General features: G+C 42.2%; 5 protein-coding genes across 7 annotated transcripts; 2 read left to right on the top strand and 3 right to left on the bottom strand.

Annotated features, from left to right (window-relative positions):
* Positions 1 to 7,142: 7,142 nt before the first annotated feature.
* Positions 7,143 to 7,463, top strand: LOC122019083 (transcriptional regulator TAC1-like). The gene has a single exon (XM_042576593.1). It carries the CDS (start codon positions 7,143 to 7,145, stop codon positions 7,461 to 7,463), a length of 321 nt encoding a protein of 106 aa, XP_042432527.1.
* A 2,625-nt stretch (positions 7,464 to 10,088) lies between these two features.
* On the top strand, positions 10,089 to 18,610 carry LOC122019738 (ATP-dependent zinc metalloprotease FTSH 8, mitochondrial-like). The gene is made up of 8 exons (XM_042577234.1): positions 10,089 to 10,313; positions 10,394 to 10,619; positions 10,699 to 10,773; positions 13,980 to 14,113; positions 14,970 to 15,449; positions 15,698 to 16,465; positions 16,744 to 16,971; positions 17,861 to 18,610. The coding sequence occupies exons 1-8, from the start codon at positions 10,254 to 10,256 to the stop codon at positions 18,347 to 18,349; spliced, it is 2,460 nt and encodes an 819-aa protein (XP_042433168.1). The 5' UTR covers positions 10,089 to 10,253; the 3' UTR covers positions 18,350 to 18,610.
* Positions 18,611 to 19,039: 429 nt separating this feature from the next.
* On the bottom strand, positions 19,040 to 20,577 carry LOC122020371 (elicitor-responsive protein 1-like). 2 transcript variants are annotated; one of them, XM_042578279.1, is made up of 5 exons: positions 20,347 to 20,577; positions 20,200 to 20,268; positions 19,956 to 20,112; positions 19,732 to 19,870; positions 19,040 to 19,292 (listed from the first exon to the last, which is right to left on the bottom strand). In XM_042578279.1, exons 1-5 carry the CDS (start codon positions 20,411 to 20,413, stop codon positions 19,233 to 19,235), a joined length of 492 nt encoding a protein of 163 aa, XP_042434213.1. In that variant the 5' UTR covers positions 20,414 to 20,577; the 3' UTR covers positions 19,040 to 19,232. The 2 variants fall into 2 exon arrangements, with proteins under 2 accessions (XP_042434213.1, XP_042434214.1); XM_042578280.1 differs by having other exon boundaries at positions 20,200 to 20,265; positions 20,347 to 20,572.
* A 20,446-nt stretch (positions 20,578 to 41,023) lies between these two features.
* On the bottom strand, positions 41,024 to 44,572 carry LOC122021245 (ras-related protein RABE1c-like). Its single transcript, XM_042579338.1, has 9 exons — positions 44,380 to 44,572; positions 44,151 to 44,295; positions 42,356 to 42,428; positions 42,155 to 42,255; positions 41,966 to 42,031; positions 41,785 to 41,882; positions 41,630 to 41,692; positions 41,460 to 41,552; positions 41,024 to 41,393 (listed from the first exon to the last, which is right to left on the bottom strand). The coding sequence occupies exons 2-9, from the start codon at positions 44,221 to 44,223 to the stop codon at positions 41,310 to 41,312; spliced, it is 651 nt and encodes a 216-aa protein (XP_042435272.1). The 5' UTR covers positions 44,224 to 44,295; positions 44,380 to 44,572; the 3' UTR covers positions 41,024 to 41,309.
* Positions 44,573 to 45,268: 696 nt separating this feature from the next.
* Positions 45,269 to 54,663, bottom strand: LOC122021246 (ubiquitin-conjugating enzyme E2 7-like). Of its 2 annotated transcripts, none has more exons than XM_042579340.1 (6): positions 54,502 to 54,663; positions 54,292 to 54,394; positions 53,461 to 53,558; positions 53,293 to 53,393; positions 45,941 to 46,018; positions 45,269 to 45,717 (listed from the first exon to the last, which is right to left on the bottom strand). In XM_042579340.1, the coding sequence occupies exons 1-6, from the start codon at positions 54,548 to 54,550 to the stop codon at positions 45,697 to 45,699; spliced, it is 450 nt and encodes a 149-aa protein (XP_042435274.1). In that variant the 5' UTR covers positions 54,551 to 54,663; the 3' UTR covers positions 45,269 to 45,696. The 2 variants fall into 2 exon arrangements, with proteins under 2 accessions (XP_042435274.1, XP_042435273.1); XM_042579339.1 differs by having other exon boundaries at positions 45,269 to 45,689.
* Positions 54,664 to 60,948: the final 6,285 nt, after the last annotated feature.

The following is a 60,948-nucleotide window of genomic DNA, read 5'->3' as shown; positions in this document are numbered from 1 at the left end:
TCGAGGACCAAACACATTGAAGTGCGTCATGACTTCAAAATAGATCACGTAGCTAGGGGAGACATTGCACTCACATATGTTGAGTCAAAGTCAAACTTAGCTGATATTTTCACCAAACCCCTTCCGGAGAATGAATTTAGTCATTTAAGGAGGGAGTTGGGAATGTGTTTGGCTCCTTAGGTCCTTAGGACTTCATCATGATCAATAAGGACAATTAAAATGACAAGAGAAATTGGGAATGATTTTGGGCAACTTGGGAACATCTCACACAAACTATAAGTTGAACAAAATGTTTTTGCTTGCTAGAAATGGGGTGAGATGCTAGGATCAACCAAATTGTTCAAAATGTATCATGCATCCCTTGAATAATGAGGTTGACGAGATATAAATTGAGTATGGGGAAGACCATTACATAATTTATGTGTATTTGGTTCCTAGATCTTACTCATATATTCCAACCAAGGAATCTTGGTTGGACATTTGCCCAATAAAAAAAAAAACATCTAACATGGTTGATGTGGTTGATTGATACCTTTGCTTGATACATTTCGTGACCTTGATTGAAAATAGGACAAGTTGGTGAAGAAATATCAGCAATTTAGACATATTTTGATAAACTTGAAACTATTCATAGAAAGGACGAATTTTGGACCAGGTTATAGATAGCCTAAGTTCGTTTTGGTACCTTGGTTCACTATAGATTATAGTTTCAGCAAATAAATAACACAAACTTCTCACGTCTTGAAAGTTCTCTGGTTTTGAGACTTTCAGATTCAAGAAGAAGTTTAAGTATCTGAAATTTTCGAGCCCTGGATGATTCCAAACCAGGAGAACAAATCCGTAGAAAATATTCATTGGTATCACTGAATATAGTCTGTGGGCTCTCCAAATTCTAGGTTCTGACCTTAGAAGTTGTTGAACAAAGTTTCAGAGTCTTCGATACGAATTTCAGAGACCAAAGTCACTATTATCAGACACTGATTGGTCCAGGGACCGATCAGGATGATATCTGATCGGTCTCTACGACCGATCAGGAGTGTTCTTCGATATCTGATCGGTTTGCAGACCGATCAGTGGTTCTGGCCCGTATCACTAGTTCCTGATCAACCTCTGATCGGTCCGGGGACCGATCAGGAGGTTCCTTGATCGGTCTCCACGACCGATCAGGAGGCTCTGGCACGCATCCACCTCTGATCGGTCCAGGGACCGATCAGGAGTCTTCCTGATCGGTCTCCACGACCGATCAGGACACTCCCTGACCGATCAGGACGTTCCCTGATCGGTCAGGATTTCTCCTGATCGGACAGCCGTCCGATCATTTCATCAACTGTATACCCATCAGTAAACCATTAAAACTTCCCGATCCCTTCTTTTCTTCTTTCACGCGGAACCCTAGCCGACTCCTTCCCTCACCTCACTCTTTCTCTTCTCGTTGCACGCGGACCTCTAGCCGAACCCTAGCTGAAGCTCTAACTCTCCGAAACTCTAGCCAAACGTTCAATGGCACCAAGGTAACTCTCTACCTCTCTAAAACTTTGGCAGTTCGGTTTCATTTCTCACCATATATGTTTTTTTTTGGTGCTGGTGGCTCCGGTGCTCACTCATTGCCCCATTTTACCACTTTGATAACCCTTAGAAAGAAAGTAGTGGGTGAAGGGACCTCTAAATCTAAGTCACCTGAGAAATCCAAGTCTCAGGCACCCTCCCGACCTCAACCTTCTTCTTCTTCAAGATTCCCGAACCGCCAGTTTGAGCAAGCATTTCAACAGAGGACATTCAAGCTGCTTCCATGTCGATCTGTGGATCGAAAGTACATGGATGAATTTTGTCCCTCTGTATCCGAAACCCTAGCCTATTATAAACTTGACTCGGTAGTCTACTTAGAAAGGGACATCAACCTTGACCTAGTTTCTGAGTTCTATAATAATCTTCATCAGAACAGTGATGGTGTTTATAAAACCCGAGTCGCTAAACAAACTATCGATTTCTCCATCAGCGAATTCTTTGGGTATCTAGGTTGTCGGATGTGTTCAGGAGATCTTTTTCCCATCTATCCTGATTTACCAGAGTCATTACCTCCTCCACTTGATGTATCACCTGACTCTATCTATGAGTATTTCTTTGGACATCCTAGACCTGATGGACTAGATGAGCTAGATGTTGACTTCCCTACTTTTGCAGCCTTGAGATTATCTCCTCAAGACTACATTCTTTTTAAGATTGTCACGAACTGCCTTCTACCTATCACATCTAAACCATTATCAGAGATCCGACCATACCACTGTCTTATGCTTTATGGTTTACGTCGGCGTCTCGATTTTGATATTATGTCCAGCATCTATACTTCGATCATCTCCTATTCTCAGCCTAGCAGCTCCACCGTTTATATGCCTTATGTGCATATAATTACCGATTGGCTCGAGACCCTTCCAATTGATGTCTCTAAGGGTAGAATAGTTAAGATGGTCAGACAGGATTGAAGACTTGGGAAGCGGGCATTTTCCAAGTCTGGAATCATAGGACAAAATGAGGATGTTCGGTGGAAGGATGGGAGAGCTCTAGGTGAGTTACCACGGGGACCTCCACGACAGGTTGCTCCTGTTGCTGCTCCTCCTGCTGCTGACGATGGAGAGGCCGATCCTGATCTGTGCTGGCAGATCGCCGAGTTGGAGAGTCGCTTTGATCGACACGATGAGCTGCTGGCTGCTGAGCTCCATGGACTGCGTGTTCGGATCGACCAGCGCTACGATGACTTGCACAGTCAGTAGCTGGTGACGCAGCAGCTACTTCTGGGCTGGATGGCCAACTACCCACCTCCGCAGCATTTTTCGGGCCATCCACCTTCGAGCTCCAGCATGCCGTCCCAGGGTTACGAGCCTCCCGCGGATGGTGATAGTTTCCTCATGTTGAGGATATTGATTGATACATTCTGTATTTTGGATGCTACTTGTTGGATATCTTTGTCTGACCTGGATACTTATGCTACTCGTATATTTTTACTATTCATTTATCTATTTCTTGCTTTTCATTATGCTTCAGTTCATATTCATATGCTGTTTCTATGCCATGACTTGATTGTATTTTATCTCTTACTGTCATATAATACACCTCGAGGGAACTCTAGGTACATTAAGAAACGACAGTATGGGTTAAGGGGGAGTCTTTTGAGTCTCATCACCCCATTCGCACCTTTTCGGTGTTTGACAAAGGGGGAGAGATAACTAAGTTTAAAAATGAATGAAAGGTTGATTTTGAGTCTTTTTTAATCCTCTTACCTAATTCGCACCTATTCGACTAAGTTAAGTTAAGTGATGAATTGACTTCATCAAGTCAATATGAAAAAGGGGGAGAAGATAACTAAGGTATATCCGTCTTAGGGGGAGGATCCTGATTTCCCTAAAAATTATGGGTATATGAGCATTTCTGATCTAAACTTAAATCGTGTTGTCAAACAACAAAAAGGGGGAGATTGTTGATACAGTCTGACCTGGATGTTGTTTTGCTGTTGACACTGGTTTAAGTTTGTATCAGATATTTAACTCAGATTAATTACTAATCTAGGTTGACTTGGTTGACCTGATTGAGGAAGTCCTAACTGGGATGTTAGGCAGTTGGAAAGTCCTGGTGAGTGAAGCCAGGCAGATTGAAAGTCCTGGTGAGTGAAGCCAATCAGATTGCAAATCCTGGTGAGTGAAGGCAGGTGAAAACCCTAGTGAGTGAAGTTAGGTGCAAGTCCTGGAGAGTGAAGCCAGACAAGGGAAAATCCAGATGGATCAAGGGTGATCGGACATCTGGTGATGAAAAGTCCAAGAAGGAAGCTTGGCATGCAAAGTCAGAGAAGGCTCGGTAGCTCGTTCTCTAGGACCAGATGAAGTCGGAGAGGGCTAGGGAGCTCGTTTCTCCGGACTAGGTCAGAGAGGGCTCGACCCGGACTGAGTCAAGAAGCTGGATCGGTCGGCAGACCGATCCAGTGAAACCTTGGACACCTGATCGGTCTGGCGACCGATCAGGAATCGATCAGTGGCTACTGAGCGATTACTGATCAGTCTGCAGACCGATCAGAAATCGATCAGTAGTCTACTGTAATTTTACTGATCGGTCTGGAGACCAATCAGAAGCTGTGCGTCCAAAGAGCGACATCTGATCGGTCTCTACGACCGATCAGATTAGTTCCTGATCGGTCTGGCGACCGATCAGGAATCGATCAGTGGCTACTGAGCGATTACTGATCGGTCTGCAGACCGATCAGAAATCGATCAGTAGTCTACTGTGATTTTCCTGATCGGTCTGGAGACCGATCAGAAGCTGTGCGCATTTGAAAAAGCGACATCTGATCGGTCTCTACGACCGATCAGATTAGTTCCTGATCGGTCTGCCAGACCGATCAGCGATGATCCAATCGGTCTGCAGACCGATCAGAAATCGATCAGTAGTCTACTGTGATTTTACTGATCGGTCTGGAGACCGATCAGAAGCTGTGCGCATTTGAAAAAGCGACATCTGATCGGTCTCTACGACCGATCAGATTAGTTCCTGATCGGTCTGCCAGACCGATCAGCGATGATCCAGAAAGCGTGGATCGGTCTGCAGACCGACCCACGGTATTGTTTGTTTTGCATGCACTTTTTCTGGTTGCCGTATTTGTTTTCACCCATCTGTTTTTAACCATCTGCTGTGAGTGTTTTTTAGCTTGCAGGTTGCAGGTCACACTCTCATGGTTAAATTCAAATTGAGCTTCATTAAGAGAAGAAGACAAGTGCTCTTTTCGCTGTGATTTGCTGCAACAGATGCATTTGAGGCATCAACGTTCACTGACGAATCTGATTGCGATGGGGCTGCGCTCAGTTTGACCTCTACTTATTGGTTCGTATCCAGAGATGCCAGTGATTTCCATTGGCATGGGTTCAGAGAACCAGATGAGGAGGAGAGGTGATTGGCTACGCCTTGTTGGCAGCAGCGATTCTGCAGGCGGCGGTGATTCGAGCCAGTAAAGCAGAGAGAAATAAGAAGGAAGAAGAGAGGTTCAAAAAAGGAATAGAACTCTCTGTTTTCCTAGCGATCAATCTTTTGAGAAAGCAAGTTGGTGAAGCTGTGAGCTCCTTGCGAAGAAGGTTGTAGTGCGTTCTCTGCTCTGTTTGCTTTCCTTCGCGTGGCTGTAAGCTCATCTGATTATTCTTCTCAGCCACTGTAAGTCTTGTGCTTAATTCTATAATCATCTGAGACTCTGTTGAGAGGTTGCTCCACCGAGAAGGAGACATCTTTAGCCGGATTTTGTCCGGGGTGTGATCTACCGAAAGATCAAGGAGTCGCCCACCTTACGGACACGCCGAGGAGTAGGGGCAAGTTATCCCCGAACCTCGTAAATCTCTGAGTTAGTGTGTTGTGTTCTCTCTTTGTTTTAGTTTTCTAATTCCGCTGTGCTAACAAAGTTCGTGAAGAAATTTGTGTTTAGTATTGTTCAAAGAGGCTATTCACCCCCCCTCTAGCCATCTAAGATCCCAACAGCCACATGAGCACGTCACTCACGGTCACACAGGAGACGTCAGACAATATATCATCCCCTATATATATATATAGCATTTACTATCGAATAAATTAAAATTAGATATATGTATGTGATGCAAAAAAAGTCACTTCTTTAGTTTATATTATTTGTTAATCAAATATCACAAGTCTAAGAAAATAATGCATTTTGAACTCTCATTATAATTTGCATTCGAAGTGTTTTCTTTTTGAAAATCTTAATTAACTTGGGATTTTGCTTGCTTCAACAAGTCACGTATAGTCAACAAAATTAAGATAAATTATAGAAATTGATACATATTTATGAGATATGATTGTTAGAATTATTGTAACAATTTTAGTTAATTAGGATTGCAAAGAAAATGTAAAAATTATAAGAAAAGAAGGTTACTATTGAATAAATAGAAGATCTCATACAACCACTACTACTTCTTTTAAGAAGTTTTGCTAATATAACCAGTTATTTTCAAACTCGAAAAGTTTAAGAGTCAACAATCTCACCTCATGAGATCTAAAAGTAAAGGTGCATGATTCCAAAGATTGACAAGCAAAGTTGGCACAAAACAACTAAAGAACTCCTTAGAATCCATTGAATTCATTAGGATCCAACCAGAGAGGGATCTTAGCCTGGACTGCAGCTTAGACAACTTTTTTTTAAATTATTCATGTAAGATTTTTTACTTAGCCCACTAAAATTCATCCCTTCTACACCCAAAGTCTAATCCAATTCTAAGTTCAAGCGTCTAGTTGAGTTGGTTATCATACGACAAATTTAACCCTCCGGAATATAAATTCTATTGCTCGCATATATATAAATGCTCAAATTTGCTCGGTTAGAGGTCAGTCGCCCATCATGCCCTCTATCTAATGAATGAGAGAAATATAAAATACCAGTTCAGATCTTCCAATATAATGGAACCTCAATTGTAGTGCTCACGGCCGTTATGAAAAGATCTGTACGGTTTTCTGCTTCACCAAAGTATGGGGCTACTGTCCAACTTCAAATCTCTCATTTGTTTAAGAACACTATCGATCAGCTTCTATTTTTAAAATCGTGCATGCAGGATTGACACCTTTTACTCAATCAAAGGAAACCTGTTCCACCAATGGCATAATTAATATAAACAACAATATTCTTCCTTTACACCCTTTGATCAGCACTAACGTCCAAGGCCGGCTCTCAACCGTGCCCATTTTTTATTCTTTCCTTATACTTTCTGGCCGGCGCTTGGAACACTTATCTTTTTAATACTTGATATTCAATTTATACCGATTAATTTTAAGGTAGACAGACCGATCTCATATTTCGGTCATCAACTAAATCCAAAAAGTAAGATGACTCCTGGCATGATGCCCAGCATCACAAGTTGTTTAAATATCGAACGCTAGATCTTCCTCTTTTTGTTGTTCTACACGCAAATTAAGTTATACTTGTTGATCTTTCTAACTTCTCTTAACATTGTTTAAATTAAAAAAGAAAGAAACTGAGTCAACAGGAGACTCAGAATTTGACTAGTAATTAGGAGAATGTTTTTTCTCTTAACTGTGTGTAGCTGACCATCTCTCTTGCATTTCTTAACCCTAACCCTAGCACTAGCCCTAGCCGGCCGGCCGAGGAGATGGAGGGCGGTGAAAGCGGTTGCAAAGTCGGTGGCGGCGACAAGCCCTGCGCTCGCTCCTTCGACTGCATCTTCTGCAAAAGAGGCTTCTCCAACGCGCAGGCTCTGGGAGGGCACATGAACTTGCACCGCAAGGACAAGGCCAAGACCAAGCTCCAGGGCCCTCGCTCCTCCTTCGGCGCCACCAAGAGCGCCGCTGCTTCACGGAGGCTCGACCGCGAGGAGACTGAGCAGACGGCGGCGGGGCAGCATGGCGTGGCGGTAGAAGAATTGGACCTTGAGCTCCGGCTGGGCCGATCAAAGACATGTACACATTTATAGACATATATTTTATCTTCAAATAATAAAGTTAATTTTTGGTTTTTGTGAACCGATCGATCCTTTTTAATTTATGTATGTTGATATGATCGATCACTTACATATATCAAGCAACTCAATCATAAATTTTCAGGTTCATCGATCATTGAACAGTAACTCTAGATCAAGATTATTATGCTAAATTAATCTGATATTTTCTTCAATCTTTTTTATGTGAATATATGATCATGTCATTTTAAGTTTAATTATTAAATCAGCATTAAACAAACTTAATTGCCCACATTATTAAATCTGAGCACATGTATTTCTGGTGTGTTTCTCACATGGAATTAGTGATAATTATATTAGATATTATGTGTGAGATTGCAAGTGACATACTTTGTTTGCACAAATTCAAAATAATTAATGGCTTAAATACTTCTATCATTGAATTGTTAATATATGGTTTGATTTTATCTCACTTAATTGCATGATTAAGGTAGTCATTAAATTTGTGGTATAGTGATCAAGAAGCACCTACTCATTAAGTTCTTCTCTCTAGTCTAAGTTCCGGTTCAAACGTACCCATTTCTCACGGCCATGAGCTATAGCTAAGGAACTTTTGGGGGACTCTTTTTGTTCTTCTAAATCATTTCTAGTGCTCATTCCTCCAAGCTCTATCTCTAGAAAAAAAAGAAGAGAATAATTTAATATGTTTTATTGTTGTGGTTGAAGGAACCTATATGTACATGGATTTATGGAATACAACATCAATAATTATTGTACACATGTGACATCATATATATCATCTGATAAACACTTATTGATTGAAATTAATTTTATATTAACTATTACTTTTATTGTGCTTATTATTGAATCACCACTTTGGATGTTAGCTCACTCTTATAATTAGGCTTTTCCCCTTTGAATAATTTGAAAGTTTAAGTAAGAGATATATTCTTTTTCTTTTAAGATGATATTGCACTTCAATTTAAAATTAGAGCACTCTAAATTTTAATTTTTAATGACCTTTTTGAAATTCTTTAGAAACAAACATAAAAGAAGAGCTCAAAAGAGAGATTTCAACTTGAGTTTGTAGTGATTTTATAGGAGTCAAGAGAAAACTCAAAGTGTGAAAAAAATGGAGTTCTTTTCGTAAAAAGATCATAATTAATAGAGAACTTAATTAAATAAAGTTGGACCTTCACTAATGGCCCATTTCTTAACGTGTGGCCCAATTTCCAAACTTTTTTTTAATCGTAGCCTAATTTTAGATTTCGTCGATCTTATTCTCTCAAATCTCAATACAAGAAAAATTTTTAAGTAAATATTTAGGAATAAATATGTAAATTCATGGTCTACCATTTTATTTTTTATAGGTACCTTCATTTTATAGGTCTAGCCTTAACATTTTTCTAAGATTTTTTTCTGTGCATATTTTTTTTAATTGAGCTTAACGTATTCGTATATTCATGCTTGTCGTTGATGTCATCATCCAATTAAGTTAGACTTATTTCTCGAATATTTTAGATATTAATTTTTTATTCATCTAAATGTATTCATAAAATAGCTCATTTGTTGATATGTTCGTGGTTATTTAGTTGATCTTGGAATCAATTTCTAGTAGATATAAAAGGCATGTCTGATCTCCCATGTATTGGACTATTATTATAGGATTAAATATTTTCATAATTTGTTTATATATATTTTATTATGAGATCAATAATATTGGACCGCTTGAGAGGCACAATATCATCTTTTACTTTAAGAAAATAACTCATCTATATTTCTATAAAAAAAATCTAATTTTTCGATTCTGGTATGAAGCATTACTCTAGAATCACACCTAAATTAAATAAAATTTTTATTAGATGAATAATTATAAAAAATAATCTTTAACCATTTGCATGGAACATGAAAAACTTTCAAGATGACAAACTTACCAGAATCATATTTTCTCTGTGTTGACTCTGGAAAGAATTTACGAGAATGCTAGGGGCGAATATATTTATCTTTTTTATCATCATGAAAAACTTCCAAGAAAGACTTTTGAGCAAAAATATCCGCATGCTCGGGATTATAATGCAATGGTTAAATTCTTTAAATAATTAATCATATTTTTTATTACTTTTTTTTTACTTTTTTCCATTTTTTCCATTTATTTTTTTACATTTTTTTCCTTTTTTACTTTTTTTTAATGTTTTTTTAATTTATATATATATATATATATATTATATTTTTTATGTTTTATTCATATTTTTTCTTATTGGAGGATTTTTTGGTAAAAAAAAATTTGTTAACCTTGAAATTAAAAAATTCAATTTTTTAAGATTTTTCGATTCTGGTTATATATTGACGTGTATATGAAACATTACTTGTGAATAAAAAATAATCAAAAATAAAATAAACCCTCCAATAAGATGAGTGATTATCTTATTAGATGAGTGATTATCAAAAATAATTTATTTACCTAAATTAAATAAAATTTTTATTAGATGAGTGATTATCAAAAATAATCTTTAACCATTTGCATGGAACATGAAAAACTTCCAAGAAAGACTTTTGAGCAAAAATATCCGCATGCTCGGATTCGGATCTCCAATTCAGCTTTCAAGTCCTCAACCCGGCAGCCGATTGTATTTCACACTCTCTCGTCCTCAAACCAGCGACTCGAAGCCGCTCCGGCACTGGCGGCCGCCCCAGTCGTAATAAAAACCGTGGACGACGTCTCATCTTCCCACTCCGTCCCTTCTCCTCGTCCACCGCCTCGCCATCTCCCCGATCCCGATCTCCTGCTCCTCCAGTTCACGCTCGATGCGCTTCTCCTGGCTCGGCCGCTGCCTCGTGCGATCCGCACGCTCCGGATCCTCCAAGGTACGATCTCGTCCCTCCGCCTCCGTTTCTCGTTCGATGATTCCCTCCTCTCGGTGTAATAATCCGGTTTGATCTCTTAGGTTGCTCCCTCCTGTGCTCGTAGCGCTCGGAATGTGGTTTCCGGCGACATTCTGGTATCGGCCTTCGAATGCGACGGCGCCGGACTAGGGTTTGCGAAGGGTTATCTGACTCGATTCGGAGCGAGCAAGGCCGTCGGCTCAGGGAATCATCTATTGGACCTGAGGTTTCTGTTCGCGAATCCTAGTTTTAGGAGATTTTTCTCCGGTGGATCTTCCGGCGAGAAAAGTAATTGATCTTGTGGGTAAAGTGATTTATGATTGCCTGGAAGCACCTGTTAGTAACCAAGATTTATTTATTTTAATAGATTACGATAACGACCGTCAGAAAGATAAGAAGGAGATCCCTAAAGACGATGCAAACAACACATCGGATCCTAAAGGTGCATGATAGTTAAATTACATGGTCGTAATTTCATCAAACTCTTTCCCCTTTTTTGTTAAATGACCCCGTGACATAAGTTTATGGGATAGATAGTGAATGCATTGGCCACTACCCCCTCATCTCCATAACCCAATGTGCTTTTTCAATTCAATGAGGATACAAGCACAAAACAAATACTACGCTACGCACTTTGAATACTGCAACAAAAATTAGTAAAATATAATGTCATTACCATGGTAGAACTACTTGTTGTTTGTCTAGTGATTCTCTTTTAAATGATTAGCTCAATTCTTATCTTTAAAATATAAATTGTTGCAACAAACATTAGCAATTAAGTATTTAACACGAAGTAGAACTATGGTTGAATTCAATGGGACTAAGTCAAAATATCGGCAATTAGAAGGCAATAGTGTTTGTGGTTTGTTGCTCAAAGTCTTCTAGTTTATAGGAAAATGACTTATTTGTAGGTAGCTGTGAGCAAAAATTTGGTTAAATCGAATTAACCAATTTAAAAGTTCGGTTCGGTTATTACGGAAATTCAATTTTTTTTTATAGAAAATATTGGTTATTTCGGGTAGTTGTTTCAATTTTCAAATTCCTAATTTGGTTAAATTGAATAAATTGATGTTACGCTAGCATGTCACGGCTTGACCTTGTCTCCTAACATGGCTGTGTCGTGTGGAGACATGACCGTGTCGCGTGATTGGCCGTATAAAGTTCGGTTAATTTGATTAAAACTGAATAGCCCTATAAAGTTTCGTTAATTTAGTTTTTAACTGAATTAACTGATATTTTATCGGTTCGATTTACTTGATTTTTTGTTGGAAAGTTGGGTCGGTTCGGTTAGATAGAAAAATTTTTGGTTTGTAGGTTTCAGTTGTATGGGTTCGGTCGATTTGATTTTGAACTGATTGCTCAGTCCTATTTGTAGAAAATATGTTTTTGAAAAAATTATTTTCAGAAAATAGATTATTTTTTATTGTTTGGATCTATACTAAAATGTATTGAAAATATTTTTTTGGTATTTGGTGCACACAGGAAAATATTTTTCTCTTCTTAAAGTTGGGTCTGTCAGTTGATTTGGCTCAAGTAAGCCTATCTAATGGTACTGATCAACACGACTGACCCCCCAGACTTGCTAGATCATCCAGACCAACTAGCTCACTTGAATAGGTTGGTCCCCCTTGAACAGATCAGATTGCTCAAACTGGCTGGATCATCCAACTCAATTGAATCGACTGGTTCGCTCGAACGTACCAGATTGTGCAGATTGATTGACTCAATCAAATCTGCTAACTAGCTTGTCCACTCAACCGCCCTGACTAGCCTACCAATTTGACTGGCCCTCTAGCTCAGTCGGCCCAACTAGACTGACTGGCCTCTCTGCACAACCAGCTCAACTACTCATCAGACCGGTTGGCTTGACTAGCTCTTGACCCATTGTTTTGCTTGGACTGCTCAAACAAATAAGCCTAAACGGATTAGACAACTCGACCTGCTTGAACTGCATAGATTGTCTGACTCGCTAGTCTTGCTCAACCACAATGTCAAACCAAGTTGATCAACCTGTCAAATCACTCTTGTCTAGATCACTTGGCTTGATTGGTCCACCTGGACCACCTAGCTCGACCGGCCTGCTTGACCTACTTGATCTGCCCAGATTGACTGAATTGCTTGGCCTGTTCTGCTATAGTAACTTCCCCAAATTGATCAGCCTGCATAAAGGAGAATGGAGATTGGACGACTGGATAAATTTATTGGTAAAGAAAAATGTTTGTGGATGAGTAGGGAATATAACTTCCTCCTTTTAAAGGGAATTACTTTTTCTCAACAAAAGCCTTTCACCAAAAGAAAGTTTACTGCAAAAAAATTATTGACTGAATTTTCTATTACACAAAATATTAAAAAAAAATTCTTCAGTAAAACAAATGGAACTTTAGCCTGGAAATTATTTGTAATTGATATTGGTAGCCTCGTTCTCTCAGAGAGTGTTGAGTCAAGAAATAATGTTGAGATATATGCATGAGGTTTTAATAAAAATGTGATTACTAAAATGTAACAAATTGGACTATGATAATATGAATGACTTGGAAATAAATGGAGAAACTCAATCAATTAGATATGATGTAGAGTTAAAAGTGATCCAAGAAAACCTAAGATAATTATGAAAAAGATCTAAATAGCCTCTGTATTAGTAACAGCATAGCCTTAGTTCTTAATGATGCCATATTTGTATAGAAATTGTCACTGTTGGAAAATAGATTTTATTGTTATTCTACTAGTGATCTTTCTTTTATTGTTCATCACTCTATCTTATTTTATTCATAAAATTTTCAATGGAGCCCCTAAATTGATGCTCAACTTACACATTTTAAATTCTCCTAAAAGATTTTAGTCAAATTATACTTTTTTTGGCCTACTATATATCTTTAAATTCTTTATTTAACTATAATTTCATTGCAGTTCACACAATTGTATATCTCACCATTGGCCCCAACATTAATATATAATTACAATTTCCATTTTTATTTTTTTTTATTTTTATTTTTTATAATAATTTTCTTCTAATATTTTTTGTTTTCATTTCACTTATATATTTTTCACATAAACTTGTATATTTTCACAAAAATTACACTTTGTATTTTATTGAAAGTCTAAGTTATTATTTCTTAACACTTAATGATAAGGATAATTATTTAGTCTAATTACTATAATTTATTAAACCTTTGATTGCTTGTGTCTTATTTTAATTTGTTAGATTTTGTAGATATATTTGCATAATATTAAATTTGTTAAGATTTTATATTACTACATCATTTTCCTACAAAAATGTTTGAAATCAAATATATTTTTTTTTTTTGTTTTTCATTAAAAGATGGGCATTCAAAGTAAGAGTATGATTTGCCTAACAAGATGTCATAATTCTCATTCTTTTCAAAACTCTTTTTGTTAGATTATACATATAGTTTTTGTTTAAATAAAAAACTAATTCATCTCAAAGTTCTTAATTTTTTTGAAAATAAAATAATAAGGATATGGATTCCCAAACACAGCCTCAGGTTCCTGTAAATCAAATCTATATATTGTGGATATGTTTTACTCTTTTCAAACTTCATGTTGTGCTTTCAAGCTATATGTTTGCCAAATCTCTGAAGATTTAACTAGACAGTTTGTTCTCAACCATTTACTCTTTCTTATCTGCAGGCGATTCAAACCCAGAAGATCATGGAAATTTTCAGGAGGACTTTATGAAACAAATTCAAAATTTTGTAGCTCCTCTTCTATTTATTGGCCTATTGCTTTCATCTTTCTCAACAGGTTCATTTGAACAGAAAGAGGTCTGCCTTTCATTTAATTTTTTAAGCCATCTAAATAGTTTTATTTGCCTAGTAAACAATTGCTTTCTGTCTGCAACTGTAAATTTTCAAGGCTGAAATGCTATTGTATAACATGCATAGACTTGCACCTGCTGAAAATTACAATATATTCAACTGGCAGTTCAAATCAGCACTCATCATTCCACTTATGAATGGGTATGGCACATAGTTTGCCATATGTGTGCATAACACACAATAACTTATGAGTAAACCAATTGTTTACCAGCTTTGATACTTAAATTGGTTGGTTTTGGACTAATGGCTAATCACATGCACTAAATCCTTTAAAGATGTTTGTGAAAAACCCAATTGTTTGTCCAATTTTTTCTCTTCACTTGAGCTGTCAACTATTTTAGCAAAGTGCCTATCTACCTTTTGCTAACTGTGCAAGTTTGCATCTTTCATTGGTATTGTCAATGTCTAAGTTATCATTTAATAGAGGACTTGACCATTTTGGAGGAGGATGCAACAATTTTGTTTTTAGTTGCTGCAATTTAGAATGCTATAACAACCACTGTGAATTGGCAAATGAACTTTTATGTTTTCTTTTATTGTCTTTGTATCCAAACCAGTAATACAGCAAGGACGGCTTGCTGTCTTGTTGGGTCTCGTTTTCATTGATAATACCTCATAGGTCCAAACATGGATTCTCTGACATAAAGGTAAAATTTTATTAATTTATGTAATCATATTCATTTGTAAAATTTCAATCGTATATAATGCACTTGATAATTCCATTCAGTGGCTTTCCTTTTATAATTTTCTTGGCTTTTATCATAAAATGTTGCTATTCTGATGCAAAGTTTTGTTTTTCCAGATTAGTTTCCAAGAGTTCAAAAACAAGCTATTAGAGAGAGGTTTAGTTGATCACATTGTTGTATCAAACAAATCAGTTGCAAAAGTTTATGTCAGAAGCACTCCTCAAATAAACAAACGAGCACATGACAATGAAATTCGAGGTTCAGCTGATGCTTATCCTAAACATGCACCTAGTCAGTACAAGTACTATTTTAATATTGGAAGCTTAGGATCATTTGAAGAAAAGCTGGAGGAAGCGCAGGAATCATTGGGCATAGATCCACATGACTATGTTCCAGTAACTTATATCTCTGAGGTAGTTTGGTATCAAGAGCTACTGAAGTTTGCTCCAACAGCTTTTTTCTTTGGTCTTCTTTACTTTATGGGCAGAAGAATTCAAGGTGGAGTCAGTGTTGGTGGTTCAGGAAAGGGTGGTCAAGGTATTTTTAACATTGGGAAGGCTCAGGTGACCAAGATGGATAAGAACTCAAAAAACAAGGCAAGCATGTCATCTTTATTAGGCTTCTTAGTTTTTCTTGTTTTCCCTTTTTTGATTAACAAGACAATGAATAGAAAGTTAATCTTCTATTTTTTTGTTTTACTTTAGTAGTGATGGCAAGTAACTAATTGTCTGCTGTGCGCGCGCTGCTTTTTACTGAATTAAATGAGCTGTTTGCTAGACCTTGATTCTTCCTGTATTTTCATTATTGTATGTCTATCCTAATTTGTCCTTTACACATAAGCTAGGTGTATTTCAAAGATGTTGCTGGCTGTGATGAAGCCAAACAAGAAATAATGGAGTTTGTGCACTTTCTAAAAAATCCTAAAAAGTATGAGGAACTGGGAGCTAAAATCCCAAAAGGTGCACTTCTTGTAGGACCTCCTGGCACAGGAAAGACACTTCTTGCGAAAGCAACTGCTGGTGAATCTGCTGTTCCATTCCTAACAATTTCAGGGTCTGATTTTATGGAAATGTTTGTTGGTGTTGGACCGGCCAGAGTAAGAAGCCTGTTTCAAGAAGCTAGACAATGCGCTCCTAGTATAATTTTCATCGATGAAATTGATGCCATTGGCCGAGCAAGAGGTCGTGGAGGTTTCGCAGGTGGCAATGATGAACGGGAAAGCACACTGAACCAGTTACTGGTAGAGATGGATGGATTTGGGACAACATCAGGAGTGGTTGTTCTTGCTGGTACAAATAGACCTGATGTCTTGGACAAAGCCTTGCTACGACCTGGACGATTTGATCGGCAAATAACAATTGATAAACCTGATATTAAGGGCCGTGAACAGATCTTCCAGATTTATCTTAAAAAGATCAAGCTAGACAATGAGCCATCATTTTACTCCCAAAGGTTAGCTGCTTTAACTCCTGGATTTGCTGGAGCAGATATTGCTAATGTTTGTAATGAGGCAGCTTTAATTGCTGTGAGAAGTGGAGAAACACAAGTGACGATGCAGCATTTTGAGGCTGCTATTGATAGGATCATTGGTGGATTGGAGAAGAAGAATAAGGTAATTTCATTCTACTTATCATTGTTTTCCCCAAAATTTATCTTGTTTTTTTTACCTAGATTTCAGCTAATGGTAATAAAAAATTTGGATACTTGAAAATGACGCTATAATGATTTGTTTATTGATTGGCTATTGAGCAGCTGTGACTTCTACTAGAGAAGTTTTGAGTCTTTTTGATGGTTCAAATGTAATGTAGGGATATCCTGAGCATCTTTAGGCTGTCTATCTCTAAGTCATTCATGCTCTGCAAATCTTACATAATAAACTTTTTTTTAAAGGTAATCAGTAAGTTGGAACGACGAACTGTTGCTTACCATGAAGCTGGTCATGCTGTTGCTGGATGGTTCTTGGAGCATGCTGAGCCCCTCCTCAAAGTAACAATTGTTCCTCGAGGTACTGCAGCTCTGGGATTTGCTCAATATGTCCCTAATGAAAACCTTTTGATGACCAAAGAGCAGCTCTTTGACATGACATGCATGACCCTAGGTGGGCGCGCATCTGAAGAGGTTTGAACTGGCCTTCTAAACAATTCTCCTTTTTAATATTTTTTAGTTTGTGCATTGCATTTGATTAGTGTTTAAACGTGGTATGTTATAATTGAACTGGATCTTTTAATATAATCTCTATACGGATAAAAGGGCACTCATTACAAAATGTCATTCTTTACTAATACTTGATTAATAAACTAAATGTCTTTTGACATTTTTATGCAATTGTTTTTCTCTTTAAATTGATTTGGCCTTCCACCTCCTATTGCATAGCTTCACAATCTCTACATGAATTGAATTTAGTACTCATTTATTTCCTGGAGCTGATGTTTAACCATGAATTATTAGTAAGACTAATCCAAGATGAAGCTTCATCTTGGAATCTTTTCCAAACTCTAGTCTACTATATTCATAACTCGTTTGGTGCCTTGGTGGGTCTACTACTTCAATTGGTACTTGCTGTTGAGGGGGATGATGTATCTTGACACTTGACCTTATGATAATTTCTATTTATTTCTCTAGTATTTTCTGATTTCTTGAGAACATTATATTGTTGAACTTACAACTGTAATCACACACTTGGATGAACTTCATAAACATAAATTTCTGACAATTTCGTCTGATATCTTATTACTCTGTGCTTTTAGCTGAATTACTTATTTGTTAAACTAGAACCACATCAACCCCCATTCGATCCAAGTCTGAAAACTTAGACTTCACTTGGGATAGTAAATTTGCATCCCTTTGTTTCCTGTTCATGATCTGTCCCAAGGATTGCAGTGATTGTCTATGCTATTTGCAATTTAATAATGTAGTCTGTATAACTCCTAGTCTGTGCAACATCTTACAATTCTACTTTACACAGCTAAATTCTGGTGGGTTGAAATAACATGACTGAGTGTTTCAGGTTTTGATTGGAAAAATCTCTACGGGTGCACAAAATGACTTAGAGAAGGTCACAAAAATGACCTATGCGCAGGTTGCGGTCTATGGTTTCAGTGACAAGGTTGGACTTCTCTCCTTTCCCCAGCGTGAAGATGGTTTCGAATTGTCCAAGCCATACAGCAGCAAGACGGGAGCCATCATCGATGGTGAGGTGAGAGAGTGGATTTCCAAGGCATACGAGAAGACTCTGGAACTGATAAAAGAGCACAAAGATCATGTCACACAAATTGCAGAGCTCCTGCTCAAGAAGGAAGTTCTGCACCAAGATGATTTGGTTCAAGTCCTGGGGGAGCGACCCTTCAAACCAAGTGAACCGACAAATTATGATAGATTCAAGCAAGGATTCCTAGAGGAAGAGGAAAAGAAAAATCAAGAGACCACCCTTGATGGTCCCTCGAGTTCAGATGGTGATATGCCATTATCATTAAATGGGGGCACTATACCCGCATAATTAAGATGGCTATTCATAGTAAGTAACAATCTCATATTATGGAGTGTAGTAGACTTTGAGGTTAAGAGAAAATCTGTATAGCTCAACAATCTATCTATTAATCCACGTGAATTGGATGAGTTGTAAGATTGTTTGCCCATCCTCACTGGTTCCCTGTCCTTGTAAAGATCTCTACGACAAATATGTATTTGAAATTCTGTTCTATGCTTAGAAGAGGATTATAAAGTCTTTGGATAAAAATTAGAAGTATGTTCCTTTTTACTAGAATTGTTAGAGGGACACCTTGTATTCTTTTAAATTTTCCTTTCAAAGCCCTACTATATGTCTTAATTTTTTAAATTTAGAACAATTTATGAGTATATACTAATTTTTTATATGACTTGAACTACTCTAGATTAATAAACTTTGTTATACTATGGCTTCTTTTTTCAATTTTGATCAATTTAAAATCATTAACAATTTTGAATAAAATTATTTCATGAACTTAAATAGCTAAAAATTCACATACAAATATTGATCCAGAAAACTGACACCCTATATATTAAAATCTCCATTAATCCTAATGGAAACGTGGGGTATTATGATAATATATTAAAATTTTTAAGAATAATTTTAAAATTTGCTAGCATGATTTAGCATTCACAGTTTTATTCAAAACCTATTTAACACAATTTATCTGTAGCCAACCACTCTGCTAATATGACTAGTCTTTTATTAAAATGATAAACTTGCTCTAATACAAAACTAATAACAAAGTGTCTGACCAAAACAATAAAAGTTGCTAATCTTTCAAAACAAATCACATTGGCAATGTCCATAAACAAACTCTAACAAAACAAACAGCATTCATAATATTCATAGCAAACAAGTGCTTAAACAAATCTTAGGAGCGAAAGCTGTGTTTCCATCCACCAAACTCTTCTCCTGTTTCCTCTTCTTCCGTCTAATCAAAATATAACAAAGTTGTCAATACATAAAACCCATGCATAATTAGCAAAGAAACGCATTAAAGTTGTGACCCCAATATATTTCTTATTTTGAAAATACTCTTATTTTTAAATTGTGGTAACAGACACCTATATGACTATAACTGAGACAATCTATTAAAGTAAAATAACACGACTTGATCCAGATTACTATACATAAAACATTATGTCAAAAGACTCTTTACTAATCTAGTTAAAATTGTTCAAATGTGATCAAAATCATTTAAACTTGGTTAAAATTAATTTAAAGAGTATTTTTTTTTATGTATAATAATTTGATCAAATTTTGCTATTTGTTATAGCAACTAAAACCGTAATTACTATAACAATATTAGAATAAATAAAGATATTTTTAGGATGAAAAAATATGTTGGCTTTCGCTAATTAATGAATTACCTCCTTGTTAGTGAAGGTAACACTAGCTCGGATCTCTCCGCCGTATCTCCGGTCGGCAAGCACCACCCTGTACTTGGTAGTCTGCAGCTCCGCCGCCCCCTCCTCCACCCCTCGAGCAATCACATCTCCCACATAGATCCTGCGCCATCAAATAGTCGTCGAAGAGCTAGACAATCATCAATTCTATTCCGGCAAAAATGCCATAAAAAATCTTCTCTACATACGTGGCCTCGCCGAGGAAGTCGTCGGCGGTGAAGGTGTCGTGGTCCATGACCCTCAACGTGACCTTGTGCTGCTGGTTCTGGTGGTCTGCAGCCGCCGCCGCCGGCGAGCGAACCAGGAACCGGAACGTCTCGTTCCACGTAGGATTGCTTCCCTGACCTGAAACTCAATTATAAGAAGATCAGAAGGCGATTCGAGAGGAGAGCACAAAAGTCAAACTTAAAATCCTGCGACGGGTTGACTGACCTCGAGCAATCTTGCTCTTGTGTTCTTGGCCTCTGTACTGGATCACCACGTAAGGATCTATCTTCCCTGCTACCAAATTACCAGGATCCTTGAATTCTGGAGCCAATTATATATATCGTCCAAAAGAAAAAGAAGAGATAAAGATACCGAGTAGGTCGGTGTTCTGAAGTCCCTTGGCATCGACCAGCTGCAGCTCCAGAACTCCCTTCCCCATTTCTGATTTTTTTTTTTAGTTTCTGCTTGATCGATTAGATCTCCTCTGCTTTCTTTTTTTATGTTTGAGGCAGGAATTAGAGTTTAGGGGATAAATGGCATCCCACGTTCCAAGTCAAAGGATTATTCATCTTCTTTTTTTCTTATTTTTTTCTGCCAACGACCTATTTGATCTAGTCTTCTTCCACCTAACCAAATAATAAATAATACACCAACTGTTTAAACAATTGATAGAAATCAAAAATGAGCATAAGATATGGTGTAATAAATTGGGAATCTGCCGTATTGCATGATCAGACAGACGACTTTTAATTTCAATCACTCAATTTTGAGTGACGCAAAAAACACCATACAAGGGATCTTACTCATTTATTAACAAACAATGGATCTTACTCGACTAAATGCTCAAAATAATTGCCAATGCCAAGTTGTTATGGTCCAAATCACAATGGATAAAAGTAGTCTGCCACATGCTTAGACTACAATGTGAATAATTGACTGAAGGAGTGCAAGAACATGTCAAGGTCAACGGACCTGGATTGGGTAGTCTGCAACTCCTTCATCTCGCTGTAAAGCCGGTGAGGAGGACGCCGGTGAGGAGGACGCTTTGGGTTGAGCGAAATCACCCTTTCACTTGATTTGTTGCCTATGACATGTAAAGTAAATAGTTATCAAAGTCCATCTCCACCTCCTATTTTTTTTTTCTCTCATCATCCTTAATCCTATCCAGAAACTGAGTCGGATGGAGATGGGTTGCACTGTCCTCGAGGTTGACAGAAAGTCATTGTAAAATCTGGTCGATCTGGCACCCTCCGGAAGGAGTGTCAGAGAATGTCGGGTGTCAGGCTTTGTCTGGTGGTGATTGATACGGGACATCCTCTTATAGGTCGAAGGAGGAATTTGTTGGGGTGGGGCCCTAGACCATTGGCATATTCCCTGACACGTTGTGATTATTCTCTGACGAGTAGTTATGATTCTCTTGTTTAATTGTCGTGTAGTGCGCGGCCTCCTGAGTTCATTATCCCTAAGTTGGGTCTTTGTACTTGCCAACCTGTAGGGATGTAAATGAACCAAACGGTTCGCGAGCTATTCGGAGCTCGATTCGGTAAAAAGCTCGTTCGAGTTCGTTCGTTTATCTTATCGAGCCGAGCTCGAGCTTGATTTCGAGCTCGATAGTTTTATCGAGCTGAGCTCAAGCTTAAGGATATTCGGCTCGTGAGCTCGCGAGCCAAAAAAATGAGCCTTAAAACGAGCCAAAAAAAACGAGCTCTAAAACTAACCTTAAAATGAGCTTTAAAATGAGCCAAAAAATGAGCTCTAAAATGAGCCAAAAACGAGCTCTAAACGAGCCCGAGCTCGCTTAACGAGTTAGGCTCGTTAACTTTGATAATCGAGATAATAACGAGCCGAGCTCGAACTGTTTACGAGCTTGATAATTCTAAAACGAGCCGAACTCGAGCCTTGTGATAAAAGCTCGATTCGAGCTCGAGTAGAGCTCGAGCCCGAATATAACTTAAACGAGCCGAGCTCGAGCCTAATAATGTTCGGCTCGGTTCAGCCAGTTTACATCCCTACCGACCTGGACCTGTGGGCACAAACCTATAGCTAACCTTGTATCGTGACCTGTATGTCTTAGTCTGGTTCCGCTTATCCCGACCTGTACGCCTCAGTCTGCGTCCGTCTGTCCCGACCTGTATGCCTTAATCCGCTTCTGTCTGTCCCGACATGTACGCCTCAGTCTACTTCCGTTTGTCCCGACCTGTACGCCTTAGTCAAGTTCCGCTTATCCCGACCTGTACGCCTCAGTTCGCGTACAGGTCCGCTTATCCCGACCTGTACGCCTCAGTTCGCCTCAGTTCGCGTACGTCTGTCCCGACCTGTACGCCTTAGTCTGATTCCGCTTATCCTGAATCTCGACCTATATGCCTCAGTCCGATTCCGTCTGTCCTGACCTGTACGCCTTAGTCTGATTCTGCTTATCCTGAATCTCGACCTATACGCCTCAGTCCGATTCTGTCAATCTGGACCTGTACGCGCTGGTCCATGTACCCTGCACCGCAAGTCTATAAATCCTGCTATGTAATCCTTGGTTTGCATATTCCGACCTGTACACATTAGTCCATGTGTCTTGAACCACAAGTCTATAAATCCTGCTATGTAATCCTTGGTTTGCATATTCCGACCTATACTTGTTGGTCCCTGTGCTCTGTGCCGCAAGGCTATAAATCCTGACCTGTGATCCTGGCCTGTAATCCTTGGTTTGCATATCCCGACCTGCACGCTTTGGTCCCTATGTTCTGTACCGCAAGGCTATAAATCCTGACCTGTGATCCTGATCTGTAATCCTTAGTTTGCATATCTCGACCTGCACGCTTTGGTCCCTGTGTTCTGTGCCGCAAGGCTATAAATCCTGACCTGTGATCCTGGCCTATAATCTTTGGTTTGCATATCCCGAGCTGCACGCTTTGGTCCATGCGCCCTGAGCTGGGCCCGATTGAGACCATCCTATAACCTGGCCCTTTAAACTCCACGTAGGCTGGACTTTTGACCTCCACGTAGGCCTACCTTTTGACCGCCACGTGAGCTTGACTTTTGACCGCCACGCAAGCTTGACTTCTGACTACCTCGAGGGCTTGACTTCCGACCACGTCCGCTGTCCGACCCCACTATCATGCACCGTATCACAAGCATCCCCCTCAAGTCAAGTCGAAGGAGGCTCGAGTCCGACTGACTAGACCCCAACCTCATTTTTACCTATCCTGGCCTGTGTCTCATTATTTCTTGACCACTTCTCCCCATATTTCTTAGAATTTATCACCTTCCATAAAAGATAAGCGGGATTTTATTGCACGCGTACTGATTCTTCGATTTCTGATCATGCCACTTTCCCATAAATCTCATACTGTTTCCCAAACGTCGTCTCATGTTCTGAGGTAATCCCTTCACCTTCTCCTTCCTTATAAAAGGGTCGTGTACACTTCCCCCTTCCTTTCTTCAAGCAACCCCCCTCTCACTCATGGGACCAGACGAGTTATCTTCTTTACGTCACCAGCTTGCTCTTAAAGAAGAAGCCTTGCTTGAAATGATGATAAGCAGGGACCTTCAAACCTCTCTCCGTAGGGAAATGGAAGAGCTCTGGCTGGTGGCCAAATCCATAACTCGGGCCGAGATAGCTCTCAAGCTTAAGGTTCATGCCGACTTCCAGAGTCAGGTCCATTATATTATTTACCTAAAGATGAAACACGAGGACATTGTGGCCCTCCTGAAAGAGGAAAGCCGGATAAAGGATGAAACCATTGGCCAATTGCAGAGCACCATCAAACTTATCAAAGAAGAACTAGCTCAAGCTCAGGCTCATCTTCCACTTTTATTACATAATATTCCTTGCATAATCTGCCTCCAAGGTTGAGGGTCTGTCCTTCAACTTTTATTAAATAATATTTCTTGCATTATCTGCCTCCAGGGTTGTAGGTCTGTATTTCCTTGCCTTTCACAGTATCGTGTTCCATAGCCGCATGTTCCCGAAAAAATTAGCAAAGATAACTTAGAAAGGACGATTTACTTACCCCACCTTTTTCTTACCAAAAGGGGCTGGAAAGTTGTGGTTTGTACCGACTCGCCTGTTTGCCTCTCGTATTAGCAATAGAAGTACGGCTGCAGATCTGTGGAACACGAAAATAACCTTGCGGATTCACATTGAGGCGAGAGTAAGAGATATTAACCAAGAAAGTCGTTAGTCGTGAGGGCAGACTCACTTATAACTCGCACTTGGGCGAGAGTCTGGGACACCAACCTGGATGGTTGTTAGGCGTGAGAGCATGCTCACTTATAACTCACACTGGGGCGAGAGTCTGGGACACCAACCTAGATGGTCGTTGGGCATGAGAGTATGCTCACTTATAACTCGCACTGGGACGAGAGTCTGGGACACCGACCTGGAAAGGTCGTTGGGTGTGAGAAATGTGCTCACTTATAACTCGCATTCGGGAGAGAGTCTGGGACACCAACTTGGACGATCGTTGTGCGTGAGAGCATGCTCACTTATAACTCGCACTGGGGCGAAAGTCTCGGACACCGACCTGGACAGTCGTTGGGCGTGAGAGCATGCTCACTTATAACTCGCACTGGGGAGAGAGTCTGGGACACCGATCTGGATGGTCGTTAGGCGTGAGAGCATGCTTACTTATAACTCGCACTGGGGAGAGAGTTTGGGACACCGTCCTGGACTGTCGTTGGGCGTGAGAGCATACTCACTTATAACTCGCACTGGGGTGAGAGTCTGGGACACCGACCTGGATGGTCGTTGGACGTGAGAGAATGCTCACTTATAACTCACACTGGGGCGAGAGTCTGGGACACCGACCTGACAGCCGCTAAGAAACTCTTATGGGCTGGTCCAGGAATCGGATTAATGGTTGCAGACTGGCCTGGAGATTGTTCCTGAAATTCCCGCCCGGGTGTTATATTGTAGATGTCTAGCCGGCTGCACGCTACTTGTAATATTTTTTGCAAATATCTCAGACAAATTTAATTAGCTCAACAATTCAAATCTTAAGGAGCGCCAAATTCAAATTCCTGTGTCTCTTCATTTTCCCTCCTCTTTCCCAAGGTGGCTTCATAATTATGATGTATGACCTTGCTCTTCTCGAGGTAACCGCATGACTGCCTTTCCTTCTGACGTATAGTCTTCTTGGGCTGAAATGATGTCGTACAAAAATCCCCCTTCATGATTTCGTTGTCACATCCATCATTAATACCTTTCCTAGGGAAGAAACACGTGTCCCCCGAACCCTTACCGCCACTGTAGCTGATCAGCGCCTTTTAGCACGTGACCCTAGATCCGACGCCTCACAACATCATTCCTTCTCTCCTCTCTTTCGATGTTTCCTAGGGTTTTGGATTTATAAACCCTAAAGGTTGCCCGTCGTCACCTTCTCACCTTTCGCACTTCTTCCAACTCTGTCACCTTTTTTCGCTCTTCCTGCTAAGTCTCCCTGTTGCTTGCGAGCTCTTCTTTTCCTTCTCTTCATTCCCCCACAATCTCCTCATGGATGAAGGTAATGAGGCGCTCTGGTATTCATACTATATTTCATATTTAGATGTCAACGACCTGTTTCAAATTCGTACCAATCTGCGTCTTACTGATGACTTTCAACTACGAGCTCCCCAACCGAATGAGCCTCCTTCTTCTCCTCCCCAAGGGTTTGAAACTTTCTTCAAAGATCAACTCTTGGGGGGTCTTCGCTTTCCTCTTCACCCTATTTTTTCTTCCTTGAGTCAATATTTCCGTATTCCCCTTTCACAGTTTGCTCCCAATGCTATTCGTGCTATCTCTGGCATGGTCATCCTCTCTAAGGTATATAAGATTCCTTTAACCGCACGACTCTTCCACCACTTCTATTATTTGAAACGATCTGAACCTGACGTATTCATGGTGCAGTCCAGGGTCGGATGTAAATTCTTCTCTGACATGCCTTCCTCTAATAAGGGTTGGAAGTCTCGCTTCTTCTTTGTCAGGCTGTCTGGGTCGGTGACTTGGCCGACCCAATGACGCTCCAATCTTCCTACCCCCTTTGAATTACCAGAGCACCGGCATCAACCAGAATGTCACACAGCTTCAGAGAAAATAAAGGGAGTCAGCCTTCTCCTGTCTATAATTTTGCGAGGAGGCTTTTTACACTTTTTTGGACTCAGCCCGGTTCCTACAGATATAGGAGCTCCTTTTAGTAAGATGTTGCTCTTCCTTCCGCTAGTCTTCGCTAACTGAGGTATTTTCTTCTTGCTTTGTAGAGACTGCTATGTTCCGGGCCTACTCAAAGGGCTCAGCCCGAATGCCCAGGGATGTTTTGAAGACTGTAGGTGAGGAGGTTGCGAAGGGCCTGGCCGCTCCTTCAGCCACTTCCTCACACACAACCGCGGAGGAGCCCTCAAAGTCCTCCACTCCACTGCTTCTGCCAGCGGCCTCCTCTGAGATTGGCCCCACAACCCTGGAGCCCATCGAGGAAGATCGGGCTCCTTCTCCTCCTCCAGGCAAACGCCTGCACCTCCAGTGCAAAAATAAGAGAGTCGTTCCTTCAGTCCAATCTTCTCTGCCACTTCCGCTCGGGTGAACTTCTTCCAAGCCTTCCAAAATCCAAGCGCCAACAACCAGAGTTCCTGCTCAGGAGTCTCCTCGGGTGGCGGAAGTCCCGACCCCTACTCTTGTCTGGGTCTTGGCTCCTGAGTAGGCTGGTCCTTCTACTGGAGACCAACCCAGGAGCTCTGCGACCCCTTCTGCTCTTCCTGCCACCCCCTCATCGTCCTATGCTCGCACCAGGGCACGACCCCAAAGGAACGAACAGGATTTCACAGCTTCCTGGCGCCTGCCCTTTGTGGCTGAATCAGAATCAGACCCGGCGGGGACTTCGACAGAGGCAGGTGCCATTCCTGTCCGCGACAAAATTCAACTGGACGGTGACCTAGCCACCCTTTGGCGATCAACCAACGAGTAGTTCTAGGGAGGCTCTCAGTGGGAAAGTCTGGACCTGGCTTCCAAACATATTATATTGGTGAGTTTTCCTTTTCCTGGTCTAATTCTGCCATTGCTTTTAATCCTCTTCTTTCTACCGGGCAGGCCTGCTCCAGTAGCCTGAGCTTGACCCAGTTCGCTGCTCACCTGCTGTGAGAAAACGAGTCACTGAAGGCTCGTTTGCAAGAGCTGGAGTTGCCACTGACTCCCCGCGACCCGTTTGATCCTCTAGATTCTTATCTTCACACCGCCGGGGAGTCCACTCAGTCTGCTCGAGGCCTGGCTCAGGAGTCTTCCGAGAAAATACAAGAACTACAAGCGGCCCTGAAGACCAGCGACTCCAAGCTAAACTCAGAAGGGCAGCGTCGTCGCCAGTTGGCGACCGAGCTGGAGGAGAAGAAATCATAGCTAGCCACTCTTTCTGCAGATCTAAAGGCACTCCAGGAGTCCAATAAAATTATACAGAAAGACCTGGAGGCTGCCTAAGCGGACCTGGCTGTCAGCACTGACCGGGAAAAATCTCTCCAGGCGTTGCAAGATCGAGATCAGGCCACCATCAAGTCTCTCTAGGCAGATCTTCTCAAAGCACAAGCAGAGGCTTCCACCTTAAAGCAGGAGAATGCACTGGCTCTAACAGCTACAGATAAAGTAAGGGTAGAGCTGGTGGAATACCGATCAAACGAAGACGAGCGCCTCAGAGCTTATCGAATTTCTTATGTCAAGTCTCCACTCTTCCAGAAGAAGATAGGTGATTTCGCCGATCGAATGCTTTGCTACGGGGGCGTGGGTATAGTGCGCCAGCTGTTTAAGCAAGGACTTCTTCGCTCTGCCCCCTCAGCTGACTTCCTGGACAGAGATCGCCTACTGCAAGAAATTTCGGATGAAGCCTTCCCTTCTTTCATGGCCGACGACGACTTCCTAGCTCTCCCTGTACCTCCCCCAAGCGATGTACCTCCAACAGATCCCCCGCCATAATGTAACATCTTTAATGTATAGACATTTATAATATGCTTTTGTTTGAAATCACTTAACTTTAGAGAATCCCCGGTCTGCTGTTGTCCGCAATTACTTAAACATAAGGAAACTCTCGGTTATTATCTCTATCCTGAGAATTGTTTCTTATTCCCCGACCTCAGCCCCGCTTATTCCCCGACCTGATGTCTATTTGCTCCCCAACCTACGATCTGTTTGTCCCCCGACCTGGGATTTGTTTTGATTTTGATGACGTTCTGATTAGTGCCCCTGCCCTGGAACTCTGCTTGCTTAGTGTCCCGAGCTGGCTCCCAAACAGGGTTCACCTTTTGAACTTAGCAAAGGTGAAACACAGAGTGTATGAAAACCCACACTGCCTCGTGATACAGTACCATTCTTTCCCGAGGTAACTCAAGATGACCCTCGTACTTCGTGCCATTTATTGTTTCTCGCCCCTCTTTTCCCGCTTCGTTTTCTGTGACGATCGTGCGGCTACTGTTTCCCACCCCTCTTTTCCCACTTCATTTTCTGTGACGATCGTGCGACTCCTTTTGCGCGAATATTCTAAACTGCTTTTATTACGAGCCGTTAGATGATGGTTTGACCGTTCTACCCTCGTGGATATCGGCTATAAATAGGTCAACTCCGTTGCCTCATGGAACCTTTTCGACTGCTTCCTCTCTTATCGCTCGCTGCTCTCACCTAACTCTCGCTTCCTTGTGCCCTCTACCTCCTGCCTCATCCTCTTGTTCCCGGCTTCCACTTAAGTCCTGCCTATGGCTTTTCCTAACATCATTTACCTACCTGGAGTCTCTACTTTTGATGGTATGGATCTGGATGATCTTCGCTTCATCTATGAAATCTCCGATGACATGTATATCATCATTCCCAACACACTGCACCAGACTTCTTTTCCTCCAACAAGCTACGTCACCTTCTACAAAGAGCAATTCGTGGCAGGGCTTCGTCTCCCAATTCATCCTCTATTCTCTTACGTCAGCCGTTATTTCAAAATTTTTATGAGCCAGCTATCTCCCAATTCTATAAGGATTATGTGCGACTTTGTAGTCTTGTGTGAAGTCTGCGACATATCCTGGTCTGCTTGCCTATTCTACTATTTCTTCACCCCTCGCCAGCATAGTGAGGGTTTGTTTCGCTTCCAGGCCTGCACCCGGACTACCTTCTTCTGTCCTATTCCCTCATCTGAACCTGCTTGGAAAGACAAGTATCTTTTCCTCAAGTTTCCCTTTGTTGTAGAGTGGCCTACTTGGTGGCAGTGAACCCTCCTCGTAAATGCCTTACGTGGGGGATTTCAGTAATGACCCCCTCTTCACCGATGCTCTGGCTCAGCTAAGGTGCTGGCGACTAGACTTAACGAGACTGTTATCTGAGGACGCGCTGTCCTTTTTTAGGCTGAGCCGCATCTCTTCTTCTGAGCTTCCTCGCTCCCTGGGTAAGTTTTGCTCGATCTTGAATTACTTCACTTTTGGTGTGGTGACTGCAACTCTGGTTTTCCCGCACAGCCAACACCCTGCTTCACGCCTCAGACGTTCAACCTCTTCCCTTTAGCGAGCAGGAAATAGTGAGGAGAAGTAGAATCATATTAGATAGGAGACTTCTTCCGCATGCTGCCCTTGCCCGGCTAGGAACAACTATCACTGCCCCTCCGTCAGTCCCACAACCAACTTCCCGGTCTGCCCCTCAAACAGCTCTGGAACCTTCTGTCAGATCGACCCCTCGACCTCCTTCAGGGTCAGCGGACATACCCCCCGCCAGTCCTTCCTTCCGAGCGGCTTCTCAGGCATCCTGGCCGGCACGTCTCGCTGTCGATCCTACCAGAACTGCTGCCCCTCCCACGACTCAACGATCGCGATCTTCGCCTGAAGACTCTGACTCGGATGACCAGCCGTTGGCTCACAGGTCTCGCCGAAGGCATATTGGCCCAGACCTAAGCGCTGCGGGTCCGTCCGTTGACCCGGTCCCTCCAGCCCGGCATGTCCAAGAGACCTGTGTGCCCGCCAACAGTCCTGAGACGACCACGGATCCTCCTTCCACGCGTTTACGGGAGCATGCTCCACCTTCCTCTCAACCTGCTTCCTCCTCTTTACCTATCGATGCTCCTTCACGAGTACCAGGCGACACGATAGGTCCTTCGGCTACTCCCCTGCCTAATGAATCACAACCGGGGACATCTCACCAAGCCTCCCTTACTCCTCCCGACCCGACGACCTCATCTTCACAACCGCAAGGCCCCTCCTATCACCAGTATTATTCTAACAAGCCTTCTGAATCAGGGATAATGAGACAACATGACGCTCCCACTAGCTATCTTGTCATGAGAGGTCAGCTAGCTACCTGCTGGGATGAAAGCGTTCAGCAGATGGAGGGCCTATCTGTACCTGACCGGACAGATAGGTTCTCGGAGTTGTTTGTCCAGGCGAGCTTTACTTATTCGTGCAACAAAACTATTTTCTCTCTTCTAAAACACTTTACTTTTTTGGCTCAGGCTCAGGCTCATGCCGAATCTCTAGTGGTGAACAAAACTCTCCATCTCCAGTACCACCGTAATAAGATGCTATCAGATAGGGTAGCTGAACTAGAACAAAAACTAAACGATCCTGCAGCGGCCGATCGCGCCTAAAGGGCCAAAATAGGGTCCTTGAAGAGGGCCAATGCTCAGCATCAACAATGTTTGCGGGCAGCCGACCAAAAGCTCCAAGCCCTTCATGAAGAAAAAAGTCAGGCTGAGGGCCTCTATAAGCAGACTGTGGATCAGTTGACCTAGGAGCTGAAATCGAAAGAGGCCCTCCTACAAGAGCAGAGCTAGACTTTGGGATCCCAAGCCGCCGAACTGCTTGCCCTGAAAGCTGAACTGTCACATGCCCGTACTGGCCTTTCTAGAGTTACCTCAGCTCTGGAAATATATAAAGCGGGAGAAGTCGAACGTTGCAGGCAGAGCCGAGAAGCCTACCTCCATTCCAGAGAGTTCGGCGTCCAAGTCGGGGACCGCCTTGTGACCTCCATTGCTTATGGTGCGACAGGGGCCATGCGACAACTATATGAACAAGGATACTTTAGGTCTGCTCCCCCTGAAGACTTCTTGGATCATCATCGTATTTTGGATGAAGTACCCAATGAAGTCTTTTCTGCCTTTAAGTGATTTGTATTCGTATATTGTATAAACCGAACTAATTTCTACTTTAATGTTCTATCTTAGCTCTTGTTTTCTGTGTATGAGTCCAGAGTGGGTTTGATGATTTACAAATGATGTACAAAGAACGTAATAATCCCGATCGGGTAAACATTCTTACTGGCCGACCGGGTAAGTACTCCCGACCTGGCTTATCTTGCCTTCTGTAGACCTACACTTACCGAGGCCAGGTCTTACAAAAAGATTATCTATGTGCGGTAAGGTCGAAGGTAGTTAACACTCCAACGCCGATCTAAATTCTTACCCTGGTCGTCCTATAGGTAGTATGCACCTGATGCCAATTTTTTAATAACTTTGTAGGGCCCCTCCTATTGAGGTGCTAGCTTGGCTACGTCTCTCATGGGCTTTGCTCGCTTCCAGATCAGGTACTCTTCTCCGAAGAAGTGAGGAATCACCTTCCTATCATAATTCTGCCTCATCCTTTGTCGATAGGCCACTAGCTGGGCTACCGTTCGCTCACGAGTTTGGCCAGCTCTGCCAGTCGGCGCTCGGCATTCTCTTCGTCATATAGCATTCTCCAAGTTGAAGGCACCCCGACCTCCACGGGTACCACTGCCTCACTGCCGTAGACCAGGTGAAACGGAGTAAGACCTGTGCTTTCTCAAGGTGTCGTACGGTAAGTCCAAAGAATACTTTGCAGCTCTTCCGTCCAGTCTCCTCCCACATGATCTAGCTTAATCTTCAGTCCTCGTACAATTTCTCGGTTGATAACCTCGGTCTGCCCGTTACTTTGTGGATACGCTATGGAGGTGAAGGCATGAATAATGTTGAACCCCTGACACCAGGCCTAGATCTTTCGACCTTGAAACTACCTTCCATTATCTGATACCAGCTTATGGGGTATGCCAAATTTGCACAGAATGCTCCTCCATAAAAATTGAATAACCGCTCTCTCAGTAATCCTGGCCATAGCTTCGGCTTCCACCCACTTGGAAAAATAGTCCACGGCTACCAGTAAGAATCACCTTTGACCGGAGGCCATAGGAAAGAGTCCAACAATATCCATACCCCACTGATCGAAGGGGCATGAAACTATAGAGGTCTTTGTAGGGACCATGATGTCCGCTAGAGAGGGGGGGTGAATAGCGTTTCGTCGCACTTCTAAATGTGCAGCGGATATAAACACAAGACACACACAATGCTAACACTACGGATTTACTTGGTATCCACCTCAAGAAGAGGTGACTAATCCAAGGATCCACACGACACACTCACTCCACTTATGAGAAACCTCCTTCTCGGTCGCAGTCGGAGGCGGAGAAGCCTTGTACAGTACTCACACACAAACACAAACACAAACACGAACACAAGAAGAAGAAACAAAAATACAATGTAATACACCCTTCTTCTTGCTTACTTGTGCTTGTCGTCGCCTCTTGAACCTTGGAGAAACTCCCCAAGTGCCTTCAAGAACTAGCGTGAGTAGATCGGAGAAAGCTCGTGAAGAATCGCTGAAAATCCCAGACAACAATCGCAAAAATCTACAGAGAAAATGCTCCGCCCAAGATTTAAACAGTACTCCCAATCGATCCAATTCATCCCCAATCGATTGCCACGTCAGTACCGCTTCATCACAGCCGTCCATCGCTCGTTTCCTGCGCAACGATCGAATCCCAATCAATCGACCGATCGATTGGGAACATCTGAATCGATCGATGGATCGATTCAGAAGCATTCTGTGTTCTCGCGATCGCGCGAGAACTCCCCTGCCCAATCAATCAACCAATTGATTGGGCAGCTCCCAATTGATCGCTCGATCGATTAGGAAAGCTTCTGTGCTCGCGATTTCACATTCCAATCGATCGACCGATCGATTGAGCCTTCCCATAATCGTAGCACACACCAATCGATCGACTGATCGATTGGACCCTGATTCAATCGATCGCCCGATCGATTGACTAACCTGGATTTGACTCAAACTCAAGTCCAAAACCTCCAACCCAACTCCCGGTCAACCGTGACCTGTTGGGTCTCCGTGCCTAGTATTTGGCCACACCCGACCAACCTCGAACTAACCTTTTAGCCTCCTCCAATAGCCTTGCGTCTCTCGGATATCTCCCCATCCTTCACACCTTGCCTTTAAGAGCTTCCTTCGGCCTCATCCTAGTTATCGAGTTCTCCTTGCCAAGTCACACTAGGACTTACCTTGCCAAGACCACATGCTTGGACTTACAACCTGTGCCAAGATCACACTTGGACTTTCCAATTGCCTGGCTCCTCACCAGGACTTTCTCACTTGCTAAGATCACACTTGGACTTTCCACCCTTTGCCAAGATCACACTTGGACTTTCCAATTGCCTGACTCCTCACCAGGACTTTCTCCTTTGCCAAGATCACACTTAGACTTTCCAATTTGCCTAACCTCCAGTTAGGACTTCAACACTGCTTAAACTCCAGTTAGGACTTTCACCACTTCCTAAACTCCAGTTAGGACTTCCATACGTCTAACCTCTAGTTAGGACTTTCCCAGTCAAGTCTCCTGTCAACCTTGACCTACTTGACTTGTATTCTCATCAACCTGGTCAACCCTTTGACCATCTCCATAACCGAACGATTACCCTAGCAATCTCCATATATTATCAAACATCAAAACTGAAACCCCGACTCAAGCTTGACTCAACTCAAGCTTAGTCGAAGTGGTCAACATTGACCAAGGCAAATTGCCCCAATAGTCTTTAGTGTCAAGGTGGGCATATGTGTCAGATTTTGATGTTTCTGGCAAGACAGGCAAGTGTTCACCAGTTGCTGAGCATCCCTCTATAGAGTGGGCCAGAAATTTTCGGCCAATAGTACCTTACGAGCTAGTGTTCGACCTCCAACATGACTGCCACAGCATCCCAAATGCATTTCTCTCAAGACTTGATCCGCCTCTTCCTTGCTTACACACTTGAGCAAAGGCCGAGAAAATGTCCGCTTATATAATTGATCCCCTATCAAGGTGTAGGCATGGGCCTTTTTCCTGACCAGTCGTGCTTGTTCCAGGTCTGTTAGCAGGGTACGTTGTTGAAGATAGCTAATCATCGGTGCTCTCCAATCAATAATCTCATCCCTGTTACTCTGCAGATCTATTTGGGTTATGAGAAAGGTCTATGCTATTGACCTATCCAGTACCCATGTGGTTAGGGACCTGACCATTTTGGCTAACTCGTCAGCTCGACCATTCTCTGCTCTAGGAATTTTGCTCACCGTGATCTCCTTGAATTCTTCTTTCATCTTCTCATAAGCCTCCAGATATACTTGTAACTTATCGCTGTTGATTTCAAAGTTGCCGGTTACTTGCTGAGTTACTAATTGGGAGTCTGAATAAATGATAACTCGGGTAACTCCTATATGCCGGGCTGCCTGCAACCCTACCAATAAAGCCTCATACTCTACCTCATTTTTGGTAGCTCTGAAATTTAATCGTACAGCTAGCTGCAAGATGTCTTCTTGAGGGGATATCAAAAGAACTCCGACGCCACTCCCCTGACGTGTGGCTGATCCATCCACATATACTTTCCAAGTTTCTTCTGAATCCGTTTGATGTACATCGGTCAAGAAATCAGCTAAGGCTTGTGCCTTAATAGCTGTGCGAGGTTGATAGGTGATATTGTACTCTCCCAATTCGGTCGCCCACTTGACAAGCCGACCAGCAACCTCGACATTGGTAAGGGCTTTACCGATGGTGTTGTTCGTCAAGACCATGATAGGATGCACCAGAAAATAGGGTCTTAGACGCCGAGCGATGAGCACCAATCCATAGACCAACTTTTCCAGAGCTGTGTATCGAGACTCAGCTCCCTTTAATAGATGACTGAAAAAATACACTGGCTGCTGTACATTGTCTTGTTCTTTCACTAATACCGCCCCCACAACCTCAGGGGTAGCAGATAGGTAGACCCAGAGCAGTTCTCCGGTGACAGGCTTGAACAAAGAAGGCAAGGTCTCCAAATATTTTTTCAGCTCTTCAAAAGCCCGTGTGCACTCTTCATCCCACTGGAATTTAGAAGCTTTCGGAGTATTTTAAAGAAGGGTGTCGCCTTGTCTGCTGATCGGAAGATAAATCTGGAAATGGCTGTTATCCGACCTACCAACTTCTAAGTCTCCTTCAAGTTTTGGGGGGCCTTCATGTCTCGGAGCTCTTGGACCTTTTCGGGGTTGACTTCAATCCCTCGCTCAGTGACGAGATACCCCAAGAACTTCCCTCCTTTGACCCTAAATAAACATTTCAAGGGATTTAATTTTACCCCATACTGCCGGAGGGTGCCGCAGGTCTCCTCCACATAAGCTATCAGATTCGCGACTAGGGGAGATTTGATGAGTATGTCGTCTACATAGACTTCCACATTGCGCCCGCCCTGCTCTCGGAAAATCTTATCCATCATCCTTTGATAGGTAGCCCCAGCATTCCTGAGTCCAAAAAGGAATGATAGTGTAGCAGAAAGTACCATCTGCAGTGATAAAACTAACCTTCTCCTGATCTTCTACGACCAGGGGAATTTGATGGTACCCCTGATAAACATCCAACATGCAAATTCTTTCGTAGCCGACAGTTGAGTCTACCAGTTGATCAATTCTAGGCAAAGGATAACAATCTATAGGGCTGGCTCGATTGAGATCCCGGAAGTCTATGCAGACCCTCCACTTATTATTGAGTTTTGCTACTAAAACCACATTGGAAAGCCATGACAGGAATTGTACTTCTCAAATGTGTTCTGCTTGTTGAGGTTGCAAGGTTGCAAACATAGTCCCATATTAGAAACACATGGGAAAGATCATGGGTTTATAAGAGAAAAGATATCTCCATTGGAATGAGGCCTTTTGGGGAGAGTCCAAGAGCAAAGCCATGAGGGTCTAGGCCCAAAGTGGACAATATCATGTAATTGTGGAGATATCTAAATTCTTTTCGATCCTACAATTGGTATCAGAGCCCGGACTGCCAGAAGGTTTAACCGCCGACTGTGCACAAGAGCTATGGTCTGATTGAGCCATGTGGGTACAATATTGACCTCGAACAAAGAAAGTGGGGGCTCCTATGTTCGGATCAAGAGGACCAGACACCAGGCAGGAAGTCCTAGTTGCGACTAGGCAAGGAAGTCCTAGTAGGTCGGGTGGACCGAGGGGCAGGAAGACCTGGTGGGTCGAGGATCGGACGTGGGAAGCCTATGGTCCTTTGTTTGAGGGGGGGATTGTTGGGGTTGCAAGGTTGCAAACATAGTCCCATATTGGAAACACATGGGAAAGATCATGGGTTTATAAGAGAAAAGATATCTCCATTGGAATGAGGCCTTTTGGGGAGAGCCCAAGAGCAAAGCCATGAGGGTCTAGGCCCAAAGTGGATAATATCATATAATTGTGGAGATATCTAAATTCTTTTCGATCCTACACTGCTTTCCTGAGTTGGTCTACTTCAGCTCTGATAATTTTATTCTGGTCGGCCGAGGAATTTCTCTTCTTCTGCTTGACGGGCCGAGCATCAGGCAAGAGATGCAGCTTATGTTCTGCTAATTCAGGCTTGACCCCTGGTAGCTCCTCTACAGACCAGGCGAAGACATCCCTGTTGCGAGTCAAACACTGGATCAACTCTTCTTTTAGCTCATGAGATAGATCTCTAGCTATGCGAGTGAGAGTCTCCGGGCGCTCCGGATATAATTGGACCTCTTCACAGGGAATGAGCTCTTCCGCCATAGGCATAGGCTCCTCCTGAATAGCGTGAACGGCCCCGTCCTGAGTTCTCTGCGCCTTGCGAGCCTCCACTTTGACCATGTCAATATAGCATCGTCTAGAGACCCGTTGCTCCCCTCTAACTTCCCCGACCTGCTCGCCCACGGGGAACTTGATTTTCTAATGGAAAGTGGAAACTGCAGCTCGGAACTCGTGTAAGGCGGGTCGACCCAGAATGACATTATAAGAGGAGGGTGAGTCCACCACGATAAAGGTGCTCCTCCTGATTCTTACTAGTGGCTCGCTCCCTAAAGATATGGCCAATTTGATCTGGCACAGGGGTTTTACTTTATTGCCAGTAAACTCATATAAAGAAGTTGCCACCAGCTGCAGCTCACTGACGTCGATCTGCATTTCTTCAAAAGCAGACCTGAACAATACGTTGACAGAGCTCCCAGTGTCAACGAAGACTCTGGCCACATGGTTGTTAGCGATAATAGCTTTGATGATGAGGGTGTCATCATGAGACAGCTCCAGTCCCTCCAAGTCTTGGGGCCCAAAGCTGATGACAGGGCCAGCAGCCTGCTCTCATCTACATCCAACAACATGAATCTCCAACCGACGCTCATGGGACTTGCGCGCCTGGCCTGAATCTCCGTCAGTAGGACCTCTGGAGATCATGCCTATATCCCGGATGGCTGTGTTGCCCCGATTCTCTGTCTCACGAGCTTCTCCTGGCTCTCCAGTGAATCCTTGTTGTTGCATGCTTGGCCCCTCCTGCTCGGCCCGGGGTCGGCTGGCCTGTCCCGCTACATTACACCGCTCCTCCATCATTCATTGGACTTGAGGAGCTAGCTCTGGGGATGGCAAGCCTAGCTCAGCAGCACGACGTGAGTCTCGAGTGAACTGTACACAATCGCTGGTGTCATGCGTGTACGACCGGTGGTAAGTGCAATAGTGCGGTCCCCAAGGTCCAGGTCGGGGAGCATGGACTGCGGCTACGCGCGAGATCGGGCAAACATCCTGACCAGGGTGGAAAGTAGGTCGGGCATCCCGAGCACGTGGGAGAGGTTGAGCAGGAGGTTGAGGTGCTCTTCTTTTCGGTCTATTAGTAGATGGGGGCGGTTTATCTGCCTTCCTTCTCGCCGCTTGTGCTTCCTCCACGTTAATGTAGTTGGCCGCCTTCTTCAGCATCTCATCGAAATTCCTTATGGGATTTCTGATGAGGTCTCTAAAGAACTCACCCTCGGTCAGCCCATGGGAGAAGACGCTCATAAGGATTTCGGATGTAGCCGAGGGAACGTCCTGAGCCACTTGATTAAAACGCTTGATATAACTTCTCAGCGACTCGGCGGATCCTTGCTTGAGAGCGAACAAGTAGTGGTCAGTTTTTTGATACTTCCTGCTGCTCGCGAAATGGCGCAGGAACGCAATCCTGAAATCTGAGAAACAGGTGATGGACCCGTGGGGCAATCCATCGAACCATTTTCGGGCAGAGTCCGATAAGGTATTCAGGAATACCCAGCACTAAACGACGTCGTTGTAGTGATGTAGCAGAGCCATGTTCCTGAATTTACGGAGGTGGTCTTCAGGATCTTTGCTGCCGTTATACTCCCCGATGGCAGGGGGTCGGTACCCCTTGGGTAGCCTTTTCTCCAATATTTTGGAAGAGAATGACACCTTCTCTTTTGGCTCCACCCGACGCTCTTCGCGGAGGACGGTAGTCTTCCCCTTCTTCAAATCTTTAGGCAACGAACTTTCAGCCACAGAAACTTGGGGTTGCTCCTTGTGGCTGTAGTATCCAAGCTCTGGTTGATAACACCCTTGGCCGGATTCCCTATAAAAGGCAGGAGGAAATTCCAGAGGTTGTTTTCTCTTAGAATCCCGGTCCGAAGCGTGAGCCGATTCCTTGGAAACCTCAGGTAACTTTCATGGTCGGAAGGCAGTAGTTTGCTGCTTTTCAGAAGCCGCCCGCTTCTTGGCTTCTTTGAAGAGCTCGTATTCTCCCGCGGTCATGGTTACGTTGATTCTGCCCGAGTCTTCCATCGTCACGTACCGAAACAGGTAGTTGTGTTCCCACAGACGACGTCAAATTTGATCCCGTCCAGAAGCTGAGTCGGATGGAGACGGGCTGCGCTGTCCTCGAGGTTGACGGAAAGTCGTTGCGAAGCCTGGTCGATTTGGCACCCTCCGGAAGGGCTTACACGAGCGGATGACGGAGAACCAGGGAAAAAGTCCCCGGGTCAGGCCCTCCGACGCTCAAGTCAGGTACTTTTTCCCCAGAAGCACAGCGAAAGGACGAAAAGTAAAAGACTAGTGCAAAAAGATGAGTGAGCGTACCTGCGTAAGGACGAAGCCTCCCTTTTTATACTGTTGTGGGTGTTTCTGGAGTCTGACGAGTGTCAGGAAATGTCGGGTGTCAGGCTTTGTCTGGCGGTGATTGACACGGGACATCCTCTTATAGGTCGAAGGAGGAATCGGGGGAGGGGGGGCAACGAGCCCTAGACCGTTGGCATATTCCCTGACACGCTATGATTATTCTCTGACGAGTAGTTACGATTCCCTTGTTTAATTGTCGTGTAGTGCCCGACCTCCTGAGTCCATTATCCCTAGGTTGGGTCATTGTACTTGCCGACCTGGACCTGTGGGCACTCTTGCCGACCTGGACTTGTGGGCACAAACCTATAGCTAACCTTGTATCGTGACTTGTATTCCTTAGTCTGGTTCCACTTATCCCGACCTGTACGTCTCAGTCCGCGTCCGTCTGTCCCGACCTGTACGCCTCAATCCGCTTCCATCTGTCCCAACCTGTACGCCTCAGTCCGTTTCCATCTGTCCTGACCTGTACGCCTTAGTCCGGCTCTGCTTATCCCGACCTGTATGCCTCAGTCTACATCCGTCTGTACCGACCTATACACCTTAGTCTGATTCCGCTTATCCTGAATCTCGACTTGTATGCCTCAGTCCAATTCCATTTGTCCCGACCTGTACGCCTTAGTCTGATTCCGCTTATCTTGAATCTTGACCTGTATGCCTCAGTCCGATTCCGTCTGTCCCGACCTGTACGCGTTGGTCCATGTGTCCTGCACCGCAAGTCTATAAATCCTGCTCCGTAATCCTTGGTTTGCATATTCTGACCTGTACACATTGGTTCATGTGTCCTGAACCGCAAGTTTATAAATCCTGCTTTGTAATCCTTGATTTGCATATTCCGACCTGTACGCGCTGGTCCCTGTGTTCTGTGCTGCAAGGCTATAAATCTTGACCTGTGATCCAGGCCTATAATCCTTGGTTTGCATATCCTGATCTGCACGCTTTGGTCCCTGTATTCTGTGCCGCAAGGCTATAAATCCTGACCTGTGATCCTGGCCTGTAATCCTTGGTTTGCATATCCCGATCTGCACGCTTTGGTCCCTGTGTTCTATACCGCAAGGCTATAAATATTCCGACCTGCACGCTTTGGTCCCTGCGTTCTGTGCCGCAAGGCTATAAATATTTCGACCTGCACACTTTGGTCCCTGCGTTCTGTGCCGCAAGGCTATAAATCCTGACCTGTGATTCTGACTTGTAATCCTTAGTTTGCATATCCCGACCTGCATGCTTTGGTCCATGCGCCCTGAGCTAGGCCCCACTGAGACCATCCTATAATATGGCCCTTTAAACTCCACGTAGGTTGGACTTTTGACTTCCACGTAGGCCTGTCTTTTGACCATCACGTGAGCTTGACTTTTGACCGCCACGCGAGCTTGACATCTGACTACCTCGAGAGCTTCACTTCCGACTATGTTTGTTGTCCGACCCCACTATCATGCACTGTATCAATCCTCTTTGTCGGATTCATCACTCTCCTTGGACCTCCCTTTGTGCTGATGGCTCTCCTCCTCCTCTCAAAGGTAAATATAGTTCACAAATATTATTTACAAATCTTAACAAATCGAACACATATGAATATTTATTTTGTTTAACGAATATTATATATTTTATTTAACGAATGTTGTGTACATTAAATAAATATAAATAAATTTTTATCAAACCATGCACACCTAACTTAATTGTTATGATAACAATCACTTTCGATATAAAAAAATATAATAAGACACCCTTTTAATTAAAAATTTTTAAATATAGTTTTAAAAATCCAATTAATTAGGATACCCTTTTAATTTTACACATATATAATCATGTTAGTTATAGCTATATCACAAATGAAGTGATAAGACACTAGACTATTTATAATTTCGAGAATTTATGAGAAACTCCACAATTGCTAGTGATATTTTCCAGTGGCATGAAAGTGATAAAGCATACATTTTCCACACAAATTTTACAAAGATAATAGAACAGGAATTGCAAGTTTGCAATACCAAATGAAAGAGAGAGAAAACAAAAAGTGTCGGATAAAGTAAAGCAGTCACAGAGACAAATGCACCAGAACGGAGAAAAGGATTGAAATTACAAGCACCCACCATGAGTCCATTGTATTGATAACCTTTGTGGCCTATGACATGCAAATTAGTTATCAACCACATTTGAGTCCATCTCCGCCTCCTCGAATCGATCACTCAAGATCCACAGCATGATGATCTGGTCGCCGCGGTGCCTTCGGCAGCTCCCTGGTCTGGTTTGTTGATCTTAATTGTCCGATCCTGCGTCAAATTGACAAATGCTTAAGATTGTTGCTCGGAGTTTAGCTATAGGAAATTTCTTGGTACCTCAGGTTTGCTGTCTGTTTCGGAGAGTCTTTGCTTAATGTCTCTAGCTATAGAAAAGAAGACCTGCTCCACATTCAGATTTGTCTTGGCACTCTGTGCAGCATAAAAAACACCAGCGGTTAGAGAGGAAGCAACCATCAAATGAAAAATATGCACAGTATAGTGCTTACGGTTTCGAAAAACTTGATTCCATATTCATCAGCAAGTGCTTGTCCCTTTGCAGTAGGCACAGCCTGTGAAACGACAAATGTAAAGCCTTGGGGGAAGCCAAACTATTGTAGTTGAAGATAGAAGATTAACTTGGTACCGACCAAAGGGAACATACCCGTTTGCTTTCATCCATATCAGCCTTGTTACCGACTAGAATTTTGTTCACATTGTCAGACGCATGTTGTTCAATGTTCCGGATCCAATTCCTTATGTCTGGCAGGCGTTAGTTATGTCAGGAAGAGGAAGAATATAATCTAAACAATTAATTATGTGGAATAAAGAGTAAAGGTGCCTACTGTTAAAAGATGACTCATCAGTGACATCGTAAACAAGCAAAATGCCCATGGCACCTCGGTAGTAAGCTAGCAAAATGGAGAGAATGCAGTTTCAGTCCAGAAAAGCTTTTGAAAAAAATCAAATGAGTGCAAACGATGCATCCTAAAAGTAATTGCTTCAAGAAGAAAAAGAAAACAATTAAAGCCTACCAGTTGTTATCGTTCGGAAACGCTCTTGACCAGCCGTATCCCAAATTTGGAGTTTAATTCGCTTGCCATCCAATTCTATAGTTCTTATTTTAAAGTCAATACTGTGCAAGAGACAGACGATCAAAAACAGAAAAAAGAACACTAGAATAAAATAATCAAGTTGAGAAAGAAAAGCCTTAAAGAGCTTTAAACATAATATACCCTATTGTAGTGATGAAACTTGTTGTGAACGAACCGTCAGAGAAACGCAGAAGGAGACAACTTTTCCCAACGCCTACAGTAAGACAAAGCATCTATCAAAATAATGGAAACACCACAACAAGGAGATTCTTAAATATGAAGAATTTCTTTTATTTGTAAATTAGTAAGGTCCATCATTTTGGTATATATGACTTTGTGCACACTGTCATTCCTACATAACAACAATGATTGGATAGAAGTAGACAGACAACAAAACTCAATACTGCAGAAACACGCCATGTGCATGCATACTCTCATTTCCATTACCTCACAACAAGTGGGGATAGATTAATTGAATAGACATACACAGACAAAAACATTCTATACAGCAGTAACATGTTACCTATAATCATTGACATAAAATTACAATTTAATAAATCAATGTTGAAAAATATTACACAGGGCTAAGATTTTCACAAATCAATCACTAATGCTAAGAAAAATGATCTATAAAACCAGGAAAGATTTGACAAAAACTGAGAAAATGGAATTTAGATCAACAGGGGATTTCACCAAACAAATAATTGATTCTTGCCCAAATTATGGTTTTGCAGTAAACAATATGCTACGAAGCAACCATTTTACTAGTTAATGCCAAATTTTTTTTCGTTTGTTTCATTTTCCACCTTATTGGATGTAGTTTCATTATGGATGTAGTTCGTTTATGCCACAAAAGCAGAGGCAAAAAAATCATAAGAAGCACGGACAATGGAACAATGACTATCATTTAATTAGAAAATTTAGAACCAAAATACTCTTAGGAGATGGTTACTAGAAGAGAAATTGGAGAAAATAAAATAGGAAAGGTATGCAAGTTTAGGTATTTTTAGTCAAAGAAAAACTAAGATTTTTAAATTTGGGTACTTGTTATCAAGAAAATAACTAACTTCCATTTCCTCCCTCTTTTCTTTTCTCTCCGAGAAAATAAACCAATGAAGAACCACATTCAAAATTCTTTATATTTGCAAAGGAAAATATGTAAAGCAGACTTATTCATATTTACTCGTTCCAATTTGCATATATACCAAAACTTAAAACCTTACACTATTGGAAAATCCTGTGATTTAAGGTTTCATTCTTGAACAATAAGCAACACAAAAGATTAGCAGTTGAATTCAATGTAAACCATAATGATTATTTAAACAGACAACCATAAGGCATGTCTGACATTCTCTATATGATAATTGACTCCTAGCTAGAAGCACACAATCATAGTTTTTGCAGTTTGAAACTGGATGAGAAACTGGTAACCGCAAATTTACAAAACAATTAGAACACTAGCAACATAAGTCCTTTAGAATCTTTTACAATGTATGTCACAATAAAAATAAATCAAACTCCTATGAATAAAGAAGCAAAAGGGATTAATTCTTTTTTTTTTTATAATGAAATATAAGAAGACAAGTTAATCCATTATAACTGAAAACATCAAAAGTTTGACTTTGGATCGCGTGACACAATAACCATGGGAAGATACCACAATTTTGCGACCCAATAAAAATAGTTTCAATATTACATTGGACAAGGCACAACATTTTGAAATCCAATAAAAGTAGTCCCAATAGATCATCAAAATCCAAGCTTCACGCAGATCTATCCAATCCAGACCCAAACATCAATGATGTCCATATCATCCAAATCTAAATTAGGGGGGAAAGGACAAGAAAGACCGGACCTTTCAGATGAAAAGGGGATCAAAGAAGCACATGGAAACGTCATCAAATCCGTGGTAGAAAAAAAGCCAAAGAGGCCTTACCGCTGTCTCCGATCAGCAGAAGCTTGATCAGGTAGTCGTAATCGGCGCGTGCCCTAGCAGGTGGAGCGGCCATGGCGATACCCAACGGCGGAGGAGTCAAGAATCTCCTCTTTCAAGTCGCCTCCGCAGCAGATCTCTCCCCTCCCTCCCAAGGAAGCAGATCAAAAACCATAAGACCGTAAATCGAGGAAACCAAATGGGACAAAAAGGATGGCCAGTAAAAGCTTACGAGACTCCTCGATCCACCAATAGAAGGAAGAAGGGCTTGATCTCAAGAGCTGGAGATATGAAGAGGAGGAGGAGGCGAGCAGCGGTGTCGCTGTTCTGGCCGTGGGATCCGCCGTCGGAATAGGCGAAGGGGGAAGAGAAGGAAATGAATAGAGAGAGAAGAAAGATCACACCGAAATACTTTTAGTTATTCCTATATTTATTCTAATTTTTCAGAAAGAAAAAAAATCATTTTAAATAAAAAATATATATATTTCTCTTCTAAAAAGAATTTTAACCAACTTCATAAATGAATTAGCCTATAATTTTTTTTCCCAAATATAAAAATGCCCATAGTTAAGTAATGTTAAGAGCAATTAGAAATGATAATAGAATTGTTTGACTCGTTCATTTAATTAAAAGAATATCAATGAGTTAAATATAAAATAAGAAAAATTATCTATGTCATCCATCCCTAATGATAAGTTTGTTGATTGCATACCCATGGCTTCAGAAAATAAACTTTGACAATTTGGCTGAAAGAAACACTTTTCCTACTGTGTTTGTGCAATAAAACTTATTAAAATATTTTAGATTTGAAAGCGAAAGCAAAGACTTTTTTTATATATATAATAAGCAAGATATCCAATTCTTCAAAAATCTTGTTCCTTATATTTGTTTCATTTGTTTGCCCACACTATTAAATTCAGTCTTTAAAGTTGATCTGTTCAATAGAAGATTTATAGTTAGATCAATTCAACTGAAAAAAATATATATATCATGGTTCATGCCATCGACCAGGTCCCCATGACTCTAAACGCTGGTCTACAATGGAAAAGATATACTTGTGAAACTATCAAAAGCGTGTTAATATATTGAAACACTACCACCTTTAAGTAACAGTTACTCACTAAGACAAATAGATCGAATATACCGTTAATATAAAACGACAGTGATAAATATCCACGCGATACTCAACGCGACCCTGTGTTTTTACCATTACATGATGAAAGTAGAGAAATGATAGCAAAAATATGTCCTCCGAAACAATGAAAACAGACCCAAGACTTAGCATCTCGACTCTTAACTAGAACGACCTCGAAACCTTATCCGCGAGACCATTTTATCTGGAGAAATGCACCTGCACTCCAATCAGATCTAGCGAAAGTGTTTAGATTTGCAGACGCCATTGTAGCTCCAAAAGAAACATAAAGCTCACAGAAAACTCCCCTTGGTTGGCCGCCTGCGCAAATCTCACATCATTTCTTGAGATCGTCTAACGATGCGGCCCACCTTCTTTTTGAATGTGTCCCTGTTATCTCTCCATTCCTTCTGCAATTTACACAGCCAATGAAGAGCACTGCAAAGATGAGTCTACGACGTCAAGAGATTTTGCTGAGATTTAAAATCCACAATGAAATGACGCAATTTAATACTCGTATGATATAGAACTGTAAGAATGTTATGAGTCCAAGTTGGTATAATTATTCAATCAGTTTGAATTACCCTACCCCAAAAAATTCATTTTAAAGTTGTTACAACATTTAGCAAAAATTATTGCAAGTTTTCATGGTTTGGCTTACAGCAGCTTCCACATTTGCAGGAGATTCATCATTAGGACCAGAGAGCATGGAAATAATACTCAGAACTATACTCTCAACCTGCCCATATGAAAACATTGTAATTGGTTAGTGCACTGCTGTGCAAAGTTCAAATCTAGGTGTTTAATGCTGCAAGTAAAAATTGGATGGATGAATAAAAAATAAAATGGCATGCTAAATCTAATTGACGATATTTTTTGGAATAAAGAGTGCAGCACTGCATCGGCAGTCGAGGTTTTCGAAATTTGAATGTGTGCCATGCGATAATTTGATATCAGATAAGTAATTGACTCATACAAGTAGTCTGGATGATCAACAATTCTTAAAACTGCATTCGGATATCACATGGTTCGGATTTGGGAAAGGCAAATAAGAATACAAATTCGTAATGCACATAGTAATGCAACTACAATTTGATTTGCATTGATAGTTGAGGAAAAAAAATACATATGCAAATAAGCAATTAAAAGCCAAATGCAGGTGTGGTGTGATAATATTAGTTGGCTTGATTTGGATAATATTTCAAAATCTTGTTAAGGTAAAGTTGTTGCCATGTGACCAAAAGGTCATGGATTCGACTCCTGAAAACAGCCTCTTACAAAAAGTAAGGTAAGACTGCGTACAATGGATCCTTCCCCGAGACCCCGCATGGCGGGAGCTTCATGCACCGGGCTGTCTTTTTTTTTTCAAAATCTTGTTAAGGATAGTAAGATTTATTTTGGTTAAATCATACTACATCAAGTTTTTTTTAATCATTATTTTCATAAATAAATTATTTATAAAATAGGTCTAAATTTGATTAAACTTTAGAATTGGGGTCATTTTACTGTGCTTTAAAGAGAGAGACCCACGGGATGCCTAGTTAGCTAAAGGGTAGTAGATTTGCTACGGGAGAGATCAATTCTCAACGGATACATGCCCTCGGAGAACCAACTCCTCTCACCCCCTAACCACTTCGCTTATAGTCCCACTTGGCTATAAGCTAACCTAGTGATTTACCTCCCTTCACATAACCTGAGGACAGACTGTGAGGGGTGCCTGAGATTAGCGTAATCACCTTTTGCTACAATAAAGAGAGACCAGTATCTTTTGTTAGATCTTGCAATTAATAAATCTTGAGTTCTCTTCATGTGTTTGATTTCTCATCCCAAGACAAATTCCCAATTCAGCTTAAGATTGTCCTGTGGTCCCTTATTCACATTCCATCACATTGGGATCTGCCAGTAGAAGAGCTTTCATTTAGCCCCTCAAACATCCCACACAACCATCACCATAATCCTGATTCTCTTTCTTTCCACTAATATCACAGATGCCCACCAACAATGTGAGGAACCAGTACCACACACCACCAGGACTTCGTTGACCTCCATCCACACCATCCTCTACTCCAAAGGTTGGTCAATCGAGAGCTCTCCCTTGCCTCTAAATCTAATATAATATCCCAATTCCACTAACCTATGGACGGGAGTGTGTGCTATTCACCCATAGCAAAACCAATGCAACACTCAGCAAGGCCCACGTTAACCTTCATATGTTTGAAAGGAAAACACACACTACTCAAACAATCTACCTTAACAAAACCGTGTAGCTATGGGAACTCACCTCTGCCCTTTTTGCAGAGTTCCATGTTAACAGGTCTGATGACTTCAACCACGTGCCATCTTAAGTGAACCACGAGAGACTCTTACTAGCACCTCCTCCTCCACACCCTACTAATGCAACAATCGTTGTCATTGCCAAAGAACCTAACACCCTTACTTCAGTCACTAGACTAGCATGGATGAACTGACTTATCCTCTGCAAGAACCCTGAACCCAGTGTTTATTCTATAGATCATTATCTGCTTAAAACTCTCTTTTGCTGCAATCCAACAGGCCTTCCAGTGTGGCCCTCCTCCTATAGGTCAGCAGAGCCCTCATGCCAATTACCGCAAGCGTTGGCCCATGTTCTAACATGAACCCTAGTGAAGGATCCAAACCAAGAGAAGGCATCCTCTCCATTGATGCTTCATTCCAATCTAGCAAAGAGACCTGTCAAGGCTATCCCATATCCTCTTCTCCTATGCAAGAGGACCACCAAGCGCTAGTAAACTCAATCCACAAGAAACCTCCTGGCTTTAGCTATATCGCCCCCACACCTTCTCCGCAATCTGGCAGAATCTGATCACTTGCTGCGACAAATCCAAAGAACAAAAAACCACATCTAGTAGGCCTACTGTAACCAGGACAGGCTTCAGACTGAAAAAAAATTTGTTGGGTCCACATCTTTTGGAGTCCATTCAAATATATGGTTTGATCAAATATGAAATGCAAACTACACCTTACAAAGTAGATTGGGATCTAATGTACAATTGGTTGAGATTAGGTGCAACGCATTTCAAATTGAACTCACAAGATAGAAGATCCCATTAACTGATCAAGATACAACCACATAGAAACTTAATCAGTGAATCAACTTACACTATTTTGGTATAATCACATTTTCTCTTTTGATAACTATTTATATTTAGTTTGTTTGTTGGTTAATTTTTCCTTAATAGTTATTCTCATAAAATGACTAAAAGGTCATGGGTTCGATCCTGGAAACAGCCTCTTGCAAAAAGCAGGGTAAGGCTATGTACAATGGATCCTTCCCCGGGACCCCGCATAGCAAGAGCTTCGTGCACTGACTACCCTTTTTCTTTTTTAGTTATTCTCATAAAACCCTGCATATCATTAATTCATTATATACCTTATGCATCAAAAACAAACAGACAAAAGAAGATAACACGTACACATCATATGCATATTCTTCTTTATTTGTACCTTATTTTGTTCATCATTTATCATATTATAGTTCATAGAATAAATTATCATCCATCATACGACTTTATAAGGATCATTAGCTTTCAATATGCTTAGCTAAATATGATACAAAGATACACCGGTACTGTTACAAAACACATGAGCGAATTTTAAAAGTGAAGATCATAAAACCATCTACGACTTAGAAAGGACATGGTCAGTATCAAATGGGCACACCTTGCAAAAATGAAACTCATTGGAGTCAATATGAAATTTTAGCATCGTTCAAGTGCAAGAGTAGAACCTGTTACACTATGGCCCAATATGAAAAGTAGATTAACTAAAACATAGGTTCCTACATACTTCAAAGATTGATTGTATAGTAAATTAGTAAATCTAAATCAACCTTTATTAAGGGTTGCCAATATCGATTTAAAAAGTAAAACACATGTTCTGGTATTAGAAAAAAATATATATATTTTCTATTATCTCAAAATTCATGAGCAAACTTAGGTTAAAAGTTCAACTAGAAGGCAATATGTTTTTCTAATTCAATAGACGAAATCTACCACAAAGCAATAAAGACTGAATACTACCATGAGCCAAAAAAAAAAAAACTTATTACAAATTGGTAGAGAATGAATACCGCTTACACATAAAATTTCAAAACCAAACACACACAAACTCAAATTGAAAAGCAGATTATTCAAAAACAAGTTTTTTTTTTTTTTTTGAAAAAACTTACTTCACTAAAAATTAACAAACCTTTCATTGAATCACATGACTTAACTCCAACATCATGAGATGATTTAGTCCCTTCTAACCATAAGACCACCAATGTTATTACCTCACATATTGACTTTTCTCTTTGATAAGAAAGTACATTTGACTAAACCACAAGACATAAACTTAGACAAATCCCTTATGATTCAGTTAGTTTAGAGACCATTCAACCTACCAGTAAATCTGGCTTAGATGATAAAGACACATTTATGCTACCCTAAGATACCCAAAGAGGAAATCGAACACTAAGAATAATGAAATAAGAATGCAAGGCATCCAATTGACAATTAACAAATGAATTAAGATTTGCATTGATATAATACTCTCCTTTGTAGAGAGTCTCCAAAGCTTGCGATCTTAAAGAGCTAATTTTCTTATATACTACTTGACACTAATGTTGTCAAATCGTGACTCGTATTGTAAATTGCTTTGATGAATTATTGAATAATTCAATGAATCGAATCATAAGATTAAGATTAAAAATATAAAATAATTTTAAATATATTTTTTTTACTTTATTTAGAATAATTATAATATGTAAAAATGTTATAATTATAAAAACATCATATAATACAATAGATATGAAGAAAGTAGGATATGGGAAGCAGAAACCCTCTGCTCCTTAGTACCAAAATCTTGAAATAAGGATTTTTAAAACATGCCAAAATTCCACAATCTAAGTAATATTTTATGTTAGATTAGGTGGCACAATATAGAGTAAGTTGTTGATTCATAATAAAAATATATAAATTCATACCTTTGTAGATTGTTTAATTCTCTCCATTAAGAATTAAAATGGCATGAACAATAGGAACTTTCCTTGTCAATTTCTTTTGATATAGAGATATTATTATCATCGAATTGATTTTAACTTCAACATGATATGACTCCTAAGTCACTAATATGTTACATTTATGTATTAATGTGACCTGATTTATTTTTAATTATTGTTAGGTATCAAGTTATATTGACTATCTTCAACTTTGTGGCTCCACTTGACAAGATCAATGTAATTGCTAACTTCAAGATTTCACTTTGTAATTCTCTATAGTTATATGACTATAAAATTCATCATCCCTCTCTTTTATTATAAATTGAGTTTAATTTATAAGAATATTGATCTAATTTAATTTTCTAGCAGTTAGATTTACCTTAATTCACTAAATTTATATATCAATCAGGTTTCTATGTTATTTTAGAATCATTTACAAGCAGTTAGAATCAGGTTTCTATGCAGCAATAGAAGTTCAATGGTGAAATGATTCAATTTTCCAAATTCTTATATTGTTTTATATTGTTAAGTCATTGGAAAATGCTTTTATCTGAATTCACAACCTTTTCAAGCAACCATTATCTCGGAACAACCTAGAGCCTGCTAGGTTTAGCCCAAAAAAACTTGAGATTATCTGGGAAAATCATGGTCACAGTTTAAATTTAGCACAAACTGTGCAAAATTTCAGTCCACTGACTAAAGCTTGAACTAACTGACCACTCAATGATTCTTTGTTATAGCATTGATATGTAAAATAGTGACACTAGTCAGTGCAGGAAGCCAAAAAGATGTTTCAACTATGTATGATCTTCAACTGTCATTTTGTATTTCTTAATATTATATAAAACCACAAGCAACTTTCCATTTAAGACTAATGAACCTAAGACCTCTGATACTCAGACTTGGCTGTGAATCAAACAAGTCTTTGGCTGTGAACCAAACAAGTCTTTGTTCGAGAGCACAGTTGACAACTTAACAAAATTATCAATCAAAATATTTGGACAAACCTATTGCCTGTGTACATGTTTCTATTGTTTAAGCTAAAGAAAAAATGATATAGGATTATTATACATTCAATGTGATTATTTTTATTTAAAAAAAATCATCCAAGAAAATAGCTAATAATAATAATAAGAAGAAGAAGAAGAATGTGAGATGGGAGATAATACTCCTCTGGATTATACGTAAATCTAGCCTACTGTTTATACATTTTCACATATCTAGCCAATATTTTAAAAAATTTCAAATCAAGACAAAAATTTTTAAAGTATGTTAAAATATATCCTTCTCCATAAATTTTTCTGTCTATTCCCCATTAAAAAACTGACGTAGCACTCATAAAGATGCCACACCGATAAAAACTTTTGGAGATGGAAATGAACAAAGGGATCGAAGCCGAGAAGTTTTGTCGAGCTCAAGTACATGAATCTCTGCTGCCACCTTGCCCCTCCTCCGTCATTCCCTGCTCCATTGGATCCCTCCAACATGTTCTCCTTTACTGCAGCCAAAATTGAGGAGATAGATTGTCGGCAGCGGCTCGACCTCTTCCTACTCCACCAAGAGCACCACGACCATGAACCCTCCCAATGAAATCCTCAATTGAGCACTACATCTGGATGAAGGTAGCAAGCATGTCAACATTAAAGATGGCAAGTGCTAGAATTCACTGCTTTGCTTCCTCCAATTCCCTCCTCAACTTTTCCTTGCTGGCATATTTGCCTGTTCCTTACCAAAAGAAGCAGCTCCAGTATTATGCGGCCACAGCTCAATGTGGTTCAAGAGGCCTTTGTGACAAACGTGCTTGAGAAGCAACTGCCAAAGACAACTGACCTTACTGTCTAGATCATTGGTAACATGCCCCCGTCATCGAGTGCACCCCCTGCCACAGCCTCCCAGTCAAATGACACATTCCAGAGTTGCTTAATGGAGTCTACATTCACAATAGCGCAACCAGTTCGAGCCCATCATTGGGCATAATTTTTTTGATGGGATAGTGCATGTGATTCACCTCTACAATGGCTACTGGTTCACATTGACAGAGTAGCTTCAACAGGAATGCATCATAGGGCAGCCAGTGTTCCCTAAGACCATTTGTTAGCTCCATGGCCACTCTGGCATTGCATGGTTGCTACTCTTCTACACTCAACCTCTTCAGCCTCATCCACAGCAAGCACAGAATAGGTGTCACCAACATTTGCCTCAGCTACTTCATCTATTTTCTCCTCAACATGTCCAAGAACATGTTGTACCACATGTGTCACACCCACCAACAATCTCCAGCTTCACCAAGGCTCCTCTTCATTAACAAAGGTCATGGAGTTCATCTTCAGTAACAACCAGTAAGACACAAATCATTCTATGTGCCAAGGGAGGACACAATTGTCAGTGAGGATGACAACCATGTGCTCTGCTGCTTCATGCACGATGAGAGGACAAGAGTCATAGATGAAGATCATAAATGCCAACAACATGAGGCTTCAAGGCCACTATCAAGCAACCTTTGCAGGTGTCCTGCAAACTTCCGTAGCACTTCCTCAACACAAAGGACTCGGAGTTACCAACTTAGTGAAGGCAACTTTCTCAATGGGCCCAATGAAGCAGGTAGGGCTAGAGAGGCAATGCGGTGAAAACTAATGTAACTAGGCTCAATAATCACCTCTTCCGCCTCACAACTTGGATCCTTCTCATTCCCATCCCCAAAGTTGTATCTGGTCAGCATTCCTCATGTGGCCTTTGCCGAGTTGGCAAAATGCCATGTTGGTGCTACAATTAGATTTTTAACAGGGAATAGACGAAATTATGATGAACTATGGATTTCAACACACTTTAAAAAAGATAGGCTAGATTCAAATTTTTTTATAAATTTGACTAGATTTGAGAAATCATGCAAATGATAGGCTAGATTTATGTTTTTTTTTTACTTTCAATTGAATGTTAAAGTGATACAATTTTAACCAAAAATAGATATAAAACACTAGACAAGAAGGGGGTCATACAGTGTGTATTGGGGTCCAGCGCTCACTTGGAAGTTCATAGCCATTTGGATCTTCACCAGGAGGATGTAGAATTGATATGCATACACGCCCATCTGGATAAACTGAAAATAACTTCATTGTTAAACCACATATCTGGAAGAAATGGAACAATTTCAATAAAGTATTAACCATTCGGGTGCCACATTTCTGATGTGAACCGCACAGTTGGAGGACTGTTGGGATAATTGGGCGGGAAACTCATAACTGCATTGAAGAACCCACCATCACTGCAATGAGATTTAATCCCATCATATTTTGTACGAATGAAATCACACAAGAGTTGGTGCAAACCCAATAAATTTTTTGGCAGATGTGTATGTGGTGTGAACTTCAATTGCCCTGATTAGTCTTCACCAGCAGGGGAAAAAAAAGAAGACTATATATAATATACAGAATATAGCGATGCAAGAAAGGGTAGATTATTAAATCCATCCCTGGCTCACCTAAAATACTAGTTCAATCAAAACATGTCCGTGTGAGTTATTTTTTGTTTAAACATTCCTTGCACCAGTTGTGAAAAAACAAATTCTTAGCAAACAACTGAGGACCTTAAATGAAAATTTTACTCCCTCCTGCATGGCCTTTGCACATCCTAAACATACGATTTCACAGAAATGTAGCACGATGCAATACCCTCCTTTAAGTATTATCAATTCTATGAATTTGAGCTATTCAATTATTCCTTTTGAATCAAATTTAAAAACCTAGATTTGAATCAATCATCTTTTGTGTTCTTGAGAAAAAACAAAAAAAAAACAATTTTTTTTAATCAAGATCGCTGCAAAGCTCCAGCCATACTAGCCAATGAAATAAAACCTAGTGAATGGTGCAGCAAAAAAACCTATCCAGTCATAGATAAAATTCTGAAAAAAAAAATCCGTCAGGTTAACAATCACAAATAAAAAATTTTAAAAGAAGAAGAAGAACCAGGATCGCCCAATTCAAGTGTCAATCACTCACTACAGCGTATCAGGCGGCCCGATGATGGTCACGTTCCACTCAAAGACATTGCTATCATCCACTAACCCAGCAGAGAAGCCATCCACCGGATTCTTCATGAGATCTGATCTCAGAACCACATATTTAATCAGTATCAGTATCATTGGTATAGCAAACATCGATCGAAACCCTAAATGGGCTAATCCATCCAAGAGGCGAACCGATCTATACCTCTGAGCTGCTTCTGTAGCAGGAGGCTCGCCGGGCTAGATGCCGCCATAGAAACTCCGGTTAATCCTCCGATAGCGTTGAGTCGGCGCGACGGAAGGAGAGAGAAGCAAAGACGACACTGGAAGAAGGTAGGGATGTGGAGACTTCCCCGATATATACAAACCTTTAACCAGCGGAAAATGGGCAGTCGGCAAATTATGGGAATAATCAAGGGTTTTTTCTTATTATGTTAATATTTAAGGGTAAAAATTAAGAGGATGTTATTTTTCTTTAGAAGGTGGTTTTAAATAAATTAAGGCTATAAACAAATTAAATATTAAGTAAGTATTTTTAATGTTGAACTTGATCATATATATATATATATATATATATATATATGATCCTGTTTGGAAGCTGAGTCGGATAGATCGTCGGGTGAGGTGGCTGAAATGTTGATCGAGTCGTGATGTCACGGAGGGGGGGTGTGTTGAGATGACTCCCGTGTTGACCAAGTCCTCAAAAGTCCTCTGGTTAACGCTACCTGCAGCCAGTGACCGAGTCTCCTCGGTCCCTGGTACCTTGAGGCTTGAGGCAGATCCAACGCATATATAAATGACAGACTAATATTAGAATAATGAAACGAATAAGGAATGAGTACGAAGAACGTACCCTGGCCCAGGGGGCGTCCTCGGATGGGACGCAGCTCGAGTTGTCGTGACCCGGAAGAGTAGATGACTCCAATCAGGCTGGAGAGCTGGATCTGACGACGAGAAGCTGAACGCGACACGAGCTCGGAAGATGAGCTGCAGGTTGAGATAAAATACCGGCACGTAGACCAAGAGATATTAGCGGAACACAGGCCGGGACCCGAGATCGGCACGCAGGCCAAGACACGACACATATATAGGAGCAGCACTAGGGTGGAACATAGTATACAAGCAAGATCGACACAAGGTCGGAACACAATAACAGCACACAGGCCGAACACACAATCATGGCACACAGGTCGGAGGCATACGACGACGAGGAAGCTACACCGGATGAGCGTCCGAGTCTTAACGATGGCGACAACCAGCCATAACGCGGAAGGGGCAGCTGTTGCGGCATGAAAGGTACGGCTATAGGGGGCAACCGTGGCGCCCCTAAGTGCTGGAGCGAGTCGAGATGACCGGATATAGCGTTGAGAGGTGCAGACGGCGAAGGAGACGAGGTGGGGAGCGGCGCTTCACCGCTGGATGCGCTGGCCGTTGTGGCGATGGTGGCTGGTCACTGCAAGGGGGAAGAAGAAGCAGCTGTCGTAGTCGGCGGCGTTCGTCGCGGCATCGAGCTGCGTCCACCAGCGGGGGCGTGCGTGCGAGGGCTCGAGAGAGGGAGAAGATGAGGAAGCTGTCCGGAGAGAATGGGAGCAGCAACCAGTCTGTTCGGCACGCAGCAGCGTGAGGAGGAGGGGGAGAGAAGGAGTTTATCGCTGGCGTCGAGAGTAGAAGAAAGAAGAAGAGGAAGATCATCGCCGGTGGCCGTCGCTCGAGGGGGCGGCGAAGGAGGTGGCAGCGATAACGACACGGTGAGGAGAGGGAGGGAAAAAGAGGTGGCTGCCAGCAGCCGGTATCAGCGCCGGCAAGGAGCATGGGAGGGGAGAAGATCGGTTCCTCTTGACGGCGGTGTCGTGAGGGAGCGCAGCAAGAAGAAAAGTGGGTGGTGGGCCTAAGCACGAAGCCACCTCCCTCGCTACTGTGCCCCATTTCCTCCCTTAAAGCCCTAACTAGAGAAAAGACCAAAATGCCCTCCCCCTCTCCCATTAATTACTCCTCTGCCCTTGATACCTATCCATATCACAAGTCTTCCCCTCAAGTCTAGTCGAAGGAGGCACAAGTCCGACTAACTAGACCCAGCCAAATGAAAAACAGAATCGCTACTGAATGCAGAATCATATCGCAGGACCTGTCATATAACGTCAAACGAGTAGCTGTGGCAATGCTGAGCAGGTACCTCCAATAGTATCAAGCGACAAGAAATAACGCGAAGCACATGCCAAGCAAGCGATCGATCGGATGTTGAGTGAGACCGAGTGATATCGGGAAGACGCTTGAGCGATACTGAGAAGAGTGATCGGGCGATTATGCAAATGACAGATAAAAAACACAAGTGCCAACCGAGTGATGAATGCGGGGCAAAGCGATGAGTGAGATACGAGCAAAAATGCTGACCAGGCAATAGGGAGACTACCGAGCGGACCGAAAAAACGACGAGCGAGCGGTGTCAAGTGTGCGACCGAGAAAATGTCATCCGAGCGATAGTAAATCGCGACCGAGCAATCGCCTAATGCAGACCTGGCGATCGAAAAATGCTGACCAGGCAATCGGAAAATGCCGAACGGGTCAAAAGATGATGGACAAGCGGTGTCAAGCGCGCGATCGAGAAAATGTCGTCCGAGTGACAGTAAATCACGGCCAGGCAATAAAGAGAGTGATGGATGAGCCAAGCCGTGAGCGCGCCCAAAAAAATACCGACCGAGCGACGATAAATCGCGACCGGGCAAATAGGGAGAAGGATGAACTAGCAAAATCGTGCGCGTAACCGGGAAAGTGCTGACCGAGGGACCGCAAAGCCCGACCGGGCAATAAAGAGAATGATGGACGCGTAAAGTCGTGAGCGCGACCGAACGAGTTCCTACCGAGCAACAGTAAGTCGTGACCGGGCAATAAAGAGAATGATGGATGCATAAAGTCGTGAGCGCGACCGAGAAGGTGTTGGCCAAGCGACAATAAAGCGCGACTGAATAATAAAGGGAATGATGGACGCGTAAAGTCGTGAGCGTGACCGAGCGACAGTAAATCGTGACCGACCAATAGAGAGAAGGATGGACGAGCGAAACTGTGAGCGCGACTGAGAAAAATACCGACCAAGCGACGGTAAATCGCGACCAGGATGAGTAAATCTGTAAGCGCGACCAAAAAAATGTTGTCTGAGTAAATTGCGACTAGTACGAGTAAATCCATAAGAATGACCGAGAAAGTGCCGACCGAGTTACAGTGGTGAGCGAAATGCGAACGATGAGTGCCGAGCAGAGCGACGACTGAGCGGTGAGTGTCGATCGAGCTACAACGGTGAGCGAAATGCGAACGATGAGTGTTGAGCAGAGCGGTGACTGAGCGGTGAGTGCTGACCGAGCTACAGCGGTGAGCGAAATGCGAACAATGAGTGTCGAGCAGAGCGAGGACTGAGCAGTGAGTGCCGACCGAGTTACAGCGGTGAGCGAAATGTGAACTATGAGTGTCGAGCAAAGCGACGACTGAGCGGTGAGTGCCGACCGAGCTACAGCGGTGAGCGAATGCGAACGATGAGTGCCGAGCAGAGCGACGACTGAGTGGTGAGTGTCGACCAAGCTACAGCGGTGAGCGAAATGAGAACGATGAGTGTCGAGCAGAGCGGCGACTGAGCGGTGAGTGCCGACCGAGTTACAGCGGTGAGCGAAATGCGAACGATGAGTGCCTAGCAGAGCGACGACTGAGCGGTGAGTGCCGACCGAGTTACAGTGGTGAGCAAAATGCTGATGATGATTGCCAGGTTGCGCAGCGCGTGAAGCGAGTGTGATGCATGCCGGGCAGAGCGGCGAGTAGGGGTGCAATCGAGCCGAGCCGAGCCGAACTCTTGGATGTTTGAGTTTGACTCATTTATAATCGAGCCGAGCTCGAGCTTTATTTAACGAATATATTCATGGTTCACGAGCTTATTCGAGCTTTTATCAAGCCTAAACGAGCTTAATAAATATAAATTATAAATTTAAATATTTATTAAAAACTAAATTATATATTTTTAAAAAATTATAATATTCTTGTTAAAATTTATAATTTTATTATAATAAATAAATTTAATATATTTATCTATGTTTTTCATAAGTAGAGTGTAAAATCTATAAATTTAATATCAAAACTATTATTATTTTTATTTAAAAGTTGATTCATGAGCTTAACGAACATATTCACAAGCTAACGAGCCGAATATTGTGAAGCTTGAGCTTGGTTTGTTTATCTTAATGAGCCTCATTAAACGAGCTCAAACGAGCTTTTATCGAATCGAGCTTCGAATAGCTCATGAGCGGCTTGGCTCATTTACACCCCTAGCGGCGAATGAGTCAGTGCTGACCGAAAGGTCGTTGGGCGTGAGAGCATGCTCACTTATAACTCGCACTAGGGCGAGAGTCTGGGACCCGACCTGCCGGTCGTTGGGCGTGAAAGCATGTTCACTTATAACTCGTACTGGGGCGAGAGTCTGGAGGCGTGAAAGCTTAGCTCACTTATAACTCGCACTGGGGCGAGAGTCTGGAGGCGTGAGAGCTTAGCTCACTTATAACTCGCACTGAGGCGAGAGTCTGGGACCCGACTTGGACGGTCGTTGGACGTGAGAGCTTAGCTCACTTATAATTCGCACTGAGGCGAGAGTCTGGGACCCGACTTGGACGGTCGTTGGACGTGAGAGCTTAGCTCACTTATAACTCGCACTGAGACGAGAGTCTGGGACCCGACCTGGACGGTCGTTGGGCGTGAGAGCTTAGCTCACTTATAACTCGCACTGAGGCGAGAGTCTGGAGACGTGAGAGCATGCTCACTTATAACTCGCACTGAGGCGAGAGTTTGGAATCCCAACCGGGAGGTGTTCTGGAGGCTTGACCAAGAAATGTTCTGGAGGCCTGACCAGGAAATGCTCTGGAGGCTTGACCAGGAGATGTTCTGGAGATCTGACTAGGAGTTGATCTGGAGGTCTGACCAGGGGTTGATCTGGAGGTCTGACCAGGGGTTGATATGGAGGTCTGACCAAGAAAAGGTCTGGAAGCCTGACCAAGAAATGCTTTGGAGGCCTAACCAAGAAATGCTCTGGAGACCTGACCAGGAAATGTTCAGGAGGTCGGACCGGGACTTGATCTGGAGACCTGATCAGGAATTGGTCTGGAAGCTCGACCGAGCATTAGTCTGGTAGCCCGACCGAGAATTGGTCTGGAAACTCGACCGAAAGATCGTTAGCGATACTCCGATCTGAGACTGGTGGTAATACTTTGGTCCAAGACCAGTGGTGATAACTCGACCCCGAACGGGGGAGGATAAGCCTTGAAGTCCATAAAAGCGGAGCCCGTAGCAATATGAGGGAATAAAGCCTTTATCATACCTGATCACGAAGTGGTGTCAACCGGCTGAGGATCTGTCTCGGTCCCTCGACTCTCAAATACCCGTGGAGCGAGGGGAGAAGATAAAGGGCGTGAAGCCGATATAAGGGAACAAAGCCCATAGCCATAGAAGGAAGCATAGCACCGTGGGTGAAGGGAGCAACACCTGTAGATGTAAGAGGCTGCACAACAAGTGAAGGATGCAAAGCATATAATAATAATAGAGTGAAGCGCCTATAGCAGCAAGATAATGCTGAGCCCCATGGTGAAGGGTACAGAGCCTGTAGCAATAAGAGGATGCAGAGCCTTATAGTGAAGGGTGCAGATCCTGTAGCAGTAAGAGGATGCAGAGCCTCATGGTGAAGGGTGCAAAGCCTATAACACACCTGATCGGGGAGCTGGAACCCTGGTCCCTGATCGGAGAGTAAGGGCCCTAGCCTGCAATCAAAGAGCGAGGCCCCTAGATCCTGATCGGGAAGTGGTACTGCGAGTCAATGATCGGGGAGCTGTGTCCCTAGTGTATGAGCGGGGAGCTGTGTCCCAAGTGTATGTGCGGGGAGCTGGGCCCCTAGTGTCTGATCAAAAATCGAATGCCCTAGTCTTTGATCAAGGAACTAGGATTTTACTCTCTTATCAGGGAGCTATATCAGTTCCTATTATCGTAAAAAGGGAGCAGAGCTTGTAGCGTACCTGATCGGGAAGCCATGCCAACTGGCTAAGGGTTTGTCTCGGTCCCTTAACTCCCGAATACCCGTGGAGTCAAGGAAAAACACAACGGAAAAAATAACCTGTCAACCAGTTGAAGCTCCACTTGATCCCTCGACTCCCGAATACCGATGGAGTGAGGATAGAATATAATATATGCGTCGAGATCCTTCGGGATTGTGATAATAGCAGAGAACCTCCCGCGTCGACCATCTTCACGTTCCAGAATAGGTGAAGGATGTTCCCACAGACGACGCCAAATTTGATCCCGTTCAGAAGCTGAGTCAGATGGATCGTTGGGTGAGGTGGCTGGAATGTTGACCGAGTCGCGATGTCCCGGAGGGGGTGTGTGCTGAGATGGCTCCCGTGTTGACCAAGTCCTCAAAAGTCCTCTGGTCAACGCTACCTGCAGCTAGTGACCGGGTCTCCCCGGTCCCTGGTACCTCGAGGCTCGAGGCAGATCCAACGCATATATAAATGATAGGTTAATATTAGAATAATGAAATGAATAAGGAATGAGTACGAAGAACGTACCCTGGCCCAGGGGGCGCTCTCGGATGGGACGCGGCTCGAGTTGTCGCGACCCGGAAGAGTAGATGGCT

The sequence above is a fragment of the Zingiber officinale genome, chromosome 9A (genome assembly GCF_018446385.1).
Source record: "Zingiber officinale cultivar Zhangliang chromosome 9A, Zo_v1.1, whole genome shotgun sequence".
Lineage (NCBI taxonomy): Eukaryota > Viridiplantae > Streptophyta > Magnoliopsida > Zingiberales > Zingiberaceae > Zingiber > Zingiber officinale.
The sequence above is the reverse complement of the archived record's forward strand: the minus strand, read 5'-3'. Positions and strand labels throughout refer to the sequence as shown.

Excerpts from the sequence above, each read along its gene's own strand:
- LOC122019083 (XM_042576593.1), top strand. The coding sequence starts at position 7,143 with ATGGAGGGCGGTGAAAGCGGTTGCAAAGTCGGTGGCGGCGACAAGCCC.
- LOC122019738 (XM_042577234.1), top strand. The coding sequence starts at position 10,254 with ATGCGCTTCTCCTGGCTCGGCCGCTGCCTCGTGCGATCCGCACGCTCC. Across the intron at positions 10,314-10,393 it reads CACGCTCCGGATCCTCCAAG|GTTGCTCCCTCCTGTGCTCG; the intron begins GTACGATCTCGT and ends TTGATCTCTTAG. Across the intron at positions 15,450-15,697 it reads ATAAGAACTCAAAAAACAAG|GTGTATTTCAAAGATGTTGC; the intron begins GCAAGCATGTCA and ends CACATAAGCTAG.
- LOC122020371 (XM_042578279.1), bottom strand. The coding sequence starts at position 20,413 with ATGGGGAAGGGAGTTCTGGAGCTGCAGCTGGTCGATGCCAAGGGACTT. Across the intron at positions 20,269-20,346 it reads TCAGAACACCGACCTACTCG|CAGGGAAGATAGATCCTTAC; the intron begins GTATCTTTATCT and ends GTAATTTGGTAG. Across the intron at positions 19,871-19,955 it reads GACTTCCTCGGCGAGGCCAC|GATCTATGTGGGAGATGTGA; the intron begins GTATGTAGAGAA and ends TTGATGGCGCAG.
- LOC122021245 (XM_042579338.1), bottom strand. The coding sequence starts at position 44,223 with ATGGCCGCTCCACCTGCTAGGGCACGCGCCGATTACGACTACCTGATC. Across the intron at positions 42,032-42,154 it reads TTTCCGAACGATAACAACTG|CTTACTACCGAGGTGCCATG; the intron begins GTAGGCTTTAAT and ends CCATTTTGCTAG. Across the intron at positions 41,553-41,629 it reads GAATCAAGTTTTTCGAAACC|AGTGCCAAGACAAATCTGAA; the intron begins GTAAGCACTATA and ends TATGCTGCACAG.
- LOC122021246 (XM_042579339.1), bottom strand. The coding sequence starts at position 54,550 with ATGGCGGCATCTAGCCCGGCGAGCCTCCTGCTACAGAAGCAGCTCAGA. Across the intron at positions 53,559-54,291 it reads GGGCCGCCTGATACGCTGTA|TGATGGTGGGTTCTTCAATG; the intron begins GTGAGTGATTGA and ends ATCTCATTGCAG. Across the intron at positions 53,394-53,460 it reads AGAAATGTGGCACCCGAATG|TTTATCCAGATGGGCGTGTA; the intron begins GTTAATACTTTA and ends AGTTATTTTCAG.